The following is a 72,089-nucleotide window of genomic DNA, read 5'->3' as shown; positions in this document are numbered from 1 at the left end:
CTTAGAATATGCATGCTTTCATGATATTCTATGTGGATAGAAATATGCATGCTTTGATGATATGCTATGTGCTTAAAATATGCAAGCTTTTATGATATGCTATGTGGATAGAAATATGCATGCTTTTATGATATGCTATGTGGTGAAAATATGCATGCTTTTATGATATGCTATGTGGTGAAAATATGCATGCTTTTATGACATGATGTATGCCTAAGTGATGCATACATTTATGATATGATGTATGCCTAAGTGATGCATACTTTTATGACATGATGTATGCTTAAGTGATGCATACCTCTATGATATGATGTATGCCTAAGTGATGCATACTTTTATGATATGATGTATGCCTAAGTGATGCATACTTTTATGATATGATGTATGCCTAAGTGATGCATACTTTTATGATATGATGTGTGCCTAAGTGATGCATGCTTTTATGATGTATGATATGTATAAGTATGGCATGTACTTTACTTTATGTGGCTTGTACCAAGGGTGAGCTCCATAAGCGCCCCGGGGTCGATGGAATAAGACTCGGGCCTCGTTAGGGATGGGCTCCTAAGTGCCCCTAGGTCGATGGAGTAAGACTCGGGCCTAGTATGTTTGCCTTGTAGGGTTCAAGACTTGCTACCTTGGACCTACATAGGTTGCGCGCAACATGTAAGTGGTACATAGCCGGGATCCCCTTTAAGTTGAGATTATGTTCAAGTATATATGTAAGAAGAAATGGTTTTAAAGCTCATTAGACATACACATGTTTTTCGGATACATGTTTTCAAAATCATATTGCATATACCTTATGATCATGTTGTGATGATGCTATGATTTATGATATGCCATGATTAGATATGATAATGTTATGTTTCATGCTATGCTTGATATGCCATGCTACCTTATGATGATGCTATGATATGCCATGATTAGATATGATTATGTTATGTATCATGCTATGCTTTAAGAGATGATATGCCATGACTAGTTATGATTTTGTTATGTTGCATGATATGCTTAAAGAGTATGATATGTTATGCCATGACTAGTTGAGATCATGTTATGTTGTGATATTCTTTGATCATGTGATGATTTTCAGTTTTAGTGAGTAAGAAAGGAACTTACTGAGCTATGAGTGCTCATAGCTTACTTTCCTTGTACCACAGATAAAGGAAAAAGCTGGATGAGCTAAAGGAGCAGCAGGAGAGGCAAGGAGATGTGTGTGGCGGTGGCTAGGCAACCAAATAAGAACCTGCTTTAAGAACTTTTAAGAATTACGCTTTGGTTTCATAAATTGTAGTACTAAATAGGTGACTTGATGTTATGTTTCTATTTATCTTGTTATCATGTTATGGAAACCATATTAGTGTAGTTCGGATATGAAAATAAAAGAAAAGTTTTATTAATCTAAGAAAAATTATTTTAAGTCTTCCGCTGTAATATGTACGTAGAGTATCGTAGCCCCGTCCCTTAGGGTTAGCAGAGAGGGCGGACGTTACAGTTTGAGCTTCTTTGACTGAGTTGCTTGTTGGCATTCGTCCGTGAAGTTGGTGCTTCATCCGGGACTTCAGTCGATGAGAAGGCAAGCGAGTATTTGTACATTCATTGTGTATTTTGTTCTTGCTCTTCTTTGTATTTCCATATTGCTATTGCAAGCTATTATGGCGAGGTTTCTCCACCCACAAGGAGTATTTATTAGCCGGTTCTCCGGGGACTCATCCACCGACGGATTGATAGGGCTCGCCCACCTTACAGACACGCCGAGGAGTAGGAGTATCATCTCCGAACCTCGTTACATCGTCGAGTTCGAGTTTGAGGTTTGATCTTTCCTTTTTGCGTTTCTATTTAGTTATTTCCGCTGCGCTAACCCTAATCGTAGGAATTAACGAAGATTTGGGGGCGGCTATTCACACCCCCCCTCTCTAGCCGCGCCCATCGATCCTAACAAGTGGTAACAGAGCGAGGTCGCTCTTCGCCGGATTAACACCCGAGGGAGCACAAGCTAGAGATGGATCAACTCGGAGAAGACATCACCATTCCACCTTTCTATGACCGCGACGACTTCGCGTATTGGAAGGTAAGAATGAGGTATTTTCTTATGACTATCCTTGAAAATTGGAGTTGTGTTCAATTAGGTTTCAAGCCTCCAATGGATGAGGAAGGAAAACCACTCGAGAAGAAGAAGTGGACAAGGGAACAAATCCACCATTCCACAATCAACGATGAGGTAATGAAAGTATTTGAATTCTCATTTCCTAATGACATTCTATGTAAGATAGGTGGATACAACAATGCCAAGGAGTTGTGGAACAACTTGGCTAAGTTCCATGAGGGGAACTCCACTTCAAGCCATGAAAAGGAGTCAAGTGAGCCAAGGAGTTCACATCATGGAGGGATGGATTTAGAAGTTGAGGGCCACTCAACATCTAAAGAAGAAGAGGAGGAGAGTTCTTCTTCAAGTTCGGAGCAAGAAGAAGAAGCTTCTACCTCCGGAAGGGATGAAGGAGAGAGCGTTCATCCATCCTCAACTCTAGGTAACTCAAGCCATTTAGTTTCTAGCAAATTACACATAATGTTCTTTGAGTGTAGGGAGTATGGACATTACAAGAGTAAGTGTCCAAAGAGGGTTAGAAAGACTCCACCGGCGCCAAAGGTCAAGGAAGCCGGAGTCCCAACACGCAAGGGCAAGGAGCACGTGGTGTGCTTCCAATGCAAGCGAAGGGGACACTATAGGAGTCAATGTTCGAGGGGGAGGCAACCTCACAAGGACAAGAGACCGAGCACGTCAATAGGGGGAGCGAAGGCAAACCCTAAGGTAACATTTAAGTCTCACTCTTGCAATAAGACACATGCTAGTAGTTTTGTTGCAATTGTTAATAATGATAAGCATGTTAACTTTAGGAACAAATATATGTGCTTAGGTGCTAAACATGTTAGCCTAGGTAAGGACAACACTAGAAATGTCAATCCTAGGATTAACTCATCTAAGGTTAGGGAGAACCTAGGTAGAAATCCCAAATCAACTAGACACATGCCTAGGAATACCTCAAAGAAAAATGATAAATTAAAGCTTGAGGTATTAGAGAAAGAGAATCTAGTCTTGAGGTCAAGACTTGACTCTCTAGAAAAGGCTCTTAAGGATTTGACTCTAGGGTCTAGGGGTCAAAAACCCAAGTCCAAGGACAAGAAAGGTTTGGGTTACAAACCTAAGTTTCAAGTGGTCAAGCCCACTTACCATAATGTTCCATTCGATTATGGAACAAGACCTAGGGCTAGGAAGACCATCACCAAGGTCACAAGGGGAGTCACCCCTAGAGTTGATCTTGATGAGTCCCAAATGACCAAGGCTTCAAAGCCTAGGAGGGTCATTAGAAGGGTTGCTAGGGAAGTCATCCCTAGTGAATACTTAGTGAACCCAATGAGCTCAAATAGGTATTGGGTTCCTAGGAGCGTGATTCCATCACACTAGATTAGTTAGGGTGTGCCAACTTTACTTGAATAGGTAGTTAACCTAATCATGGCAAAAGGTGGCACTTTAGGAATTTTCAAGGTCTAATCAAGCCTTGAAAATGAAAGTGAAAAGTATTCCTAAGATAATTAGGATGTGCCAACCACATTTGAGGAATTTTCTAGAGTCAATCTAGTTGGCACATAGTGATCTAAAAGTCTTGAGGATATGATTTTAGGTCTATTACACTTAGGAATATAGAATTTATGGCAAAATGATCAAAATTATCAAAAATGGCAACTAAGGCTAGAATTAGGTATTTTCTATACCTTGACATGTTATTTGCCATATATTATTTGCCATATGCCATGTCATGACATCATATTTAATCTATGATCATTTGAAATGTCATGATAATGCTTAGGTTATTTAAATGTCATGCTTTAGTTAAGTTTCATACTTTATGCCATGACATCATGACATTGGCACATGTTTCCATTTATGATATCATTATATGCCATGTCATCATCTCTTCTCTTGCATTTATAATCAATGAAATTGATTTAAGGACTAAAACACATTTTGATATGGAGATCAAATTGTTGTTTAGAAAATGCATGAGAACCTAGTTAAGATAATCTAAACCCATATCTCACACCAAAATTGACTTGGATGTGTTTGATACACCTTAGATGTGTGTGAGATATTAGGATCATGAGTTAGGATCAAGGTGCATAGTTCTTGTACCTAGATGAGCCTAATTCGAAATTGGGGATCATAGGGAAAGCTTATGTACAAATCATGTACATTTAGCCCAAAGATTGTGGTCATAAATTAAATGATTTAAAATCATTTCAAAATTAATTTGAAAAACCTTGATGAAGCTTTTCTAGTGATAGCATTCATCATTGAGCAAGTTGATACAAAGTTGAGTTAAACTTGAACTATTTCAAAGTTTTTCGAACTTTTGTATCAAGTTTTTAAAATGGAAGTTATTTTCATAGAAAACTATTTTTCCATGATAGTATGTGGTATGAGGAATGTATCCTCAAAATTTCATAATTTTTCGAATTTTCTGTGATTTTCTAGAGGTTTCTGAATTTCGGGAGAAGAAAAATTCAGAAATCAGATATCAGAGGTTGTGGACCGATCAGAAGGGAGTCTGATCGGTCCAGGCAGTTGTGGATCGGTCACTGTGACCGATCCAGGGAAGACCTGATCAGTCTGGTGACCGATCAGGGCGTGCCAACCTGCTGAATTTTGACTGTTTGTCTGAAATTGCAGCTATGGAAGTGGTGTTTTAGAGTTATAAAGGTTTGAAACTCTCCAAGACATTGTTGGTGCAATGGTCAAGGGGGAGTTGAACTTTAGGGGGAATTTTACCTATTAGTCAAGGGGAGTTTGTTGGATCGAGACGCGCTAGAGGGGGGGGTGAATAGCGCTCGTGGCTATTTGTTCGATTATCGGAATCGTAAAACGTTCGTAGAGTAATTAAAGCAGCGGAATAAAGGAAACAAACACAAGAACACAGTGGTTTACTTCGTTCGGAGCCTGGGTCGACTCCTACTCGAAGGCCCGCGATCCTTGATCGCTTTCCGTGGGCAACAACTATAATTTCGTATGAATATTACAGATTAATTACGAAATGTAACTGCAATTAAAATTATACCGACAACAGTAGTAGAAAAGAAATCTGAGCTTCGGGTCGTCGGAATGTTGCAACAGCACTTCGGAAGCAACAGAATGGAAGCTTGGAAGTTGTGTCTTGAAGCTGCTGGTCGAGACCCCTTATAAAGGGGGTCCAAGGCGCCTTAACTGTTCACCAAGGCGCCTTGAACGAGCCGAGTCACCCGCGTGGATCAGCACGGACCTGGTCGAACTCTATCTGGTTCAAGGCGCCTTCAGCCTATCCAAGGCGCCTTCAACCTCCGGTCCAAGGCGCCTTGAACTCCATTCAAGGCGCCTCCAGTCTGCTGCGCTGGCCTTTTCCTGGCTCGCACCCGAGGCGCCTCCAAGCTCCATGGAGGCGCCTCGGACACTGTTCATCCGAGTTGTAACTTGCTCCTTTGTTCCTGCAAAATGTGTTAGTCCCAAACACATACCCTGCAAAACAAAGTTAGCACAGAAACATAATGAATGATAATAATAAAAGTTTTGACAGCATTTGAACTGTCCGGGTCTGACTTCAGGTTTCCTACCGGAAATCCTAGGTCGACCCGACGCCTACTGCTTCCTCTACGGGGAACGCGTCCTCACCTACTTGTTGCCAGTCGATCCTCCAGATCGACTGGACTTTTGCTCAGCACTCGACGCTTCCGGACTTTCTGCTGAACATCCGCTTCCCGGCCAGTCCAGACTTTCACCTGGTTCGCGACACCAGGACTTTCCACCTAGGGTTACCACCCCCTAGGACTTTTGCCTGAAGCCATCGACCTACCAAGACTTTCCGCATAGGGTTACCACCCCCTATGACCTAGGGTTACCACCCCCTAGGGTTTTACCTTGCCTAACCGTAGTTAGGACTTTCCTGAAACACTCAACAACAGCTGTCAGATAACAAAGCACCTTAACTTTGAATCCTTTGCCATTATCAAAACTTAGGTTCGATCGTCGGATGCTTCCCGCACCAACAATCTCCCCCTTTTTGATTATGGCAACACGTAATTCAAAGTTAAGAAAAACAACATATGTAATAACTGTATAAAGTTAACCAAGCTTAAGTAAATAAACTTCAAATGCAATAACAGTTAAGCTGGAAACTTTTAACTTTGTAATATTAGACTCCCCCTTAATAAAAGCCCTCCTTTTATTAAATACTTGAATTTAACTTTACTTTACCTACTCTCTGCTTTGAATTTTCCTTTAACTTTAATTTACCTACTCTCCCCCTTTGCCATATATCAAAAATAAACCAGTTTGAAAGTAGATTTGTATTTTTCTGAAGGAAAATTTTCAAAGAGGGAAAAGGATCAATTTTCTTCTTAGCAAAAACGACTTAGCTTTTTGAGTTTTGGAATTTGCCAAATTTGAAAATACTTAGCTATATACTCAGCTTCGAAATGATTTGTATTGAAAAAATATTTTGCCAAATAGCTAAGTTTAGAGTACAATCTAACTAAGTCTAGTTAAAATAGTCTTAAAATTAACTAACTTTGAAAATATGAGTACTTGAATTTTCAAGAAAAGTATTTGCTTAGAAGTTATAAAATATGAGGTCATTTTTAAAAAAATAACTTTAAAATGTTATAAAAAGGTGACTAGATTTGAAAATATTTGAATACTCAGTTACATGGACAAGTGTTTTGAAAAACTGTAATTAAGTTTTGAATACTCATTTTGAAGAAAATTTGATATTGAAGAAAAACTATTAAGTTTTAGGACAGAGGGAGTAGCAGTAGTTTGGTTTCTAGTCCAAGCATGAGTCAAATTAAATTATTGAGTTTAATTTGATTAAGTATCAGATCCTTAAAATAATCAGGTAAGGTAATTTGATTAGAACCTTAAAGTACCATCATGCTTAAAAAAATTGAAACACACTTTTCCCAATTGTCTAACCTTTAGCTACTTGCTGATTGCCTAGAGGGCAGTAGCTTTCACATGGTTAGTCAAATTAAGTCCATTTGGTCCAGTTAGAGTTGGCTAGAGCTGGAAGACTTGACTTGATTATTATTTATGATGTGTTTAACGCCCAGACTCATATTGATGCACAAATATAAGCATTCCTGAGTCCAGGCTGTGCCCTATGCATCTCACGCCATTCTAAGTTTGTCAAACACAAGCAAGGTATACCTAGGTGATTGTGAGATGCTCTGGCTTTAATCTAGGGGTACATGATATCTAGGGGAAAACCTAGGCGTAATCCGAATTTTTGAAAATTCTAAGAAATTGGAATTTTGAAATAGGTATTTTCTTAGAAATTTTAACAGCAAATGATAACCAATTTAAAAAAACATTGTCTATTCTACCCAACACATTCCTATTTGTCTTCTAAGTGAGCTGAACTCAAGTTCAGGTAAGGGTTTTGTGAAGATGTCAGCTAGATTTGATTTTGACTCAACATAGTTGAGTATAATATCACCCTTAGCTACATGATCCCTTACAAAATGGTGCTTCACTTCTATATGTTTGATCCTTGAGTGATGAATTGGGTTTTTTGTTAAATTTATGGAACTTATATTATCAATTGAGATTTTTGTGTTATGATAGTTCAGTTGATAGTCTTTAAGAGTGTGCATCATCCAAAGCAATTGAGATGTGCATTCACCTAAGGCTATATATTCAGCTTCAGTGGTAGATAAAACAACACAATGTTGCTTTCTACTTGACCAACTTACTAGGCATTGTCCTAGAAATTGACAACTACCACTTGTGCTTTTTCTATCTAACTTGCATCCGGCGTAATCCGAGTCAGAATAGCCAAGAAGGTCAAAGGTGCAAGTTCTAGGGTACCAGAGTCCTATATTTAGAGTACCTTTAATGTATCTAAGTATTCTTTTAATATAGGTTAAATGTGACTCTTTTGCACAAGATTGGTATCTTGCGCACATACCAACCGCAAATAATATGTCGGGTCGGCTTGCAGTTAGGTAAAGCAAGCTTCCTATGGCACTCCTATAGTACTTTGGATCTACTGGTTTTCCTTCAGGGTCAGAGTTTATGTTAATGTTGGTGGCCATTGGAGTATTTATTATTTTTGAATTTTCCATGCAGAATTTTTTAATTAATTCCTTTGCATATTTAGTTTGATAAATGTATATTCCATCTTTAGTTTATTTTATTTGTAAACCTAAGAAAAAATTAAGTTCACCAACCATACTCATTTCAAATTCATTTTCCATTAATCTAATAAATTCTTTTAAAAATTTAGAGTTATTTGATCCAAAAATTATATCATCAACATAGATTTGAGCTATGAAGATGTCTTTTTCTATAGTTTTTACAAATAGAGTTGGATCTATTTGACCTTGGTTGAAACCTTTGGATATTAAGTGATTTGATAATCGTTCATACCATGCCCTAGGGGCTTGTTTAAGTCCGTACAAGGCCTTTTTTAACTTAAATACATGATTAGGATATCCTAAGTCCTCAAATCCTGGGGGTTGGCTTACATATACTTCCTCCTTAATAAATCCATTTAAGAATGCTGACTTGACATCCATTTGGTATAGTTTAAATCCTTTGTTTGCTGCATAGGCTAACAACATTATAATGGATTCGAGTCTAGCTACTGGGGCATAGGTTTCATCATAGTCCAAACCTTCAACTTGGCTAAATCCTTTAGCTACAAGTCTAGCCTTATTTCTAATTATTTCGCCTTGATCATCTAGCTTGTTTCTAAATACCCATTTTGTATCGATTATTGATTTATTTGAGGGTTTAGATACAAGTTCCCAGACTTGATTTCTCTCAAATTGGGCTAACTCTTCTTGCATAGCTATGATCCAGTCCGGGTCAGGTAGTGCTTCTTCTATTATTTTTGGTTCGATTTTAGAAATTAGGGCAATCTGACTGTGGATTCTATAGGAGGATCTAGTTCTGACTCCTAGATTTGGATCACCCAAAATTTGATCAGATGGGTGAGAGGTGCTGGCCCTAGTTGGTCTTGTAAGTGGGTCAGGGGCTGGTTCCTCTGGTTTATTAAGATTTGGTTGAATTTCATCATCTTCTATATTTCTTGGATCAATATCAACATTCTCATTTATATTTGGTAGACTATTTTCTTCATCAAATATTATATTAGTTGTTTCTTCAACTTTTAGGGTGTTTTGATTGTAGACTCTATAGACTCGACTGTTTGAGGAGTATCCTAAAAATATTCCTTTGTTAGATTTGGGTGTGAATTTTCTTAAATAATCTTTAGTATTTAAAATGTGAACTTTACATCCAAATACTTTTAAATAATTTAAGTTAGGAATTTTATGATAATATAGTTCATAAGGGGTTTTCTTGTGAAATTTGTTGATCAAAATTCGGTTTTGAATATGATTTGCAGTATTTATTGCTTCTGCCCAGAATTGGTGATTTAAATTATATTCATTTAACATGGTTCTAGCGGCTTCTTGTAGAGTTCTATTTTTTCGTTCCACTGCACCATTTTGTTGGGGGTTCTAGGACATGAAAATTCATGTTGATATCCATTTATTTTACAAAATTGGGTAAATTTATGATTTTCAAATTCCCCTCCGTGATCACTTCTTATTCTTTTAATTTTAGTATCTTTTTCATTTTCTATTAATTTACAAAAGTTACTAAATATTTCATAGGTTTCATCTTTAGTTTTTAGAAATTTTACCCATGAAAATCTAGAGTAGTCATCAATTATTACTAAGCAATACTGGTTCTTGCTTAGTGACTTAGCTCCATGTGAATCAAATAAGTCAAGGTGAAGGAGCTCAAGTAAGGAGCTGGTTCTTTCAAGATTTGTTGATTTGTGTGTTGACTTAGTTTGTTTTCCTTGTTGACAAGCATTACCGATAGAATTTCCAATGAATTTTAGGTTTGGTAAACCTTTAACTAGACCATTATGACTCATTTTTGAAATGAGTCTAGTGTGAGTGTGACACAATCTTCTGTGCCACAAAGCAGTTTCCTCTTCTTGTGTTAGAAAACACTTTGTTGAGGATGTCTGTAGATTAATTGAATACATATTATTTATCCTAAGTCCCTTAAGTAAGATTTCAGGATTTTTAATGTTTTTAACTAAACACCTGGTTTTGTTAAAAGTTACTAAGTATCCGCTATCACACAATTGACTTATACTTAGTAAATTAAACTTGAAATTTTCAACTAAAAGGACTTTTCGAATAATAAAATCGGAGTTGAGTTCGATATTACCTCTTCCGATTACCTTAAGTTGACCTTCGTTACCGAATGCAACTGATCCTAAGTTCTTGTACGTGAGTTTAGTAAACTTCAATTTATCTCCAGTCATGTGTCTGGAGCAGCCACTATCCAACATCCATTGATCCAATTCCTACATAGGAAGTGGTTGAATTGTTTTAATAGATTTCACGATAGTTAAATTGAAGTAAACTTGTTAGAGATAAATTTTGAAAGAGTTTTGCAGATAATTTTGAAATTGAGTTTTAAAGATAATTGAAAAATAATTTTGAAATTGAGTTTTAAAAATAATTTTGAAATTGAGTTTTAAAAGTAATTTTGAAATTGAGTTTTAAAAATAATTTTGAAATTGAGTTTTTAAAAGTAATTTTAAAATTGAGTTTTAAAATAATTTTGAAATTGAGTTTTAAAATAATTTTGAAATTGAGTTTTAAAAAATAATTTTGAAATCGAGTTTTAAAAATAATTTTGAAATTGAGTTTTAAAATAATTTTGAAATTGAGTTTTAAAATAATTTTGAAATTGAGTTTTTGAAATAATTTTGAAATTGAGTTTTAAAATAATTTTGAAATTGAGTTTTAAAATAATTTTGAAATTGAGTTTTTAAAATAATTTTGAAATTGAGTTTTTAAAATAATTTTGAAATTGAGTTTTTAAAATAATTTTGAAATTGAGTTTTAAAGATAATTTTGAAATTGAGTTTTATTACTTAGTCATCTCACCCGATCTAAATTTTCAATCAGGGAATCCTATGATTGATGTGAGATGATTTATTGTTGAATTCAGGAGTTTTGGTTTAACTTTGTGTTAGATTCAGATTTGGCTTTGGGTTCAACAAGTAAGCATTCTTTGGATAAACTTCTGGTCTATGGTGAGTCACAAGGAGCTCATTAAAGTAACCATGCCTTTGAGGTTTTCCAATTGTTGGATCGAGACGCGCTAGAGGGGGGGGGGTGAATAGCGCTCGTGGCTATTTGTTCGATTATCGGAATCGTAAAACGTTCGTAGAGTAATTAAAGCAGCGGAATAAAGGAAACAAACACAAGAACACAGTGGTTTACTTCGTTCGGAGCCTGGGTCGACTCCTACTCGAAGGCCCGCGATCCTTGATCGCTTTCTGTGGGCAACAACTATAATTTCGTATGAATATTACAGATTAATTACGAAATGTAACTGCAATTAAAATTATACCGACAACAGTAGTAGAAAAGAAATCTGAGCTTCGGGTCGTCGGAATGTTGCAACAGCACTTCGGAAGCAGCACTTGAGCAGAACACAGCAGAATGGAAGCTTGGAAGTTGTGTTTTGAAGCTGCTGGTCGAGACCCCTTATAAAGGGGGTTCAAGGCGCCTTATACTGTTCACCAAGGCGCCTTGAACGAGCCGAGTCACCCGCGTGGATCAGCACGGACCTGGTCGAACTCTATCTGGTTCAAGGCGCCTTCAACCTATCCAAGGCGCCTTCAACCTCCGGTCCAAGGCGCCTTGAACTCCATTCAAGGCGCCTCCAGTCTGCTGCGCTGGCCTTTTCCTGGCTCGCACCCGAGGCGCCTCCAAGCTCCATGGAGGCGCCTCGGACACTGTTCATCCGAGTTGTAACTTGCTCCTTTGTTCCTGCAAAATGTGTTAGTCCCAAACACATACCCTGCAAAACAAAGTTAGCACAGAAACATAATGAATGATAATAATAAAAGTTTTGACAGCATTCGAACTGTCCGGGTCTGACTTCAGACCCTAGGTCGACCCGACGCCTACTGTTCCCTCTACGGGGAACGCGTCCTCACCTACTCCACTCAGGAGATTTACCTGTTGCCAGTACGATCCTCCAGATCGACTGGACTTTTGCTCGGCACTCGATGCTTCCGGACTTTCTACTGAACATCCGCTTCACCGGCCAGTTCAGACTTTCACCTGGTTCGCGACACCAGGACTTTCCACCTAGGGTTACCACCCCCTAGGACTTTTGCCTGAAGCCATCGACCTACCAAGACTTTCCGCATAGGGTTACCACCCCCTATGACCTAGGGTTACTACCCCCTAGGGTTTTACCTTGCCTAACCGCAGTTAGGACTTTCCTGAAACACTCAGCAACAGCTATCAGATAACAAAGCACCTTAACTTTGAATCCTTTGCCATTATCAAAACTTAGGTTCGATCGTCGGATTCTTCCCGCACCAACAGAGTTGACTTTTAGGGGGAGTTTTTACTCCTAAAAGACTTAAGTGATATGGGATTATCACTAAGTTAATTGTTGACTCTAGTGTCAAGGGGGAAATTAAGGGTTTCAATGAAAGGTATGAGACTTTCATTAAGAAGAAACTCTTGACCTTGATTTACTCCTTTTGATGTGTATCAATAAGGGGGAGAGAATGTCTAGAGAATGTTCAAGGAAGAACATTGGAGTTAGTGGGAGAGTCTGTTGATCACAACAAATGAAGTTGTGAACAACGATAACTTACTCTTCAAGGGGAGAGTTTGTTGATGTGTGCCAATAGGGGGAGAATGAAGGGTTTAAGTTAGGCCTTCATTATCTAAGAAGGAGGTTGCCTTCTTAGATGTAAGGTTGTAACTTATATTTCATTACCTAGTGGCATGAAGAAAGTTGAGGCTATTGGATTAGCCTAACTTAAAGGTATTGTCAAACATCAAAAAGGGGGAGATTGTTGGTGCAATTTCCAGTAGGTCAAGGTTGACCTAGTTGACCAAGCGTAAACCTTGGTCATGGTTTCGATGTTTGACAATACAGAAAGACATGTAAACATGGACAATATAGGTGCAGTTGTCCATGCGGAGAGATACTGATCAGGGTCTGATCAGGTTGAATGAAGAAGAGTCAAGTAGGTCAAGGTTGACCGGATACTTGACTGGAAAGTCCTGGTGAGTGAAGCCAGGCAGACGGAAAAGTCCTGGTGAGTGAAGCCAGGCAGATTGGAAATCCTGGTGAGTGAAGCCAGGTGAAAATCCTAGTGAGTGAAGCTAGGTGTAAGTGAAAGTCCTGGTGAGTGAAGCCAGGCAGTTGGAAAAAGTCCTGATGAGTGAAGCTAGGCAGATTGGAAATCCTGGTGAGTGAAGCCAGGTGAAAATCCTAGTGAGTGAAGCTAGGTGTAAGTGAAAGTCCTGGTGAGTGAAGCCAGGCAGTTGGAGAAAGTCCTGGTGAGTGAAGCTAGGTAGTTGGGAAAGACCTGGTGAGTGAAGCCAGGCAGGGGAAAGACCTAGTGAGTGAAGCTAGGCAGTTTGGAAGTCCTGGTGAGTGAAGCCAGCAAGGGAAATCCAGATGGGTCAAGGTTGACCAGACATCTGGTGAAAAGTCCAAGCAGGGAGCTTGGCACTGGAAAAGTCCAAGTATGGAGACTAGGCACGGAGAAGACCAAGTTGGAAACTTGGCACGGAAAGTCGGAGAGGGCCCGGTAGCTTGTTCTCCGGACTGTGGTCAGAGAGGGCTCGGTAGCTTGTTCTCTGGACCGGACGAAGTCGGAGAGGGCTCGGTAGCTCGTTCTCCGGACTAGGTCAAGAGAGGGCTCGGTAGCTCGTTCTCAGGACCATTTAGGGTTTAGGGCTGGAGCTCTAAACCTGGATCGGTCTGGTGACTGATCCAGCGATACGCTTGAGTATCTGATCGGTCTGGTGACCAATCAGATAACAAACAGAAGGGTTCTGTAAGTCATCTGATCGGTCTGGAGACTGATCAGCAGGGAGTCTGATTGGTCTCCACGATCGATCAGAGACGCAGCCACCTCTCTTATAGAGAGGTGGGATCGGTCCGGGGACCGATCAGACTGATCGGTCACCAGGACCGATCAGGGGTGCCCTGGACCGATCAGGCTTCAGCCTGATCGGTCTAGAACTATCCATTGGCTCACAACGGCTAGTCTTCTGTCTTCTGTTCTTCGCAGGTGCAGTGCAGGTTGAGTGCAGGTTATAAAAGGAGTTCAAGGGCTTCTACAGTGGCTCTCGCTTCTCTTCTTCTTCCTACGCCTGACTGTGCTCTTGAGCTTTGCTGAGCTCCGAAGCTTCGTGTGAGCTTCTTTGATTGAGTTGCTTGTTGGCATTCGTCCGTGAAGTTGGTGCTTCATCCGGGACTTCAGTCGACGAGAAGGCAAGCGAGTATTTGTACATTCATTGTGTATTTTGTTCTTGCTCTTCTTTGTATTTCCATATTGCTATTGCAAGCTATTGTGGCGAGGTTTCTCCACCCACAAGGAGTATTTATTAGCTGGTTCTCTGGGGACTCATCCACCGACGGATTGATAGGGCTCGTCCACCTTACGGACACGCCGAGGAGTAGGAGTATCATCTCCGAACCTCGTTACATCGTCGAGTTCGAGTTTGAGGTTTGATCTTTCCTTTTTGCTTTTCTATTTAGTTATTTTCGCTGCGCTAACCCTAATCGTAGGAAGAAACGAAGATTTGGGGGCGGCTATTCACACCCCCCCCTCTCTAGCCGCGTCCATCGATCCTAACACTAGGAACTTCTCCTTAGCTGGTATCCACGTAGATAGGGATGACAGGACTATGTCTTGGCGGAGGGGGGCACAGCACTAGCCTGATCCAGACGCAGAGGGGGACGAGTTCATGCTTGCACTGTTTCCAGAGGAAGCCGCACCGGCTCCACCACCGCCTCCAGCTCGAGCACCACGTCACGCTCCCCGCACTCTAGCCGACCGTATGACCGGACTAGAGAGAGCTATGGCGAGCCTCCAGCAGGAGAACTCTGATTTTCATTGGGACATACGGCGAGAGGTTGCCGAGTTACGAGCTGCCGGGGAGACCCGACACACTGAGCTGATGGCGCTTCTCCGATTCTTGGGATATGGACCACCCCCTTCATCATCTCAGTAGCTCTAGTTATGACTCATTTCTGTAGCTACACTACTTGTAAAATACTTTGGATCTATCTAGTGATATTTCAGACTTGCATTGATTATGTTCTATCTTGATAGCCTAGGAATTTTGAATTTCAGAAATATTTTCAAAGATGATTGTTTTTAACTCATAGGTTCAAACATGTGTCAGTTTTTAAAACCTTCCATTTTTAAATTTTCAAAAACAGTTTTGGCCTTAGACTAGTTTTTGAATCCTTAGAAAGCATGTACCCATAGGACTAGTTTTGAGCATCTCACCAAAACCCTAAGCTTACTTAAGATGCTTATTTCAGTGCATCGACATAAGTCTGGGCGTTAAAAACAAAATATATATTAATCAAGTTAAGATTGACCTTAACTTGACTAACCAAGTGAAAGCTGCTATCTTTTGATAAGTAAGTCGGTAACTAAATAGTTAGACATTTGATTTGATGTCAGATCCAGGGGGAGGAATCAATTAAAATTTTTCGATTTTTCAAAACATTTTTTTTAAAAAATTTTTAAACCTATTTTTGAAAACTAAGTTATTGAATTTCAAAATTAGACGTAATTTTGAAAATTGAATTTAAAAATCTAGTTCTGAGAATTTGACTTTAATTAATTCTACTTAATTCTACAAAAAATTAATTTTTGTAAACTAAACGTAAGTTTATAAACTAAGTCTTTTTAAATTTTTTTTTAATTTTTTACAAACTTAGAAATTAGACTTCAATCAATCTTGAAATACATTTTAAAACTTAGCTTTGAAATCTTGCTTATGTTTGAAAAGAGTTGAAACCTGTTTTAAATTTTTTTTTTCTTGAAATTTAGAACTTATTTAGAAGCTATACTTGAAAAATTAGCTATTTTTCACAAAACTTAGCCTTTAAATCTATTTTTTTTTATATACACCTATTTTTGAAAACTAGCTTTAACAAAAATCAAGTCTTTTATGTTCTTAAGTCTTGAAAGTTGAATCCTTTACCAACTCAGTTTTAGAAAATCAATTTTACCTAGTTTTGAAAAATAGATCTTTTAAACTTGTCTCAAAACTTAGCTCTTTTACAAAAGATAAATTACTAAATTTAACTCCCCCAGATTAACTTGACATGACTCCTTACTTTGTCTGAAGTCTGTATTTTTAATTACTTTAAACATGCTTATTTTTGATGAATGCCAAAGGGGGAGGGTTAGGTGGGTTAAGTTAGCCAAACCAATTGAAAATACAAACTAACGTAAAAACCTCCACATAATGATGTTATCTGTTTTTCTTGCAAATATCTTCACTAACTTAACCAGGTTGTCATTCCATCAAAAAGGGGGAGATTGTTGGTGCGGTTAGCACTAACGATTTAACCCAGGTTTTGATGAATGACAAATAGGTTAAGTTAGGTTTATTGTTGATCTAACACTCTGATCGAGTGTGCAGGATAAGTCCAGACAGGTCGACGGGCTGACCGGATGTCTGGCACGAAGCCCAGCTAGGTCGACGGGCTGACCGGATAGCTGGCACGAAGTCCAAGCGGGTCGACGGGCTGACCGGACGCTTAGGCACGAAGCCCAGCTAGGTCAACGGGCTGACCGGATAGCTGGCACGAAGTCCAGACGGGTCGACGGGCTGACCGGACGTCTGGCAGGTAAGTAAGGTAAGTCACTGGAGGGGAGTGACTGCGAGGACGCGTTCCCAGGAAGGGAACATTAGGCGTCGATCCGGCTTAGATCCATTTCGGATATCTAAGTTGAGATCGTGACTAGATTCCGGTCTCAGAAAGACGGAATCTAAGTCATACTTTTTCTGTTAATTCATACTTTATAAATTGTGCTAACAATCTGTGTTGCAGGATATATTTTGCCTCGGACTAACCTTGTTTTGCAGGAGAAGGAATCTCTGGAAAAAGGTGGTCCGGGCGCTCGGAGGTCCGGGCGCCTGGAGGTCCGGGCGCCCGGAAGGGATCCGAGCGCCCGGAGGCAAGTTTTATCCTCTGCGTCGCCTCACCACGTGGAGCATCCTGACTGGACTTGCCACGTCGCACCAGGGCGCCCGGAAGGGATCCAGGCACCCGGAGCAGTATATAAAAGATGCCCTAGGGGTGGAGCTTCAATATCATCTCATAATTCCCAGATTGCTTTGCTGCTCTATGCTCCAGCGACGCTAACAAAGCTCCGACAACGCGCCCTTGCTCTTTAAGCTTTCTTTTCTGTCGGTATAGCTTTGCGTTTTGTTTCATTAGCATTTCTTGCACTCTTTTTGTAATCACATTCGAATTGCTAGTGATTGCCCAACGAAAGTGGTCAAGGACCACGGGCCTTCGAGTAGGAGTCGTCACAGGCTCCGAACGAAGTAAAATCAATTGTGTTCATTTACTTTTCCGCTGCGTACTTTTACACTCGAGTTTTCGAATCGATATTCACCCCCCTCTATCGAACGATCACGGTCCTACAGAAAGACCTAGTGAGTAACGAAACGGCCAAGGGTCTTCGGTCGACGACATTAGAGGTCGCCAAATGGGCCGACGACATAAGGGCCGACGGTCGACGACATGAGAGGTCGCCAAATGGGCCAAGAGGGCCGGGTCGTTACAATAAAAAGGTGCCTTTTTATTGTAATGACCTGACCCATTTGGCCGTGCCATTACTCACTAGGACTTTCCACCCCTGGCCAGTGGATTTTTGCCGCCCCTAGGATTCGAACTCTAGACCTCCAGGCTTAAGTACTAGAGTTTATGAATCCTGGTAACCAAGTGAGATGATCTCACTTGGTTACCAGGATTCATAAACTCTAATACTTAAGTCTGGAGGTTTAGAGTTCGAATCCTGGGGGAGGCAAAAATCCACTGCAACGGCACGGCCAAGGGTCGTCGGTCGACGACATGAGAGGTCGCCAAATGGGCCGACGACATAAGGGCCGACGGTCGACGACCCGAGGGTCGCCAAATGGGCCGCCAAATGGGCCAAGAGGGCTGGGTCGTTACAGGCACATACCAGCCTCTGCTATTGTTAGCTGGCTAATGGATGATACCTACAAATTCCTGTTGACTTAGCCATGTAGAGTTTTTATATACTCATATCTTTTGGATATTAGGGTATCCGCTAGGATGAAAATTGGTCATTTGGGGAGTTATCATGTTTAATCATTGTTGAGAATGATTTGAGGTTGAGGAATATTGTGAGATCAGATATTGTAATGTGTTGATTTCTAATGATTTATGAGAGTAAATGTTATGTGGTTGTCTGATGATCTATTACTAGATATTTGTTTTGATGATCTATTAGTGGATAATTATTTTGATGATCTATTATTTGGGTTGTCGTTGATGGTGACGTAGTGAGTGTCATGTATGATATTCGCAGGTTTGATGATTATAGTTGGTGATCAGATTATAAATCGGGTGCTAGAGAGTTTATGGTTGAGTGTACCTATGAATTTTAATAAATCTGGTTAGTTGTGGTTAGTTAACAGGATGATAAAGTTGATATTTGCTTCCTTTGATATTGGACTATGTGGATAAATAATGATTTGATGTTTTGAATGTTAACTTGCTCTCATGGGGAGTAGAGACTTATTCATCTGATATTATGTGGGCTGATATTTTTGAGGATAAAAAATGAGAGTGTCTTGATGTTCTTGAATTCTGACTTTATCTTTTGGGTCGTACACATTTATACATATGATTATTATGGATTTCTAGTAGATTATACCCGAGTGGTTAGACATACATGTCTGATTATTTATTGGAGGTATTTGTCAATTAAAAACTATGTTGTGGAATGTGCACATATGTTTGAGTGTTTTATTGGATGTATCTTATCGATTAATCTGAGTTGTGATATGTGCAGATGTGTTCGGTGTAATATTTGAGGTATCTTGTTTATTATATGATTATTCTGAGTGTTTACCCGTATCGATTATGATTTGTTGGAAGTATTACGTTGATTATACTCTTGGCATAGGTGTATATATGTCATGTGAGTGTTGTTGAGGTGTATTGTTGATTATACCTATGTTGATATATGCACACGGGTTCGGTAGGTATTGTTGGAGGTATCACACTGATTTATACCTGTGCTATGAGTGTGTTTGGTGTGTACAAATTGGAGGATTATGTCGATCATACATATGTTGTGTGAGCAAGTGTGCCAGGTGTATTGTTGGTAGCAGCATGATGATTCTACTTATGTTGAATGCAGGATGTGGAGTGTCTGCATTATGTCATTTGTTGGATTACCCTGTCAACCCATATTCTTATTAGTGGGTGACTCACTACGATGTTGATAGATTTGATGATGAGTTTGATTTGATTGCTGGATTGTTATACCTTTGGCTGCCCACAGTGATATGTGATTGGGTGATCTCGTGCAACCTCTAGTTGGATGGTTAGGTGCCTTGGACACTTATGGATCGTTTGTGGGGGGAGCGGAGCTCACACATATTATTGTTTGTTGTTGCTCCCACATATTTCAGATTGCTTGTAGCGGAGCATTGCTCCCATATCTATTGCAGTTACATGTTATGGATTATTTGTAGTGGAGTGTTACTCCTACATAGTGAGGATTCTTGTGGTAGAGCGTTGCTCCCACATATGTGGTATTTTTCTCACACTGGAGGATCTATGATTAGGTGATTTATATCGTTGGTGATCATATTTCAGACTTATTTTCAGGGATCTTATGGTTAGAAATGTATGTGATACGGACATTATGTGTCATGCTTTTACCATTAGGGTTTGGGAAGCGTTAGATGTTTTCAGCGACTTGATGATTTTGGTATTCCCAGAATGTTTGGATCGATTTCCATTGTCTTTGTTGACGATGTTGTGATCTATTTTGAAATCCACGGTGAGTCACGCACATTATCTTTGCATAGTTCTAGAGATGTTTCGATGGAAACGTCTAGATGTGAAGATCAGTAGTACGTATTTTTGGTTGTCTTCTGTGAGATGTTTAAGACACACAGTCACCAGTAGGAGTATACCGTGGTTCCATAGGAGATCGAGGTTGTTACCGATGGGAGTAGACGGAGTCTATAGAAGAGGCTCGCAACTTCCTTTGTTTGGCTCGATATTTCCAGAGATATGTTGAGGGTTTCTCACGGATTGCTATGCTACTTATACGCCTGACCAGGAAAGGCGTGAAGTTCACTTGGACTAAGGATGGCAAGATCAGCTTCTAGGAGCTGAAGTGGAGACTGGTGTCGGCTTTGATTTTGATTTTTACCTTCTGGAGAGGACGGATATGTCCTCTACACCGACGCATCTATTCAGGGTTTGAGCGCTGTTCTGATGTAGCACGATATGGTAGTCTCCTATGCTTCTTGTCGGTTGAAGGAACATGAGAAGAACTATCTTGTACATGATCTGGAGCAAGTCGCCATTATTTTTGCCATAAAGATTTGGCGACATTATTTATATGGCGTTACATTTGAGATTCTCACTGACCATAAGAGTCTCAAATATCTGTTTACTTAGAAGGAACTTAATCTCCGACAGAGGAGATGGATGGAGTTCCTGAAGGATTATGATTGTACCATTAGCTATCACCCGGGGGGAGCTAATGTGGTTGCTGATACGTTTAGCAGGAAGTCCGGAGGGACTTTAGCTTGCCATCGAGTTGTGGTCACAGACTTGATTTAAGGTTTCTCCGATTTGGGCCTTGAGGGGTAAGGACAGACAGAGCAGGGTACTCTGGTTACCATGGTTGCTCAGTCGTTGATCAGGACGAGGATACGAGAGCCATAGGCTGCTGATCAGTATTTGCAGTTTATTTACAGTCAGATAGCTTCCGGGTAGCAGACCGAGTTCACACGAGACGAGGAGGGTGTTATACACTACCGAGGCAGATTTTGCGTGCTTCAGTCTCATCCGGTCTTATAGGAGTTACTTCCGGAGGCTCATCGCTCATGATTTGCTGTCCACCCAGGCGGTACCCGTATGTACCAAGATTTGAGGTGTTTCTATTGGTGGAACGACATGAAGGACGACATGAAAGAAGACATCACGAATTTTGTAGCTAGATGTCTTGTCTGTCAGCAAGTGAAGGACGAGCACTAGAGACCTGCCGGCTTACTTCAGCAGATTCCTAATCCTGAGTGGAAATGAGAACACATTACTATGGACTTTGTGGTAGGTTTGCTGAGGACATGACGAGGCCATGACGCGATTTGGGTAATCATTGATCGATTAACCAAATCCGCGCACTCGTTAGCGATCCGGAAGATTGATTTCCTGGATCGATTGGTAGATCTGTTTTACCGGGAGATTATCAGATCACGTGGTATTCCGTTGACTATTATTTCGAATAGAGACCCCCGGTTCATGTCTCATTTTTGACAGAGACTGCAGCAGTCCTTACGCAGCTTTGTTTCAGTACAACTTTCCATCCGCAGACAGATGGATCGTTAGAGCGGACCTTTCAGACTCTAGAGGACTTGCTGAGGTCTTGTGTATTGGATTTTCGGAGGCAGTTGGGAGGACCATTTGCCATTGGTAGAGTTTGCTTACAATAACAGCTTTCATTCGGCTATCTAGATGGCACCGTTTGAAGCGTTGTATGGTAGACCTTGTCGGACACCCGTCCTCTGGGATGAGGTTGGAGAGGCCCAGTTGTTGGGACCTCATAGGGTTCAGCAGGATGCAGAGTTGGTCCGTACTATCAGACAGAGGATGTCAGAGGCGCAGGATCGCCAGAAGAGTTATGCTGACCAGAGACGCAGACCACTAGAGTTCTCTGTTGATGACCATGTATTTCTGCGAGTTTAACCCACGAAAGGGGTGAAGAGATTTGACCTCAGAGGTAAGCTAGCTCCGCGGTACATTGGCCCTTTCGAGATCTTGGAGAGGATCGGAGCGGTAGCTTACCGACTGGCACTACCACCGTCCCTGTCAGGCGTTCACGATGTATTCCACGTATCGATGCTGAGGAGATACGTACATGACCCGACACATGTGCTGGCAGATATCCCAGTTCCAGTTCAGCCGTACATTATTTATGAGGAGGTTCCGGTACGGATTCTCGACCGGAAAGAGCGTCAGTTGCGGAACAAGACTATCCGGCAGGTTAAAGTCGGATGGCAGCATCATTCAGACAAGGAGGCTACTTGGGATCTTGAGGATACGATCCGAGCTCGATATCCCCATCTTTTTATTCGAGGTATGTGATTTGTTTACCGTTCAGCATTTATACTTTATATCTGTTGTGGGTACTTGCTGATGGTAGATAATGAAATTTGGGGACCAAATTTTTATTAGTGGGGGAGAATGTAAAACACCGAAAATAGCCAAATATTGATAAGGGAATTTTCTGGAATTTTTGGAAATTTTCCGAAAATTTTTCGGAGCTCGTATGGACGAGTTAATAGGGATAAGATTTGGGTTCCGGGAAAGCCTGTTTAGGCTACCCATTTAAGCGAGGAATTGTTTATTTTATAAATTCCTTTTGCCTTATTCTTTTTTTTATTTTCCTCGCTGATTCCTTTCTCCTTGCCGAACTCGCGCCGACGCCAAGCCTCCTCCCGATCCTTGCCCTAACCGCCTCTCCCAATCGGCGATGCAAACCGCCGTCTCCTCTCGCGGATAAACCCTCGGCGAAGCTCGCTTTCTTCTTCTCCTCTGCCGACGCCGACCTTTTTTCCCTGTGCCCTAGCCGCCAGCCACCGAGACATTCTTCCTCCTCTTTTGAGTGCCGGAGCCGATCCCTAGCCGCGTCGCCGCCACTCCGACCCGACGCCACTGTCGCCGGTGACGCACGGAGCAGCGCCTCACCTCTGGTGCCCCAGCATCGACCACCACAGTGCCGCGGCCCTTTTCCCTCTTTAGAGTTGAGCGCTGACATCCGAGCCCTTCCTCCGATCATTGAGTAGAGCCCTTCTCCTCTTCCCTAGCCACCTCCATCGGCCGACTAGTTTCTCCTCGGCCCTAGCAGTCGAGCCTTCCTTTCTTCCTCTACCTTCTGCCCCAACGTCCACTGCCGACGCCAGGGTCCAACAACCATCTGCCGTGCTTCAGACTCCACTGGCGGGTCTTCCTTCTTCGCCACCAGTCGCCGGCAGAGAGGAAACAAGGGGGGGGTATTGAGTAGGTAAGGCATGTTAGGTATTTGGATTGTTAATTTGGAATCCTATGTTGGATTTGTTGGTGATTATAGTGGTATTTGTCACTGATTTCTCACAGCAGCTTCTCCGGGTCTCGGCAGTAAGTTCTCCAGGATTTGAGTAGTGTTGAAGCATCGGAAAATTTGGGTAAGGTTTGTGTTAAGTTAACTACTGCATAAGGTGAGGTGTAGGAATTGATATATTTTGGTAAATCGATTTCTAAATTGTATTAGCAATAATTGTTAACCTAGATATCAGTGAAAGGTAAGGTTTTTGTTTAACGTCGGTGGATTTAGGTCTTGATGTGGACAAGTTAATCGATGGCCAGTTAAGGTTGATTAATAATTTCGGTTTTCTTAATTTTGAATTAGGGGTTTGATTTAGTTATTTGATACATGTTGAATAACTAAATTATATGTGTTGAATTTGGTATGTTGTTGATTATTATTTAGGGTTTTGCCCTAAATAGTTTTAAGGATTTATTTAGCAATTCATTTGAACTTTAGCTAAATAAAAATATATCTATTAGAATTTCAGGACTTGACGTGAGACGAGTATCTCGACATCGTGTTCAGACCAGATTGGACATTTCCTATTGGAGGCGGGTACTTTTGACTTATGTCATTTGATATACATTGTAGTGAATATAACAAATTGCATTAATTATGTTTCTCATTCTGTTTCGGTTAATCACTACCCAAAACTTGATACATGCTTGATTGATTGATTGGTTTGCATCTCATGTATACATTACCTGTTTATACATGCTTGTAGGGGTAGTGATATACCATGCTTCACCATGTTCAGGACCTAGGTTTTATACCTTCTGTGTACCTTTGATTTGATTTGACTCGTTGACCTATGGTGCACTTTTATATATACATGGATTCGGTCAGGATATTTTGTGGTTAGTGCCATGCACCATTTGCATGATTGTATGCTGTGCGATAGTCCGCTCCATTATTGTTGAGCACATCGCCAGTTACATGGATCTGCACACACCACCACTCATGGGTTAGTGGTTGATTCAGGCAGAGTGTGTTGCAGCAGGGACTCTATTAGGCACCGTTGGTCCGCTCATGGGTAGTGTGACACAATGTGTTATCCGGCAGGGATTCCTCCCCGTCATCGTGTACCGGGAGTTGAGAGCATTGGGCTCCCCCATTTATGATTTGGGGTAGGAGGATAGGTGTACTCCGACAGCATCCCGTCCACTCGGTCACTCATCAGGAGTAGTGACGACAGAGTGCACGGTTGTCACAGCTCTACCCACTCGGCCTCACTATTGTGTGAGATGATCGACTGGTGTCAGGGGTGACCAGGACGCATCATTAGCATCATATGCATGATGCATTTATTGCTTGTGTTTGTGTTTGCTGCATTGATATGCTGCATATTGTTTGGATACCTATGTTTGACATGCATACAGGATTTCCATTTCACTCGGGCTGTTTGTCCTTATACCCCGGTCCTGGTTAGTACAGTATTCTCCTGTTTACTTCAGTTTGCATTTACCTTTATTACATCAGGAGACTGTACGCATGATTAGTGCTAGGTGTTATTTCCTTACTTTGTATATCAGTTGTACCTGCTGAGTGTTGGACTCACCCCGCCTCCATTGTTGTTATTTTTCAGGTTGATGCTGTCAGAAGAGAGTTCCAGTTGCTAGTCCCTTGCAGACCACAAGTTGTATTTATCTTTTGGTTTCTTATTTAGACTGTGTTAGACTTATTCTATTTGAGGATTTAGATATTGTATGGATTCTTATGATCGATGGATTTTTGTATGGTTTGGATTTGTTCTACTACATGCCTGTCTAGACGGCAGAAGAGGTAAGTTGATCTTATCGTCGGATTTGAGCTTTACGAGTGTAGTTGAGTAGGGTTGATTTTGAGTCATGGTATTACTGCTTTGGTTTGCTTATATTTATATAAACTGCGTGGTGATGGTTTATTTACATGTTATTATTCCAGCCGCATGTGGCTGAGGTATATGAGGATGTAGAAAAGTTTCAGATTGTCCGCCGTATAGGGGAGATGCTGCCGAAATTTTCTCGGACAGGGACTCCTCCGGGGCATGACAATAACAGTTTAACTTGACCTACGGTACTGGTGAAATTTTGGATGATAGTAGGTTAGGGAAGCTTAGTCTATGCATGTTTAGGAAGATATGACTTCAACCTGGTGCATTTGGCTTAATAGAACAAACCGAATCTACCCTTTACAGATCCTAACCAATTGTACCACGGTTTTGTATTAAGTTCAGTAATAGTACTATTTGAGAAACTTCGAAGGCATGATTACTCTAATAATGTCCAAATGACTCACTATAGCCAAGAAGTTTATCCAAAAAATACCACTTGTTGAGCCCAAAGCTAAACCTGAATCTAACACAAAGTTAAATCAAACCTTGAAATTAAATCCAACTCATCTCACAAAAATTATAGAATTCTCTGATTGAAAACATAGATTGGGTGAGATGACTAAGGACTTAAATTTAAAAGCAAAATTAAATTAAATTAAATTAAAAATAAATTAAATTGAATTAAATTAAAATTAAATTAAACTAAATTAAATTAAAATAAAATTAAATGAAATGAAATTAAATTAAAATTAAATTAAAATCAAATTAAATTAAAGTAAAGTAAAGTAAAATTAAATTAAAATAAATTAAATTAAATTAAAATCAAATTAAACTAAAATAAATTCAATTAAATTAAATTTAAATTTAAATTAAAGTATTTTGTATTAAAATTTATTTAAAAATATTTTTTATTTTAACTTTATTTTAAAAAAATTTTTAACTTAAAATTTATCTTAAAAATATTTTCTTCTTAAAATTTATTTTAAAAATATTTTTAACTTAAAATTTATTTTAAAAAATCTTTGTAACTTTAAATTTATTTTAAAAATCCTATTTTATTTAAAATTTATTTTTTTAAAAAAATTCTTTTTAACTTAAAGTTTATTTTAAAAAAAAATTCTTTTTCACTTAAAATTTATTTTAAAAAAACTTTAAAAATTATTTTAAAAATAATTTTAAAAACTCTTTTAAAAATTATTTAAAAATTATTCTTTTAAAAATTATTTAAAAAAAACTTTAAAAATTATTTTAAAAATTCATTTAAATATCATTTTAAAAACTCGTTTAGAAATTTTAAAAATTATTTAAAATTTCTTTTAAAAATTATTTTAATTTTTTTTAATATTATGTTAAAAATTCTTTTAAATAGTTTTAAAAATTATTTTTAAAATTATTTTTAAAATTATTTTAATAATCATTTTAAAAATTCGTTTAAAAATTATTTTAACTTTAGAAATTATTTTTAAAATTCTTTTAAAAACTTTTGAAATTATTTTAAAAACTTTAGAAATTATTTTAGAAATTATTTAAAAATCATTTTAAAATTTTTTTTGAAAATTATTTTGAAAACTTTAAAATATTATTTTAAAAATTCTTTTAAAAACTTTAAAAAGTTATTTTAAAAATGCTTTTAGAAATAATTTAAAATTTTAAAAATTATTCTTTTAAAAATCATTAGAAACTATTTTAAATATTATTTTAGAAACTTCAAAAATTATTTAAAAATTCTTTTAAAAATATTTATAAAAAAGATGTTAAAAATTATTTTGAGAATTCTTTTAAAAATTCTTTTGAAAACTTTAAAAAATTCTTTTATAAAACTTAAAAAATTATTTTATAAAACTTCAAAAATTGTTTTAAAAAGTTTAAAAATTATTTTGGAATTAATTTAGGAGTTATTTTAAAAAACTTTAAAAATCATTAAAAAAAATCTTTTAAAGTTTATTTTATTTAAAAAAATTCTTTAAGAAAAAAATCTTTTAACCAATCCTTTAAAAATAACTTTTTAAAACTCTCTTGAAAACTATTTTAAAAAATTTAAAAATTATTTTAAAAATCATTTAGAAATCTCGTTTAGAAATTAATTTAGAAACTTTTAAAAATATTTTAAAAACTCTTTTAAAAATTATTTTAAAAACTTTTAAAATTATTTTAAAATTGATTTTAAAATCTCTATTTAAAATTATTTAAAAATAGTTTAAAAAGTCCTTTTAAAAATTATTTAATAATCATTTTAATTTTTTTATTTTTTTTAAAATTATTTGAATATAATTTTAAAAATCTTTTTTAAAATCCTTTTAAAAATTATTTAAAAATTGTTTAAAAAATATTTTAAAAAATCCTTTTAAATTTTTTTTAATATTAAAAAAACAATTTAAAAAATAATTTAGATTAAAATAAAATTTAAAATTTAAAACTTAAATTAACTTAAAACTTAAATTAACTTGAAATTGAAACTTAAAACTCAAATTAAAATAAAATTTTAAAACTTAAATTTGTATTTAAAATTAAAGCTTAATTTATAACTTGAAATTGAACTTCAAACTTGTACTTAAGCTTGAAATTTAAAATTCCAATTAAAATTAAACTAGATTAAAACTTAAATTTTAACAAATAATTAAAATTTGATTAAATAATTAATAAGTAAATAATTAAAGTAAAAACTTGAAATGTTAACTGTATTCTAATGTACTTAATTTGCCTTACGTTAAAATGCTAATTAAAACTTAATTTAACTCAATCAATCTTAATTTCAACATTAATCAAAATCTTAGCTTTACTCTAATTAAATCATAATTATAGATTGACTTAAATTGAACCTTAACATTATTTAACTTTGTTTATTAACTTTAATAAATTAATATAAATTCTAAACTTAGCTAATCCTAATTTAACGTAACTTAAGTAAATAAAAAAAAAATTGTAACTAATATTTTCAATCAATTAATATAAAATAAGTTAATACTAAATTTAATCAAATAAGTCAAGTAAAATAAAAGTTAATCAATAAGCTATCGAAAAAGATTAACTATTATTGAGTTAGTAATAAATTACTTACTTAGAATAATTAATTATTAATTAATTTCAATAATCTTATTTTAATCAAACAATTATACCAAGTATATATAAATACTTATGTAAAAAATATACTTTATAAACATAAGTGTTACTAACCCTAAATCCCCTAAACACTTAGGTAGAAAAATGTGTTAAGGTCTTGAACGTTAACATACCCAAATCTTAGTGTTAACTTAAGGGGGAGAGATAAATTAAGAGAGAATAATAAATTTAGGGAGTATCAAATTCAGGTGGAGGATCAAATTTACTTAAAATATTATTTCCTTAAGTTCTTTATTTAAAAATTTCATATATTTTTTAAAAATTCTTTCTAAAATCCTATCGCAACTTTTTTTTTAAAAAAAATATAGACTTTAAAAATCTTACTTTAAATATTTTTCTGGTAAATATTTTCGAAAGTTTTATTTTAAATTATATCAGGTTTAGGGGGAGGACTACTTTCACACTTATTTTGAAATTAGATTTTGAAAAATATTTCCTTAAAAATATTTTAAAAACTAAGTTTTTTAAAAAATATATATTTTACTTAGTTTTGAAAATTGGATTTTAGAAACTTAATTTTAAAAACTAATTTTATCCACTAAGTTAAAATTTAGATTTTTGCAAACTTAGCTTTATTAATCTCACTTTTGTGAAGATGACATATTTGAAAATTATGTTTAAAAGGTGTTTTAAATTTGCAAAGCTTATTTTGGAAATTAGGTTAATTTTGAAAATTTTATCTTGAAAAAATTATTCTAAAATTTACAAAGTTATCTTTCTGGAGTTATCTTTCTGAGTTAACTACGTTTTAAAACTTAGCTATTTTTTGAAAAAGCTAAAAGCTAAAGTTTAAAGGAAAATGCTCTATGTTTTCTACCTTAGACTCCCTCAAGTCAATCTGACCTTAAGTCAAATCTTCTATTGCACTATTTTTTGATGTTCTGTATTACTTTTTGATGAATGTCAAAGGAGGAGGGTTAGGTGGTTTAAGTTAGTTAAAACAAAAACAATGAAATACCAAATAGAAAACAACATGGTGGCTTAAGTTAGTTAAAACAAATCAATGAAATACCAAATAAAGACTAACTTAAAAACCTAATAATTGCTTGTTTTACTCGCATATTTTTCACTAACTTAACCCAGGTTGTCATTGCATCAAAAATGGTGAGATTGTTGGTGTGGTTAGCACTAATGATCTAACTCAAGTTTTGATAAATGACAAAGTATGTTAAGTTAGTTTTATATTGATCTAACATTTCTACGAAGTGTATAGGAGAAGCCCAGACGGGTCGATGGGCTGACCTGACTTCTGGCACGAAGTCCAACTAGGTCGATGGGCTGACCTGATAGCTGGCATGAAGCCCGGACGGGTCGACGGGCTAACCGGACGTCTGACATGAAGTCCAGCTAGGTCGATGGGCTGACCTGATAGTTGACACGAAGTCCAGACAGGTCGAAGGGCTGACCGGACGTCTGGCAGGTAAGTTGAGGTAAGTCACTCGAAGGGAGTGACTATGAGGACGAGTTCCCAGAAAGGGAAAATTAGGCATCGATCCAACTTAGATCCATTTCGGAAATCTAAGTTGAGATCGTGGCTAGATTCCAGTCTCGAGGAGACGAAATTTAATTAATACTCTACTTGTTAAATTATAACTGTGCTAACACTTTGTTTTACAGGGTAATATAAATTGTACTTTGTCTCGGACTAACCATTTCTTGTAGGAGAAGGACTTCCTGGAGAAAAAGTGGTCCGGGTGCCCGGAAGGGATCCGGGTGCTCGGAGTGCAAAACTTATCCCCAGCCGCGTCGCCACATGGAGCTTCATGTGTGGACGGGCTACATAACATTCCAAGCGTCCGGAAGGGATCCCGGCGCCCGGAGCCTCCTATATAAGGAGGATATACCCTAGAGCAAAGAACAACGAACATCAAGATCTTCCAACGTTTGCTCTACCGTGCTACGCTCCTGCGACGCTGCGAAAGCTCCTTCGACAACGTACCTCATTCTTATTTCTTTTTGGTTGTCGGTATTTTTTTTAAAAGCAACTGTACATTCAATTGTAAAATAATTATTCGAATTGCTAGTGGATTTCCCAACGAAAGCACTCAATGAGTGCGGGCCTTGGTGTAACGGCCACCCTTCTTATGTCTACTATTCTAAGGGCGATCGCTACCTCACTACTAACTATACTAAGGTTGCCCAAACCAATAAAAGCACTACTTAAAATTTTCGGAAAGGAACTCTGAATTTAAAGTAACTTCCTACTAAACATGCAATGTATACGACACAAGTAAAGCATGACATATTACTAAATTCAAACACTGTTAACTGTAACTGCATGCTAAGGACTTGTGTAGGAGTTTAAACTTAATAATAAACATAGGCATGCTACAGCTTCCATGAAAACCCAGCCATAACTCATATTCTAAGGGACTAGCTTCCAGCAACCATAAAAAAACAAAGCTTCAACCATATCAAAAGCATATAAGCAAGAAGTAATTCTAGCAACATAATTGCACAAGTCTATGGCAGCGGATTAAACTTGCAACCAAAACCGGAGGCTAACATAATTTGCACAGGTTTAATCATGGCAACAGCAAACTGAAGGCTAAGAATAACTAACATGCATGGCAGTATAGCACTCAAGCTACCTCATCATAACAGCTGATCAAAAATCAAATCCAGTAGCAAGTAACAAGAATTATTCCAACAAAATCCAAGCCTAAAAACAGTATTAGAAAGAAACCTTTCAGCTATACTAAAGGAATCCGGTCATAAGGAATAAACAAGTTAAATAGATTAATCTTTAGCAATACAAGAAATCAATTAAACTTTTTCTTGGTCCCAAGGCTTCACACTTCAACATCACACACTTCTTTCATCACCACAACCATCCTGTCGCCTCCCTTTCATACCTTAGCTTTTCCTTTATCTGCAGTATGAGGAAAGAAAAAAGATCTATAAGCGAAAACGCTTAGTAAGTACTAATCTATCTCACAAAACTCGAAGTGCATAAAAGTAATGCAATAATACTGAAACTGAAATGCTAAAGCAAAGCTGCATGTACTCATGGTATACAGAAATAAAACTGAATACTAAACATGCTCACTAACTTACAGGAAAGTAATGAAACTACTACTGTAGGCTTAGAATTAAAGAACTAAACTTTTATTGATTCTAAGCATAAACTTGTTTCATTTTCTTATATCCTTATACTAGAAATTAATCTTTTAATTTCTCTTTCACTTTCTTCTTCTTGTTCTTCTTACTTTTCTTATACTAGAAATTAATCTTTTAATTTCTCTTTCACTTTCTTCTTCTTGTTCTTCTTTTCTTTCTTCTTTTTTTTGGGTCCAGGCTTAGTACCATCTTTGTTTTGCGCGCTCTCTAATAGTGACTGGGGTAGCGAGCCTCCAGGCCTATAAGGATAAAGACCTCAGTCTTACCAGGGCCAAGACCTCGGAATTGGTCACCTGGATTTGTTTAACGACAACCTCGGAAGTCGGGTACTAGCCTCTTACTTTAATTTACTTGTTATCTCTTTTTAACTAGACTTTAGTCTTTTTTTTACTCATGCTTCTTATAATTCTTTATTGGAGCCTATTAGAATCCTATAGATATATCTAACAAGTATAGGATTACAACTAACCAAGCATGCTATATAAAAATAACATAAAGGAAAGCAAATATGAACTCTCTCTAAGCATGTTATCAACAAGGCAAGAGAAAAGCAAAATCTGAACTTCTAACATGCTGTAAATAAAGGAAAAGAAAGCACATCTGAACTTACTAATCACGCTATAGAATAGGGCAAAAGAAAGTAACTTTGGGCCTTCTAAACATGCTATAAAATAAGGCAAAAAGAAGCAAATCTAATCTTACTAATCATGCTACAAAATAGAGCAAAAGAGAACTAATTTGGACTATCTAAACATGCTGTGATAAGAGCAAAAGAAAGCAAATTTGAACCTTCTAAACATGCTGTGATAAGAGCAAAAGAAGCAAATCTAATCTTACTAATCATGCAACAAAATAGAGCAAAAGAGAACTAATTTGGACTATCTAAACATGCTGTGATAAGAGCAAAAGAAAGCAAATTTGGACTTTCTAAACATGCTGTAAAATAGAGCAAAAGAAAGCTAACTTGGACTTTCTAAACATGCTGTGAAATTCTGCACATGCTTAAAGAAGCTAGACTAAGTTTGCACTTGCTAATAGGCAAAGTATAATCCGGTTCTGCACTTGCTAATAGGGAAACATAATCCGATTCTGCATTCATTTTCTTTGCATAAGGTCAGATTCAACTTACTGTAAAGCTAAAACAAGCATAAACATCAAAATTCCCAGCTTAACTCCTTTTTGGAAAACAATCCTAGTTTCCAATTATGCTTCATCCGATTGGCAGGAAAAATGAGCAGCATTATGAACCTGTTCTAAGGTCCCTAACCTCCTAATTCCCTACAACTGAAAACAGGAAAACAGAAATTGCTACTGAAATGCTGGAAATTCAGTAAGCACAGAACCTAGAGAAAGAATACAATCCTACATGCTTAACCTAAATCATTCATCTTCCTTCTATAAGACTCACGGCAGAAAACCAAAAGAAACAAAAAATCTTTATAACATGCTTTGAATTCAAAATGAACAAAGAACACAATTTCTTGACCTTAACATGCTATGCTCATGAAAAGGAAAGGGCAACTTGCTGTGCAGCCCAAATATTAAGTCTAGGGTTCATGCTAGGCCTCGGAAGTAAGGAAAAATCAAAACGGAAAACCCGAAACAACTCCTACCGCAGGTGAGTAGTACTTACTGCCGGTTCTTGGACTTACAACCGGAGAATAGGACTCTAGGGTTTCGGCTAGCTTCAAATCTTGGTGCTCCTTTTGTTTTCGCGTGCTCCCTTCGACGAGAGAAGCTCGGGTCCAAGAAGATCTCACGGAAGTGTCCTTGTCTGACCGCCGGAGGCGAAGCCCGAGCTGCGGCTGCGTTTTTGGCCGAGAGGAAGTCGACGCCGCGAGAGAGAAAGGAATCGCGAGATTAGGTCACGGGAATAACCCTTTCTCCTCTTAACTTGTCCCTTTTATAACCTAGGTCTAACTTTGCCCTTTACTATAACTTACATATATCCCGCTTCATACTTATTAACAAACCACGTGTAGCTCAGCTGGTTGGGCCGTGTCTGGTTGGGTCAGTCCGACCCGAGGTCATGGGTTCGAGCTTTGGTTTTGACAAATTTTTTTGCCAACATTCTTTCGTTTAATAAAAATATCAAACGACTTCTAAAAATTGCATAAAAATACTCTAAAAATTTCTAAAAATCTCTAGAATATTTTAAAAGCATTTCCAAATATTTTTATGGACATTTGGAACTCGAAATAGGGAAAATTGGGTTGTTACAATCCCCCATATCTTATAAAAAGTTCGTCCTCGAACTTAGAATAGCTCTGGATACTTCTGTCTCATACTATCCTCCCACTCCCAAGTGATTTCCTCGTGCTTCTGGTTCTGCCAGACGACCTTCACTAGTGGTACTTCTTTGTTTCTCAATCTCTTGACTGCTCTGTCCACTATATGTGTAGGTCTGCTCTTATAACTAAGATCCTCTTGGATCTGCACTGACTGAGGCTGAATCACTTGGCTCGGGTCATGGAGACACTTCTTTAGCATGGAGACATGAAATACATTGTGTATTGCTGACATGTCTTATGGTAAGTCCGGCCTGTAAGCTACTTTCCCAATCCTCTCTATGATCAGGTAAGGTCCTACATAGCGAGGACTAAATTTGCCCTTCTTGCCAAATCTCATCACTCCCTTCATAGGAGCGACCTGGAGGAAAACTGAATCTCCTACTTGGAATTCCAATGGCCTACGGCGTGTGTCAACATAACTCTTCTGTCTACTCTGGGCAGTCTCAATCCTCTGTCTGATCTTCACTTTGCTCTCTCTGTATGTCCTCAAGCAAGGTAGACTCTAAGGTCAATGTGGAGAGCTGTCCGTAAATAATTTCAAGTCCAAAATTTGACAACTCCTTCTGCAGTGACAGGGCTAATGATGACAGAGACATCAGGGATGCACTGGACTTTCTGCTTAGTGCATCTGCCACTTTGTTATCTTTGCCTGGGTGGTAGAGGATCTCATAGTCATAATCTTTGACCAACTCCAGCCACCTGTGCTATCTCATGTTTAAGTCCTTCTGAGTGAAGAAGTACTTAAAACTCTGATGATCTGTGAAGATTCTACACTGAACTCCATACAAATAATGTCGCCAGAGTTTAAGTGCAAAAACCACAGCTGCCAGCTCAAGATCATAAGTAGGGTAGTTCTTCTCATAATCTTTGAGTTGTCTAGAAGCATAGGCTATGACTTTTCCTTCTTGCATGAGTACAGCTCTTAAGCCCATCTTGGAAGCATCACTGTAGATGTCGAAACTCTTGTCGCTCTGTGGAATAGTCAGAATGGGAGCACTGCTCAATCTCTTCTTTAGCTCTTGGAAACTCTGCTCACATTTATCTGACCATTCGAATATCTTGTTCTTTCTGGTGAGGGCTGTTAGTGGAGAGGCTATCCTGGAAAAGTCCTCCACGAACTTCCTGTAGTACCCAGCTAAACCAAGGAAGCTTCTGATCTCTCTGACGTTCTTGGGTCTACACCAGTTGTTGACCGCTTTTATTTCGGCTAGATCCACTTGGATACCTTCTTTAGAAATTATGTGACTTAAAAATGCCACCTGCTCTAACCAGAACCCGCACTTCGAGAATTTAACATACAGCTGCTTTTGCTGAAAGGTCTGTAGTACTATTCTCAAGTGCGTGTCACACTCCTTTGGGGTTCTTGAATAGACTAGAATGTCGTCGATGAATACGATGACAAATTTGTCAAGGTATTCTCTGAACACTCTGTTCATTAAGTCCCTGAGGACTGGAGGTGCATTAGTCACTCCAAAAGGCATGACTACAAATTCGTAGTGTCCATATCTAATCTTGAACACCGTTCTGGGTATATCTCTTTCTTTCACCTTCAACTGATGGTACCCAGAGCGCAGGTCTATCTTTGAGAACACTGTTGCTCCTCTTAACTGATCAAATAAGTCATCGATCCTGGGAAGGGGGTACTTGTTCTTGATTGTCACTTGATTCAAAGCTCTATAGTCTATGCACATCCGCATTGATCCATCTTTCTTCTTGACAAACAGCACAGGAGTTCCCCAAGGTGAGTGACTGGGGCGAATAAAGCCTTTGTCAAGTAACTCCTGTAGTTGTTCTTGTAACTCCTTCAGCTCTGCTGGAGACATGCGATACGGAGCTTTTGAAATTGGACCGGTTCTAGGAACCAATTCAATCTCAAATTCCACCTCTCTATTGGGAGGTAGCCAAGGTAGATCAGCTAGGAATACCTCGGGATATTCACAGACCACCCGAACCCCCTCTTTCTTACCTTCTTTCTGTTCTTCTACACTTACTTGACTGGGGCTCCGGGCTCCCTACTGTCTTGTCTTCCATCTTGACTGGCTTGAACTCTATAAACTCCTCATAGTGCTTGTTGGTGATAGAACTCTTCATAGAACTCTAACTGAAAATCTGCCCAGCTCATCTGATCGGCTGCTCTCTTGGTCTTTATCCTCTCCCACCACATACGAGCATCTCCAGACCGGCAGAAAGAGGCGCACTTGACCTTCTCGACTTCTAGCCAGTCAAGAAGCTCCATAGTGCTCTCTAGTGTTTTAAACCAAGCCTGGGCATCCTAGGGCTCAGTCGTGCTTGAGAAGCTCTCTGGTTTCAGCTTTAGCCACTGTATAAGGTAAGCTTCTGGTCTCTGAGGTGCTGTGACGGCTCCCAGGGCAGCTGGTGGAGTCTCAGTTACCACTGGATTCTCTGCAGTAACAGCTGGAGGAGGGGGAGGAACTGCTGGCTGGTTTGCCATCAGATTGGCAATCACTTGCTGCTGTTCTACTACTTGTCTCTGGAGTTAGGCAACACCTTCAGAGAGATTGGACTCAGTTGATCTAAGCTCTTCATTCTCCTGATCTTGGTTCTCAGTACGAACGGTACGGGGACATCCTTTTTCTTAACATCTAATTATGCAAAGAAAAATACTTGGTATCCTCTCTCTAACCCTTCTAATCATACATAAATATGAATAAAGAAAAAGGGAAACTAAATCTTCTATCTTACTTTAGTACTCAAAAAAACAAGTACTCTATACTGCAGTTAATAATAAGGAAAGCAGAATAAAGAAAGGATTTAAATACTTTCTTACTTGAAGACGGCGAGGATGATGCTGATGTGTGTGTGATGCTGGAGAATGGAACACTGCTCTGATACCAACTGTAACGGCCACCCTTCTTAAGTCTACTATTCTAAGGGCGACCGCTACCTCACTACTAACTATACTAAGGTTGCCCAAACCAATAAAAGCACTACTTAAAATTTCCGGAATGGAACTCTGAATTTAAAGTAACTTCCTACTAAACATGCAATGTATACGACACAAGTAAAGCATGGCATATTACTAAATTCAAACACTGTTAACTGTAACTGCATGCTAAGGACTTGTGTAGGAGTTTAAACATAATAATAAACATAGGCATGCTACGGCTTCCATGAAAACCCAGCCATAACTCATATTCTAAGGGACTAGCATCCAGCAACCATAAAAAAACAAAGCTTCAACCATATCAAAATCATATAAGCAAGAAGTAATTCTAGTAACATAATTGCACAAGTCTATGGCAGCGAATTAAACTTGCAACCAAAACCGGAGGCTAACATAATTTGCACAGGTTTAATCATGGCAACAGCAAACTGAAGGCTAAGAATAACTAACATGCATGGCAGTATAGCACTCAAGCTACCTCATCATAACAGCTGATCAAAAATCAAATCCAGTAGCAAGTAACAAGAATTATTCCAACAAAATCCAAGCCTAAAAACAGTATTAGAAAGAAACCTTTCAGCTATACTAAAGGAATCCGGTCATAAGGAATAAACAAGTTAAATAGATTAATCTTTAGCAATACAAGAAATCAATTAAACTTTTTCTTGGTCCCAAGGCTTCACACTTCAACATCACACACTTCTTTCATCACCACCACCATCCTGTCGCCTCCCTTTCATACCTTAGCTTTTCCTTTATCTGCAGTAGGAGGAAAGAAAAAAGATCTATAAGCGAAAACGCTTAGTAAGTACTAATCTATCACACAAAACTCGAAGTGCATAAAAGTAATGCAATAATACTGAAACTGAAATGCTAAAGCAAAGCTGCATGTACTCATGGTATACAGAAATAAAACTGAATACTAAACATGCACACTAACTTACAGGAAAGTAATGAAACTACTACTGTAGGCTTAGAATTAAAGAACTAAACTTTTATTGATTCTAAGCATAAACTTGTTTCATTTTCTTATATCCTTATAATAGAAATTAATCTTTTAATTTCTCTTTCACTTTCTTCTTCTTGTTCTTCTTACTTTTCTTATACTAGAAATTAATCTTTTAATTTCTCTTTCACTTTCTTCTTCTTGTTCTTCTTTTCTTTCTTCTTTTTTTTGGGTCCAGGCTTAGTACCATCTTTGTTTTGCACGCTCTCTAATAGTGACTGGGGTAGCGAGCCTCCAGCCCTATGAGGATAAAGACCTCGGTCTTACCAGGGCCAAGACCTCGGAATTGGTCACCTGGATTTGTTTAACGACAACCTCGGAAGTCGGGTACTAGCCTCTTACTTTAATTTACTTGTTATCTCTTTTTAACTAGACTTTAGTCTTTTTCTTTACTCATGCTTCTTATAATTCTTTATTGGAGCCTATTAGAATCCTATAGATATATCTAACAAGTATAGGATTACAACTAACCAAGCATGCTATATAAAAATAACATAAAGGAAAGCAAATCTAAACTCTCTCTAAGCATGTTATCAACAAGGCAAGAGAAAAGCAAAATCTGAACTTCTAACATGCTGTAAATAAAGGAAAAGAAAGCACATCTGAACTTACTAATCACGCTATAGAATAGGGCAAAAGAAAGTAACTTTGGGCCTTCTAAACATGCTATAAAATAAGGCAAAAAGAAGCAAATCTAATCTTACTAATCATGCTACAAAATAGAGCAAAAGAGAACTAATTTGGACTATCTAAACATGCTGTGATAAGAGCAAAAGAAAGCTAATTTGAACCTTCTAAACATGCTGTGATAAGAGCAAAAGAAGCAAATCTAATCTTACTAATCATGCTTCAAAATAGAGCAAAAGAGAACTAATTTGGACTATCTAAACATGTTGTGATAAGAGCAAAAGAAAGCTAATTTGGACTTTCTAAACATGCTATAAAATAGAGCAAAAGAAAGCTAACTTGGACTTTCTAAACATGCTGTGAAATTCTGCACATGCTTAAAGAAGCTAGACTAAGTTTGCACTTGCTAATAGGCAAAGTATAATCCGGTTCTGCACTTGCTAATAGGGAAACATAATCCGATTCTGCATTCATTTTCTTTGCATAAGGTCAGATTCAACTTACTGTAAAGCTAAAACAAGCATAAACATCAAAATTCCCAGCTTAACTCCTTTTTGGAAAACAATCCTAGTTTCCAATTATGCTTCATCGGATTGGCAGGAAAAATGAGCAGCATTATAAACCTGTTCTAAGGTCCCTAACCTCCTAATTCCCTACAACTAAAAACAGGAAAACAGAAATTGCTACTGAAATGCTGGAAATTCAGTAAGCACAGAACCTAGAGAAGGAATACAATCCTACATGCTTAACCTAAATCATTCATCTTCTTTCTATAAGACTCACGGCAGAAAACTAAAAGAAACCAAAAATCTTTATAACATGCTTTGAATTCAAAATGAACAAAGAACACAATTTCTTGACCTTAACATGCTATGCTCATGAAAAGGAAAGGGCAACTTGCTGTGCAACCCAAATATTAAGTCTAGGGTTCATGCTAGGCCTCGGAAGCAAGGAAAAATCAAACGAAAAACCCGAAACAACTCCTACCGCAGGTGAGTAGTACTTACTACCGGTTCTTGGACTTACAACCGGAGAATAGGACTCTAGGGTTTCGGCTAGCTTCAAATCTCGGCGCTCCTTTTGTTTCCGCGTGCTCCCTTCGACGAGAGAAGCTCGGGTCCAAGAAGATCTCATGGAAGTGTCCTTGTCCGACCGCCGGAGGCGAAGCTCGAGCTGCGGCTGCATTTTTGCCCGAGAGGAAGTCGACGCCGCGAGAGAGAAAGGAATCGCGAGATTAGGTCACGGGAATAACCCTTTCTCCTCTTAACTTGTCCCTTTTATAACCTAGGTCTAACTTTGCCCTTTACTATAACTTACATATATCCCGCTTCATACTTATTAACAAACCACGTGTAGCTCAGCTGGTTGGGCCGTGTCTGGTTGGGTCAGTCCGACCCGAGGTCATGGGTTCGAGCTTTGGTTTTGACAAATTTTTTTGCCAACTTTCTTTCGTTTAATAAAAATATCAAACGACTTCCAAAAATTGCATAAAAATACTCTAAAAATTTCTAAAAATCTCTAGAATATTTTAAAAGCATTTCCAAATATTTTTTGGACATTTGGAACTCGAAATAGGGAAAATTGGGTTGTTACAATCCCCCATACCTTATGTAATACCCACTAATCTTGTAAGATAAATATATGAATTTGGGATTTTTCCTTAGAAAAATAATAGGAAGTGAGTTGAAGCAAAAAAAGAAATAAAATGAAATAAAAAGAATAGGAGGTCAAGGATTGAATCATGAACCTCTTATATTATATTTCATAGAATTAATTAGTAGAAACCAATTGGGATAGAGAGAAGATATTGATAGCAAAGGAGGGAAACTCATGATAAAGGTAAGAGTAAAAGCTAGCCAAAAGAAAATAAGAAAGGAGCAAGAGAAAGGCAACTTGCCTTCCTCCCTTTCTCTCCTTCTTCCTCTTTGTTGTTGCCGAAAATTTAAAGAAGGAATTAAGAGGATTCAATCACCCTTATTTCATCATGAATGGTAAGAATAAATGAATAAATAAAATAAATAGGAAATAGGAAAAAAAAAGGCTAAGGGAGAAGGAAAGCAAAAAAAATCAATTTTGCTACCTCTTCCCCCTTAACATAAAAGGGAGCAAGAAAAGAGAAGGTTATTTTTCTCTCATTTTCTCTCATTCTTCCTCTCCCTCACCGAAACCATCAGTCCCCTCTCCTCCATCTTCGGCCCCAAAGCCAAGGTTTTCTCCTAAGAAAGCCTAAGATACAAGGAGGACTAAGCAAGGGAATCAAGGGAAAGGAACTAGAAGAAGATGCTACTTCTTCCATCACCATACCTTAGATCCACAAGCGAAAAGGATGTAAGCTTCCCCTCACCTGTGGTACAAGGCTTTTTATGTGATTTTCGGATTTTATAAGGATTAGAAAACCTAGGAAGGAATTTAAGAAAAATTCGGCCAAAGAAAGGGTTTTCAAATCTAGGAAGGTTTAAACAAGTCCTTATTTCATGATATTTTTCTATGCTATGTAGGAAGGATTTTCTTCATATTTTTATACCTAAATGATGCTTGATCAGAGGAGTACCTAACCCTAGAATTTCGGCCAAAAATATTTTAAAGAGGTTAGGGAAAATATTGTGTAACCAAACTAATGCAAGATTCTCTCCATGAACTATTAAGGATCTTTTATTGGTTTTCTTGCTTAAAAGTTACTTGGAACCAAAAGAAATCCATTTATATGTTTCGGCCAAGAAAAGGGCTTAGGGTTAGGAAGACCTTTAAATTTTAAGTAACCATGTTTGTATGATAGAATATAGAGTTTTCTTAAAGAATTGCATGTTGAACATTGCTAGAAATTCATGAACTCTTATTTTAGATTTTCGGCCATGATAAGATGGATAGTTAGAAAAGCTTAAACAAAATTCTAATATGCTCAAGACCTCTGTAATATTATGATATGGAAGTTGTTTGATGCTCTTATGCTTAATTAGAGTATAGAAAAATTTAGTTACATGATATATGACATGTAAGATCACAAGGGTCCTAGCTTGTTTATGAACCAACTTTGTATATGATGTTCTTAGTAATTTTTACCATGAAACTTACTTAGGTTTTCCATGCTTTAGGCCACTTAAAACCTAGTTTAGGGATTGGTAGGTTTCGGCCATGAGGAAAAATAAAAGAAAAAGGGAAAGAAACCTAGGAAGCCTAAGACACAATTCACATGTATGTTTATTATGCTTGTCTTTATACATGCTATGAAACTTGTATGATTTCTTATGCTCTTAGGCTATTTGAAGCAAGTTTATATACTATTGAGTTTCGGCCAAGTAGGGTTTAAAAGACCTAGAGGCCTTAGAAATGAAACCAAATGTGTTAAAAGTGCTTCTTATGAAAATAGGATAATGTGTTGATTGTGTCACATGCTTGTATAATTTTTCCATGACTTAAATGAACTATTGTATGTTTCGGCCATGAAGGAATAGATGCCCTAGAAACCCTAGAACAAGAATTAAATATGCTTATGTCACTTGACATGGAATATGATAAGTAGAAAGACAAAGTTCCCATGCTATATGTTGTTTAATGACCTAATTGAGGCTAGGGTAAGTTTCGGCCATACATGTTGTATAATGTTTTGTTATGAATTTATACATGATGTTAGTTCAAGTTCACATGCTTGTATGTTTGTTTTTAGCCCTCATGAACACTTGTTAAAAGTTTGACTATGACATATGTTAAGGGCTTGAAGGACTTAGGAACTAGCTCAATATGCTTACTATGTTACTTGGAAAAAAATGCTATAAATGTGGTTTAAGGTTTCCATGCTTTCATGACATTTGGGACCTTGTTTATATACTAATAGGGTTCGGCGACATGAGTTTAAGGACTTGGAGAACTTAGAAACCAAGTAAATCATACTTATAATGCTTCCTATGAAATTCATGTAATGATAATTTAGGTTTCACATGCTTGGAGGTTGTTTTTACCTAAATTGAGACCTAACGGGGGTTCGGCCATGATAGGAACCCAAGGGTTTAGGAAGCTTAGAACTCAAGTTAACTATGTTACCATGTTTCTTATGATAGTATAATCACATGATACACCCTTATGCTTAACCATGTATGCTTGTGATTTATACCTTTTTATGATATGATATGTGGATAGAGATATGCATGTTTTATGATATGATATGTGTTTAGAAATATGCATGCTTTGATGATATGTTATGTGCTTAGAATATGCATGCTTGATGATATGCTATACGCTTAGAATATGCATGTTTTTATGATATGATATGTGTTTAGAAATATGCATGCTTTGATGATATGTTATGTGCTTAGAATATGCATGCTTGATGATATGCTATATGCTTAGAATATGCATGCTTTTTATGATATGCTATGTGGAAGGAAATATGCATACTTTGATGATATGCTATGTGCTTAAAATATGTTTGCTTTTATGATATGCATGTTAATATGATGTATGCCTAAGTGATGCATACTTTTATATGATGTATGCCTAAGTGATGCATACTTTTATTACATGATGTATGCCTAAGTGATGCATACTTTTATATGATGTATGCCTAAGTGATGCATACCTTTATGACATGATGTATGCCTAAGTGATGCATACTTTTATATGATGTATGCCTAAGTGATGCATGCTTGTATGATGTATGATATGTATAAGTATGACATGTATTTTACTTTGAATGGCTTGTACCAAAAGGGTGGGCTCCTTATGCGCCCCTAGGTCGAATTACGGGCCTAGTAAAGGGTGGGCTCCTTACATGCCCCTAGGTCGAGCTACGGGCCTAGTTTCCTAGTAGGATCAAGACTAGCTACCTTGGATCTACTTAGGATGCGCGCATTATGTATATATGTGGTACTAAGCCAGAATCCCCAATATGTTGATATTATGTTCAAATATATATGTAAGAAGAAATGGTTTTAAAGATCATGAGACATACACATGTTTTTCGGATACATGTTTTCAAAATCATATTGCATATACTTTATGATCATGTTGTGATAATGCTATGATTTATGATATACCATGATTAGATATGACTATGATATGTTCCATGCTATGCTTTAAGGGATGAGATGCCATGATTAGATATGATTATGTTATATTTCATGCTATGCTTTAAGAGATGATATGCCATGACTAATTATGATTTTGTTATGTTGCATGATATGATTAAAGAGTATGATATGTTATGCCATGACTAGTTGAGATCATGTTATGTTGATATATTCTTTGATTATGTAATGATTTTTGGTTTTAGTGAGTAGGAAAGGAACTTACTGAGCCATGAGTACTCACAGCTTACTTTCCTTGTACCGCAGATAAAGGAAAAAGCTGGATGAGCTAAAGGAGCAGCAGGAGAGGCAAAGAGATGTGTGTGGCGGTGGCTAGGCAACCAAATAAGAACCTGCTTTAAGAACTTTTAGGAATTACACTTTGGTTTCATAAATTGTAGTACTACATGGTTGACTTGACGTTATGTTTTTATTTATCTTGTTATCATGTTATGGAAACCATATTAGTGTAGTTCGGATATGCAAACAAAAGAAAAGTTTTTATTAATCTAAGAAAAATTATTTTAAGTCTTCCGCTGTAATATGTACGTAGAGTATCGTAGCCCCGTCCCTTAGGGTTAGCAGGGAGGGCGGGTGTTACACCTTATAAAAAGTTCGTCCTCGAACTTAGAATAGCTCTGGATACTTCTATCTCATACTGTCCTCCAGCTCCCAAGTGATTTCCTCATGCTTCTGGTTTTGCCAGACGACCTTCACTAGTGGTACTTCTTTGTTTCTCAATCTCTTGACTACTCTGTCCACTATCTGTGTAGGTCTGCTCTCATAACTAAGATCCTCTTGGATCTGCACTGACTGAGGCTGAATCACTTGGCTCGGGTCATGGAGACACTTCTTTAGCATGGAGACATGAAATACATTGTGTATTGCTGACATGTCTTGTGGTAAGTCCGGCCTGTAAGCTACTTTCCCAATCCTCTCTATGATCAGGTAAGGTCCTACATAGCGAGGACTTAATTTGCCCTTCTTGCCAAATCTCATCACTCCCTTCATAGGAGCGACCTGGAGGAAAACTGAATCTCCTACTTGGAATTCCAATGGCCTACGACGTGTGTCAACATAACTCTTCTATCTACTCTGGGCAGCCTCAATCCTCTGTCTGATCTTCACTTTGCTCTCTCTGTATGTCCTCAAGCAAGGTAGACTCTAAGGTCAATGCGGAGAGCTGTCCGTAAATAATTTTAAGTCCAAAATTTGACAACTCCTTCTGCAGTGACAGGGCTAATGATGACAGAGACATCAGGGATGCACTGGACTTTCTGCTTAGTGCATCTACCACTTTGTTAGCTTTGTCTGGGTGGTAGAGGATCTCATAGTCGTAATCTTTGACCAACTCCAGCCACCTGCGCTATCTCATGTTTAAGTCCTTCTGAGTGAAGAAGTACTTAAGACTCTGATGATCTGTGAAGATTCTACACTGAACTCCATACAAATAATGTCGCCAGAGTTTAAGTGCAAAAACCACAGCTGCCAGCTCAAGATCATGAGTAGGGTAGTTCTTCTCATAATCTTTGAGTTGTATGGAAGCATAGGCTATGACTTTTCCTTCTTGCATGAGTACAACTCCTAAGCCCATCTTGGAAGCATCACTGTAGATGTCGAAACTCTTGTCGCTCTGTGGAACAGTCAGAATGGGAGCACTGCTCAATCTCTTCTTTAGCTCTTGGAAACTCTGCTCACATTTATCTGACCATTCGAATCTCTTGTTCTTTCTGGTGAGGGCTGTTAGTGGAGAGGCTATCCTAGAAAAGTCCTCCACGAACTTCCTGTAGTACCCAGCTAAACCAAGGAAGCTTCTGATCTCTCTGACGTTCTTGGGTCTACACCAGTTGTTGACCGCTTCTATTTCGGCTAGATCCACTTGGATACCTTCTTTAGAAATTATGTGACTTAAAAACGCCACCTGCTCTAACCAGAACCCGCACTTCGAGAATTTAACATACAACTGCTTTTGCTAAAAGGTCTGCAGTACTATTCTCAAGTGCGTGTCATGCTCCGTTGGGGTTCTTGAATAGACTAGAATGTCGTCGATGAATATGATGACAAATTTGTCAAGGTATTCTCTGAACACTCTGTTCATTAAGTCCCTGAGAACTGCTGGTGCATTAGTCACTCCAAAATGCATGACTACAAATTCGTAGTGTCCATATCTGATCTTGAACACCGTTCTGGGTATATCTCTTTCTTTCACCTTCAACTGATGGTACCCAGAGGGCAGGTCTATCTTTGAGAACACTGTTGCTCCTCTTAACTGATCAAATAAGTCATCAATCCTGGGAAGGGGGTACTTGTTCTTGATTGTCACTTGATTCAAAGCTCTGTAGTCTATGCACATCTGCATTGATCCATCTTTCTTCTTGACAAACAACACAGGAGTTCCCCAAGGTGAGTGACTGGGGCGAATAAAGCCTTTGTCAAGTAACTCCTGTAGTTGTTCTTGTAACTCCTTCAGCTCTGCTGGAGACATGCGATACGGAGCTTTTGAAATTGGACCGGTTCCAGGAACCAATTCAATCTCAAATTCCACCTCTCTGTTGGGAGGTAGTCCAGGTAGATCTGCTAGGAATACCTCGGGATATTCACAGACCACCCGAACCCCCTCTTTCTTACCTTCTTTCTGTTCTTCTACACTTACTTGACTAGGGCTTCAGGCTCCCTACTGTCTTGTCTTCCATCTTGACTGGATTGAACTCTATAAACTCCTCATAGTGCTTGTTGGTGATAGAACTCTTCATAGAACTCTAACTGAAAATCTGCCCAGCTCATCTGATCGGCTGCTCTCTTGGTCTTTATCCTCTCCCACCACATACGAGCATCTCCAGACCGGCAGAAAGAGGCGCACTTGACCTTCTCGACTTCTAGCCAGTCAAGAAGCTCCATAGTGCTCTCTAGTGTTTTAAACCAAGCCTGGGCATCCCAGGGCTCAGTCGTGCTTGAGAAGCTCTCTGGTTTCAGCTTTAGCCACTGTATAAGGTAAGCTTCTGGTCTCTGAGGTGCTGTGACGGCTCCCACGGCAGCTGGTGGAGTCTCAGTTACCACTGGATTCTCTGCAGTAACAGCTGGAGGAGGGGGAGGAACTGCTGGCTGGTTTGCCATCAGATTGGCAATCACTTGCTGCTGTTCTGCTACTTGTCTCTGGAGTTAGGCAACAACTTCAGAGAGATTGGGCTCAGTTGATCTAAGCTTTTCGTTCTCTTGATCTTGGTTCTCAGTACGAACGGTACGGGGACATCCTTTTTCTTAACATCTAATTATGCAAAGAAAAATACTTGGTATCCTCTCTCTAACCCTTCTAATCATACATAAATATGAATAAAGAAAAAGGGAAACTAAATCTTCTATCTTACTTTAGTACTCAAAAAAACAAGTACTCTATACTGCAGTTAATAATAAGGAAAACAGAATAAAGAAAGGATTTAAATACTTTCTTACTTGAAGACGGCGAGGATGATGCTGATGTGTGTGTGATGCTGGAGAAAGGAACACTGCTCTGATACCAACTGTAATGGCCACCCTTCTTATGTCTACTATTCTAAGGGTGACCGCTACCTCACTACTAACTATACTAAGGTTGCCCAAACCAATAAAAGCACTACTTAAAATTTCCGGAAAGGAACTCTGAATTTAAAGTAACTTCCTACTAAACATGCAATGTATACGACACAAGTAAAGCATGGCATATTACTAAATTCAAACACTGTTAACTGTAACTGCATGCTAAGGACTTGTGTAGGAGTTTAAACTTAATAATAAACATAGGCATGCTACGGCTTCCATGAAAACCCAGCCATAACTCATATTCTAAGGGACTAGCTTCCAGCAACCATAAAAAAACAAAGCTTCAACCATATCAAAAGCATATAAGCAAGAAGTAATTCTAGCAACATAATTGCACAAGTCTATGGCAGCGGATTAAACTTGCAACCAAAACCGGAGGCTAACATAATTTGCACAGGTTTAATCATGGCAACAGCAAACTGAAGGCTAAGAATAACTAACATGCATGGCAGTATAGCACTCAAGCTACCTCATCATAACAGCTGATCAAAAATCAAATCCAGTAGCAAGTAACAAGAATTATTCCAACAAAATCCAAGCCTAAAAACAGTATTAGAAAGAAACCTTTCAGCTATACTAAAGGAATCCGGTCATAAGGAATAACAAGTTAAATAGATTAATCTTTAGCAATACAAGAAATCAATTAAACTTTTTCTTGGTCCCAAGGCTTCACACTTCAACATCACACACTTCTTTCATCACCACCACCATCCTGTCGCCTCCCTTTCATACCTTAGCTTTTCCTTTATCTGCAGTAGGAGTAAAGAAAAAAGATCTATAAGCGAAAACGCTTAGTAAATACTAATCTATCTCACAAAACTCAAAGTGCATAAAAGTAATGCAATAATACTGAAACTGAAATGCTAAAGCAAAGCTGCATGTACTCATGGTATACAGAAATAAAACTGAATACTAAACATGCTCACTAACTGACAGGAAAGTAATGAAACTACTACTGTAGGCTTAGAATTAAAGAACTAAACTTTTATTGATTCTAAGCTTAAACTTGTTTCATTTTCTTATATCCTTATACTAGAAATTAATCTTTTAATTTCTCTTTCACTTTCTTCTTCTTGTTCTTCTTACTTTTCTTATACTAGAAATTAATCTTTTAATTTCTCTTTCACTTTCTTCTTCTTGTTCTTGTTACTTTTCTTATACTAGAAATTAATCTTTTAATTTCTCTTTCACTTTCTTCTTCTTGTTCTTCTTACTTTTCTTATACTAGAAATTAATCTTTTAATTTCTCTTTCACTTTCTTCTTCTTGTTCTTCTTTTTTTTTTTTTTTTTTTTGGGTCCAGGCTTAGTACCATCTTTGTTTTGCGCGCTCTCTAATAGTGACTGGGGTATCGAGCCTCCAGCCCTATGAGGATAAAGACCTCGGTCATACCAGGGCCAAGATCTCGGAATTGGTCACCTGGATTTGTTTAACGACAACCTCGGAAGTCGGGTACTAGCCTCTTACTTTAATTAACTTGTTATCTCTTTTTAACTAGACTTTAGTCTTTTTCTTTACTCATGCTTCTTATAATTCTTTATTGGAGCCTATTAGAATCCTATAGATATATCTAACAAGTATAGGATTACAACTAACCAAGCATGCTATATAAAAATAACATAAAGGAAAGCAAATATGAACTCTCTCTAAGCATGTTATCAACAAGGCAAGAGAAAAGCAAAATCTGAACTTCTAACATGCTGTAAATAAAGGAAAAGAAAGCACATCTGAACTTACTAATCACGCTATAGAATAGGGCAAAAGAAAGTAACTTTGGGCCTTCTAAACATGCTATAAAATAAGGCAAAAAGAAGCAAATCTAATCTTACTAATCATGCTACAAAATAGAGCAAAAGAGAACTAATTTGGACTATCTAAACATGCTGTGATAAGAGCAAAAGAAAGCTAATTTGAACCTTCTAAACATGCTGTGATAAGAGCAAAAGAAGCAAATCTAATCTTACTAATCATGCTACAAAATAGAGCAAAAGAGAACTAATTTGGACTATCTAAACATGCTGTGATAAGAGCAAAAGAAAGCTAATTTGGACTTTCTAAACATGCTGTAAAATAGAGCAAAAGAAAGCTAACTTGGACTTTCTAAACATGCTGTGAAATTCTGCACATGCTTAAAGAAGCTAGACTAAGTTTGCACTTGCTAATAGGCAAAGTATAATCCGGTTCTACACTTGCTAATAGGGAAACATAATCCGTTTCTGCATTCATTTTCTTTGCATAAGGTCAGATTCAACTTACTGTAAAGCTAAAACAAGCATAAACATCAAAATTCCCAGCTTAACTCCTTTTTGGAAAACAATCCTAGTTTCCAATTATGCTTCATCGGATTGGCAGGAAAAATGAGCAGCATTATAAACCTGTTCTAAGGTCCCTAACCTCCTAATTCCCTACAACTGAAAACAGGAAAATAGAAATTGCTACTGAAATGCTGGAAATTCAGTAAGCACAGTACCTAGAGAAGGAATACAATCCTACATGCTTAACCTAAATCATTCATCTTCTTTCTATAAGACTTACGGCAGAAAACTAAAAGAAACCAAAAATATTTATAACATGCTTTGAATTCAAAATGAACAAAGAACACAATTTCTTGACCTTAACATGCTATGCTCATGAAAAGGAAAGGGCAACTTGCTGTGCAGCCCAAATATTAAGTCTAGGGTTCATGCTAGGCCTCGGAAGCAAGGAAAAATCAAAACGGAAAACCCGAAACAACTCCTACCGCAGGTGAGTAGTACTTACTGCCGGTTCTTGGACTTACAACCGGAGAATAGGACTCTAGGGTTTCGGCTAGCTTCAAATCTCGGCGCTCCTTTTGTTTCCGCGTGCTCCCTTCGACGAGAGAAGCTTGGGTCCAAGAAGATCTCACGGAAGTGTCCTTGTCCGACCGCCGGAGGCGAAGCCTGAGCTGCGGCTGCGTTTTTGCCCGAGAGGAAGTCGACGCCCCGAGAGAGAAAGGAATCACGAGATTAGGTCACGGGAATAACCCTTTCTCCTCTTAACTTGTCCCTTTTATAACCTAGGTCTAACTTTGCCCTTTACTATAACTTACATATATCCCGCTTCATACTTATAAACAAACCACGTGTAGCTCAGCTGGTTGGGCCGTGTCTGGTTGGGTCAGTCCGACCCGAGGTCATGGGTTCGAGCTTTGGTTTTGACAAATTTTTTTGCCAACTTTCTTTCGTTTAATAAAAATATCAAACGACTTCCAAAAATTACATAAAAATACTCTAAAAATTTCTAAAAATCTCTAGAATATTTTAAAAGCATTTCCAAATATTTTTATGGACATTTGGAACTCGAAATAGGGAAAATTAGGTTGTTACACTTGGAGTAGGAGTTGACCAAGGCTCTGAACCAAGTAAAAAGGTTCGTGTTAGCATTTCACTTTTTCATTCTCGATTTTTCCGCTGCTTACTCTGTGACTTTCCGATCGATATTCACCCCCCCTCTATTGAATTCAAAGTTCCAATTCCCCTGAGCGACTTAGATTAGATTTTCTGAAGTATACATATGTTGCATTAAATTCTAGGTTTTTGAGTAGGTCATTCTTCACCAGATACTGTGCACATATCATAGATATTATTGATTACTATCAGTTGGATAACTTAGTTTACTGTAGTTATTCAGTAAACTTAGATTTGTGTGCCTAGTTTTACAACAATCTGGTTAAGGTTGATGACCTAACATATTCCACTAGAGTTGGTGGGAAGGACTTTCAGTTCTCCCCCACTCTATTGTATGATAGTTTAGGACTTAGGAGATCTGCTTATCCATTTCTGTGCTACCCTAGTAAGGATTTATCATTTGGTGAACCCTACTCTCATATTATATTAGATACTATCTACATGTATTTTTTGGGGGAGGAGAGACTACCTACAGTGATTGACTTTAGGTCACTCTCTCTTAAGGTCCAGGACTATATCTTATATTGAGTCCTGACTACCTACATTCTGCTGATCACATCTCGCGATGTTGTGATGATGCAACCATCTCATTCATTTTTTCTTTATACACTATGTCAGCATCTTGACATCGATATTGCATCACACATATTTCACAATGTCATTCATGCATCCAATCTCATCACTAGGCTGCAGGTTCACATGCCATACTGCCATATTTTGACATATATATTCTCAGCCATAGGGGTAGATATGACGTCGGGTACGACCACTCCCCTTAGTGCATATGACAAGATTAGCCAGCGCCAGTTTGCATTAATGCATATAGACATCACTGCTCAGATGGACTAGCTTAGAGAGCGGGATCATAGCCAAATATACCAGGTAAGGCCGATGACGATTTCCCACCTATCATTCTGGCTAAGGGGGAGGAGTTGCCGATATTCACAAAGGAGGAGCTCTTAGGATAACCTTTGACTCTGACCTAGCCCTTGACCTTGACCCAGCCCTCGACCTCACTATCCATCGAGGACTGACTAGCTCAACTTTAGGAGTCCTCTACACAGCTTTGGTAGTCAGTCTCGGATGGATTCAACGCCATTCAGGGAGAGATAACTACCAACTGTTAGTGTGGAAAGCATCTGATGATTGAACCTTTGTTTTGATAATGACAAAGGAATTCAAAGTTCAGCTTATTTGTGATCTAATAGGTCTGATTGAGATTACAGGAAAGTCCTATGTATTCTTAGGCAAAAGTCCTAGCTGTGGTTAGGCAAGAGGAAAATCCTAGGGGGTGGTAATCCTAGGTGGAGGAAAATCCTAAGGGGGGGGGAAACCTTAGGTCCTAGGGGGTGGTAACCCTAGGTGGAGAAAAACCCTAGGGGGCGGTAACCCTAGGTCCTAGGGGGTGGTAACCCTAGGCGGAAAGTCCAGTCAGGCCTGGAGGATCATACTGACATCAGGTAATCTGTAACGCCCCGCCTTCTACTGACTAGGCTGTAAGGCCGGGGGTTACATTATGCTAAACTATTCTTAAAACTATCACTAAATATTAAGATGCAGAAAAGCTGAAATAATTAAAAATCCCTGCTATTTACTGTAAAATCTGGAAATTATACCCAAAATACACTTCTAAAGTTGTACATATGCTAAAGAAGAGAACTTAACTTTCTATTCGATAAAAAAGCTGAAATTAGACACTTCTAGCTGAAATCAGACATTCCAATCGATCGGCTGATCGATTAGAGTTGTCTGATCGATCCACTGATCGATTCAACGTGCTACTATGCACGAGGTCAATTCTGGATCGATCGGCTGATCGATCCAGCCTGGCCAATCAATCCGATAATCGATTCAGAGGCTCTGTGTTCGTGGAATTAAATTCCCCGATCAATTGGCTGATCGATCCATGGCCAATCGATCAGTTGATCGATTCAAAAGCTTACTATTCGCGGCAGATCACTTCCCAATTGATCGGCTGATCGATTGGGGACCCTCCAATCGATCGGCTGATCGATTAGAGCTCTGATTTCTGCTGCATTTCAATAATTTCGTGTACAACACGAATGTATCAACCACTAACCATTTGAAATATTACTAAGCATGACATGATTCATAATTTACTGACTAACCTCAAGGTAACTAGAAGTCCAGGCATAACCTAGTGCATACTTTCACAATTCATAACATTTAGACATTCAAAGGTGCTGAAAAAAAAACTATAAGGAGTTCTAATCCTTTAACTTGCTGGTCTCCAAGGTCTTTATTCCAAGTTCCTTCTCACACACATCTTGTAGCATTACCCTCCAGCCTCCGCTAATCCATCTTCCCTTTACCTTTATCTGCAGTATAAGGAAAATGAAACTATAAGCTTGGGAGCTTAGTAAGAACCATCTACCTCACAAAACATGCATTCGAAGAAATCATGCTTTCAAAAGATGCTATTTGAAATTCATGCTGATGATCATGCTGAAAATGCTAAAACATGACATATGGACATACAAGTCATAACAATTAAAGACTAAACATAAAGCTATTCATTGTATCAACAAGCAAACTCAACCAATACATAAGCTAAGCTATTTGTTATATCAATAAGAAAACTAAACTGAAGTTGAGCTGTTTTCACATATCTGGTTTGTGAAGTTTGAAAACTATTTTCATAATAGATAAAAATACTAATCATGCTGCTGTTGGGCCCGACAACTGTACTTGCTATGCGCGCATCCCTAACTCGACTCAAGGTAGCAAGTCCCGAATCTAGTAGGGTTTACTAGATTATCTAAACCTAGGGACGACTATGGCAGCCCAACCTGTAACGACCCGCCTTCTACTGACTAGGCTGTGAGGCCGATCACTACATTATGCTGTGCTAAATTACTATTGCAGAAATCTGGATTGATTAAAATTTTACTAAACTAATTACTGTAAAATCTGAACTTAATATTCTAGGTGTACCTAGGAGTTGTACACATGCTAGGGAAGATAATCTATGCCTCTCGGATGTCCTGCTAGCTGTAATCAGGCATTTCAATCGATCCATGAATCGATTGGGCTGTCGGATCGATCCAGTGATCGATCCAGCTTGATACTGGCACGGAGAAAAACTCTGGATCGGTTGGCTAACCGATCCATAAGCTATATTGCTTCTGTATGCGGCTGGATCGGTCTACCGACCGATCCAGGAGTACACTGATCGGTCGGCTGACCGATCCAGTGGCTCACTGATCGGTCGGCTGACCGATCAGTGAGCTTCTGTACTCTCTGTTCGCATCTGGATCGGCCGGCTGACCGATCCATAACAGACGCTAACTCTCTGTTCGCGACTGGATTGGTCAGCTGACCGATCCAGTGGCACAACCCAATTCTGATCGATCTGTAGATCGATCTGGGTTTCTGATTTCGAATCAGAACCCCTGATTTCAGCACTATTTCGTGCCCAACTCATACACATCAAGTCTATAACAGCTAGAAACATTTTTAACATGTATTAGCTAACATTTTAAACATGATATCACGCATGGTTCACTAATTCATGGCATGCAAATGTACTATGTGTAGAATAATAAGGTTCTAACAGTTAACTAATTTTGCTGAAAGTTCTAATGCATAAATAAAGCTTGTTAGATCCCTAAGATCTTTTATTCCCAAGTTCCTTCCACACACATCTTCATCGCATTGTCCTCCAGCCTCCGCTAGTCCATTTTCCCTTTACCTTTATCTGCAGTATAAGGAAAAAGTATCTGTAAGCTTAAAGCTTAGTAAGAAACCAGCTACCTCACAAAACATGCACACGATGCAATTTATGTTTTGAAAACATGCTATTTGAGATACGTACTGAACATAGATAAGCATGACATAGTAAAGTTACTAAGCACAAATACTGAAACATAGCATGCATATCAAAATCTAAGCATGGAGCTAACTCATGGTATCAGTCAGGAAGAAGTAAACTGAAACTGAAACTGAACTAAACTAAGCTGATACTGAATTAAATCCTGATCACATAGGTGACTGAGAGTTTTGAAAACTGCATACATAAGTAGATTAAAATAATAATCATGCTGTTGAGGGCCCTGGCAATTGTACGTGCTGTGCGCGCACCCCTAGCTAGACCCGGGATTGCAAGTTCCAAATCTAGTAGGGTTTACTAGGTTATCTGAACCTAGGGACGACTGTGGGAGTCCAACCCAATGGATATCTGATCCTGTACAATGCCACTGCTGAAAATAAAATACTGAATAGCTGTACTGTTTTATTTAACCGTTTCTAGGTTATCTTAACCTAGAGCTAGGTTGTCTGAACCTAGAGGCGATTGTGGGAGCCCACCCATTGAACATCTAGTCCCATGAAAGCTGTAATAAAGCTAATTAACTGGATCAATACATCTATACGACATTTGACTGAGCTGAATAAATGCCCACTGAATCAAAAGCTGTCCTAATCTTTTTATCGAGCATTTGGTGTGCTCTAACTCTCCTCTCTAGTAGGGAGACCACCTCTAGGCACCCGACAACGCCTAACACCTCAACTGAAGAGGGCAAACGCGTCCGGCCCATCTAGAGGTGCTCGACTAATCCCTAAATCTGTGAGGAGGGTTAAATACACCCTAGATGTCGACAAAAATCCGAGTATAACTAATCTAAAAGCATGCATTCAAACGGAAGCTACTTATACTACAGGTGAGGGGTTTCTTACTTCCTATTCGTAATTTCTTATGATTCTAATTGCGAGATTTTTCGGAGGAGACGATCCTTTCGACGATCTTCTCGCGTCTAAGCGTTCCTCTCGCGAAGGGAAACGTCCTCGTGTCGGAGATGTCGCCGGAAGGTGTCCTTGAAGCCCTAGGAAAGGAACCCTAGGTTTCTTCTTGTGGTTGGCGCCGAGAGAAGGAGAGAGAAGGGGGCGGCGTGGCTAGGGTGAGGAGAAGGAAAAGTCACGTTAAAAAAAAATAACTCTTCACCTATTAAATTCCCTATTTATATTAAGTGGGTAATTTCAGCCCAACTCTAATATAAATTAAATTGCCTCCCTTTCCTTTCAGCACGGCCCTGCTGGGTTCAACTGGTTACTAACATTATCCGTAAACCGTAGGTCTCGGGTTCTATTCCCGCTTAGGCCATTTTCGTTTTCTATTTGTTTTTGCTACTTCCGTTACTCTAAAAATTCTGTAAAAATATCCTAAAATTCCAGAAAAATCATAGAATATTTCTAAAATAGTTTTGAGAATTTTCGGGCGTTACAATCCTCGAACTTAGAAAAATTCTGGGTACTTCTGTCTCATGCTGGCTTCTGTCTCCCATGCTGCCTCTTCTGTTGTGTGACTGTGCCAAATGACTTTGACTAATGGTACTTCCTTGTTCCTTAATTTCTTAACTGCTCGGTCTATTATCTGAATAGGCCAACTATCATAGCTGAGGTCTTCGCGGATCTGTACCGACTGGGGCTCAATCACCTGGGTGGCATCTGGGATATGCTTCTTCAGCATAGAGACATGAAATACATTGTGGACAGCTGACATTTCCTGGGGTAGCTCTAGCTCATATGCTACCTTGCCCACTCTTCTGCTGATAAGGTATGGTCCCACATATCGGGGACTTAGCTTGCCCTTCTTCCCAAAACGCATTACTCCCTTCATGGGAGCTACTCTAAGGAACACTGAATCCCCAACTTCGAGGCATCACTATATATGTCAAAGCTATCTGTGTTCTCTGGTAGAGTCAGAATATGTGCACTGGTCAATCTCCTTTTCAGCTCGCTGAAACTGTTCTCACAGTCCTCTGTCCACTGAAATTTTCTGTTCTTTCTGGTAAGAGCTGTCAGTGGGGAGGCTATCCTGGAGAAGTTCTCTACGAATTTCCTGTAGTAACCTGCTAATCCCAGAAAGCTTCTGATCTCACTATCATTCTTGGGTCTTTTCCAGTTGCTCACAGCTTCTATCTTATTGGGGTCTACCATGATACCATCCTTTGAGATGATGTGACCCAGGAAGGACACCTGATCTAGCCAAAATTCACATTTGGTGAACTTGGCGTACAGCTGATTCTGCTGAAGGGTCTGCAATACTGTTTTCAGGTACTCTACATGTTCTTCCTGAGTTCTGGAATAGATAAGGATGCCATCGATGAACACGATAATGAACCTATCTAAATATTCTCTGAATACCCTGTTCATAAGGTCCATAAAAGTAGCTGGAGCATTTGTCACGCCAAAGGGCATGACTACGAACTCGTAATGTCTGTATCTAGTCCTGAATGCTGTCTTGGGTATGTACCCTTCTTTAACCTTCACCCGATGATAACCTGATCTGAGGTCTATTTTAGAGAACACTGCTGCTCCCTTTAGCTGATCAAACAGGTCATCTATTCTGGGAAGAGGATACCTGTTCTTGATTGTGACTTGGTTCAGTGCCCGGTAGTCTATACACAGGCGCATGCTCCCATCTTTTTTCTTCACGAACAATACAGGTGCTCTCCATGGTGAGTGACTAGGACGGATGAAGCCCTTGTCAAGCAGCTCCTGTATTTGCTCATGAAGTTCCTTCAGTTCTGCTGGAGCCATGCGGTAAGGTGCTTTGGAGATAGGATTTGTACCGGGAATGAGCTCTATCTCAAATTCGATCTCCCTGTCTGGTGCTAGGCCAGGTAACTCTTCAGGGAAGACTGCTGGGTAGTCACATACGACTCAGACCTCTGCTAGCTGTTGGTCCTTGTCCTTGTTGGGTTCTTCGGGCCGCGAAAACCGTTTTTCGCGTCGCGAAAACCCCGAATCACCCAAGGCCAACGGATCCGTGCAAGGAAAAACCGAACGAAAATACGAGTACGAGTTTCAAAGACTCTAGATCTACACTAGATGAGAGTTATACCTTCGAAGCGAGCCCTTTCGCTTTCCCGCTCGTCCAAGGAATTGCCGGATCTCGAGAGTGTCAACGTAGACACTCCTCTAATGATATCCACACGAACAAGGAGTGTCTCTCACACTCAAAGGATTGAGAAGAGAGCCCCAAGTGTGCTAGCACTTTCTAGAGCTCTCGGGTAGGATTTGAAAAGGGAGAAAGGAGAGAAAAGAAAGGAATCTCACATACTCCTCTAGGTGTCCTCCTTTGTGACCTTCACTTCACCCTTTTCTTTGGACCTTAACACATTCCTCTTCACCTTGCTTGAAACTCTCGGCCAAGAAGGAGGAAAGGGAGAAGAGAATGGCTAGAGGAAGGAGATGAAATGAATGAGACCAATGAATGAAAATTCATTCCCCTTCATTCACTTGTGTGGCCGGCCACATGAGTAACTCCTACTCATTTAATGTGGCCGGCCACATTAATGAGAATGGAGGCTTGTAACCTCCATGATGTGGCATACCATGATGATGTGGAGCATCATCATTGGTCCACATCTTGCCATCTCACTAATGATGTGGAAATTAGTCAAGTCAAACTTGACTCTTCCTCTCCCTCTCAAGTCAAGTCAAACTTGACCAAATCTCTTCCATGGTTGATCTAATCTAACCATTTGATTCAAGCCAACTTAATATAATGAATCTAATTCATTAAATTAAGTTGATTTAATGAGTCATAATCTAAATTAAACTCATTGAATACATGAATCAACTTGAGTCCAACTCAATTAGCCCAATTTGGATTACTTTTAATCCAATTTGATTCATCAAATGAATTTAATCATCTTGGTTCATCATATGAACTTAATCCAATTGGTTCATCATATGAACCCAATCTCCATCCACTTGTTCTTTGTGTGTGACCCAATAGGTTCTTGTAACGTTGGCAATGTTTCTAAACTCCTTTAGAAACATAAGCAATGAGCGGCATCTAGCAATACATCAATGCTACCCAAGTTACAAGAAATGTTAAGATCCAACATCACCTTGTGACTACTAATTGTGACTCCTCACAATATATGACAAGTGTCCTTCTATCCTAGACATCTAGATTGATCAATGTGATGCATAGACCGTGTCATCCTCTGACCAATCTAAATCTTGAACTCCAAGTAGACTCACTCAATCAAATGAGCTCAATATCTCATATTGACTCATTTGGATATGGTCATACACTTCGTGGTCTTAATCTATCAAGAATATCGATGTCACTCCTGTCATATAGGAGGGATAGATTCCATCTACATGACTCACATCCCTCTGCATAATTCGTTACATACCCAGTAATCGCCTTTATAGTCCACCCAGTTATGGGTGACGTTTGACGAAACCAAAGTACATAACTCCTTATGTAGGGATCCATGGTGACTTCAGGTCTAAGGACTAATAGTCATACTAATAGCCACATGAGAAAGTATATGACACTCATATAACGATCCATGATACTTACTCATGGCGGGTCATTCAGTATACATTCTCCAATGTATACCCATGTGTCAGCTTGATATCTCTATATCCATGACTTGTGAGATCATGTCATCGAGCTGACCTACATGCTAGTCTTATTGCATTAACATTGTCCCTGAATGTTAATACTCGACTAGGAATGATTTAGAGTAGTGTTCCCTATATCATCTCACTATCGATTCAACTAATCGATTGATATAGGTATGAACCTTCTACTCAAGGACGCTATTATACTTAGTCTATTTGGCACTAATATAAATAAGTATAATAACCAAACAAATGCCTTTATTGATATACAAGAATATGATACAATGAGTTTATACAATCATCAAATGATTGACTCTAGGGCTCTAACTAACAATCTCCTACTAGCACTAGTTCCAATCAGTATAGGCTCTAAGGCCTAATGACATAGTGTGACCATCATGCTTCCTTTGTGCCAAAGCCTTGGTCAAGGGATCTGCGATGTTAGCCTCTGTAGGTACTCAGCAAATCTTCACATCTCCTCTATTGATAATCTCTCGAATGAGATGGAAGCGCCGTAGTATGTGCTTGGTCCGCTGGTGTGTTCCTTCGCCGTGCTATAGCTCCATTGTTGTCACAATAGAGCTCAACTGGGTCGTGATGTTAGGAACCACCCCAAGTTCGATGATGAACTTGCGGATCCAAACGCCTCCTTCGCCTCGATGCGAATATACTCACCTACATTGTAGAATCACTCTGTCCTTGAACTCTTCCTCACACCACCATTTAAGCAAAACATGAACCCCGACTGTGATCTATAGTCATCCGTTGGTCTGGAAGCTAGCATCACTATAACCCTTTACTAGCTCATCATTGCCTCCATATATCAAGAAATATTCTTTAGTCCTTCTTAAGTACTTAAGAATATTCTTGACCGCTATCCATGACTTTCACCGGATCCGACTGGTATCTGCTCGTCATACGAGACATCAGGTCGAGTACATAGCATGGCGTGCATGATCGATCCTATGGCTGAGGCATAAGGGATCCGATCCATACGGTCTCTCTCCTCTCTAGAAGAGGGACCTTGAGTCTTCAAAGACTCACGCCATGTGACATCGGCAGAAATCCCTTCTTGGCAAACCGAAGAAGTACCTTGTCAATGTATGTACTCTGACTTAGGCCAAGCAATCTCTTAGATCTATCCCTATAGATCTGTATCCCTAGAATGCGGGATGCCTCACCTAAGTCCTTCATTGAGAAGCAACTCCCTAGCCAGGTCTTGACAGACTGAAGCATAGGGATGTCCTTCCCAATGAGTAGTATGTCATCCACATAGAATATGAGGAAGATAACTATATCCCCTACAACCTTCTTGTAGAAACAAGGCTCATCTTCGTTCTTGATGAAACCAAACTGTTTGATTGCATCATCGAAACGAAGATTCCATCTCGAAGCTTGCTTTAGTCCATAAATGGACCTATGCAGCTTCATACTCTATTTGTGGATCTACAAAACCCTCGAGGTTATGTCATGTACACATCCTCGAGCGGTTTCCATTCAAATGCGGTTTTGACATCTATCTGCCATATCTCATAGTCATGGTAGGCTGCAATAGCAAGCATGATCCGAATGGACTTAATCATCGCTACTGGAGAAAAGGTTTCATCATAGTCAATACCATGAATCTGCTTGAAACCTTTAGCTACCAAGCGACCCTTATAGATAAGTCCATCTATGTCAGTCTTTCTCTTAAAGACCCACTTGCACCCAATGAGGTTTACCCCTTCAGGTGGATCAACCAAAGTCCATACTTGGTTGGTGTACATGGATTCCATTTCGGATCTCATGGGATCTAGCCATTTCTCGGAATCTGGTCTCATCACAGCTTCCTGATAGGTGGTAGGCTCATCCTCTATGAGCACAATGTCATCATGGTCAGACAAGATAAATGAATATCTCTCAGGCTGATGACGTACCCTATCAGACCTGCGAAGAGGAATGTCTACTTGAACTGGTTGTTGTTCCTCAACTCTTTGTGGAACTACATCATCCACAACACTTTGTGGTTCTAGTTCAACTTCCATCGAGGCATCAGTGCTATTGTTCGCATCTTGAACTTCTTCAAGATCGAACGTGCTCCCACTAGTGTTTCTAGAAACAAAGTCTCTTTCTAGAAAGACCCTAGTCTTTGCCACAACTACCTTGTGTTGACTGGGAATGTAGAAGTAATATCCCTTAGTTTCCTTGGGATATCCGATGAAATAGCACTTGTCGGATTTGGGTCCTAACTTGTCTGAGACTTGACGTCGAACGTAAGCCTCACAACCCCAAATTCTCATGAAAGACACCTGGGCATCTCTCCCAGTCCATATCCTATATGGTGTCTTTATCACGGCCTTGGATGGAACTCGGTTGAGAATGAAAGTGTCCGAGCATAGCCCCAGTATCTAAGACTACTATTCTCATCATAGATCGTACCATATCTAATAAGGTACGATTCCTCTGTTCGGATACACCATTCCACTGTGGTGTTCTAGGAGGAGTGAGTTGGGATAGAATCCCACACTCAGCTAGATAGTCACGGAACTCATGGCTAAGGTATTCTCCACCTCGATCGGATCGAAGTATCTTAATACTCTTGCCAAGCTGGTTCTGTACTTCATTCTTGAATTCTTTGAACTTTTCAAAGGATTCAGACTTATGTGTCATCAAGTACACATAACCATATCTACTGAAATCATCAGTAAATGTGATGAAGTACCTATAACCGCCTCTAGCAGCAACATTGAAAGGGCCACATACATCACTATGTATGATTCCTAACAAATCAGTTGCTCTCTCGCTGTGCCCACTAAAGGGAGTCTTGGTCATCTTGCCTCGTAGGCATGACTCGCATACCTCATATGATTCAAAATCAAATGAGTCCAGCAAACTATCCTTATGGAGCTGGGATAAGCGCTTGTCATTTATATGACCTAAGCGACAGTGCCAGAGATAGGTGTGGTTCATATCATTCGATTTGAACCTCTTGGTACTAACGTTATAGATAGAGCTCTCAAGGTCTAGAATATAGAGTCCGTTCATCAGAGGTGCACTACAATAGAACATATCGTTTAAATAGACAGAACAACATTTGTTCTTTATTATAAACGAAAATCCTTTCTTGTCCAAATAAGAAACTGAAATTATGTTCTTAGTCAAGGCAGGCACATAACAACAATCATCTAATTCTAGTACAAGCCCAGAGGGAAGAGATAGATGATAAGTTCCTACAGCAATAGCAGCAACTCGTGCTCCATTGCCTACTCGTAGGTCTATCTCACCCTTCGTCAATGCCCTGCTATTTCTCAGCGCTTGTACATTAGTACAAATGTGCGAAGCACATCCGGTATCTAATACCCACGATGAAGAAATAGAGAGGTTGACTTCTATAACATGTATACCTGAAGTAGAAATCTTATTTCTCTTCTTCGTAAGATCTTCCAGGTATTCTTTGGAGTTCCTCTTCCAGTGCCTTGCTTGTCCTTGATATAGGTGACAAAGATGTTCAACCATATCGTAAGCACTCATCAACTCATGTTGCTTCTGAAGCTCAGAGTTCATGGTTGCGAGCATTAGACAGGACACATCTAATGCGTCATCTTGATGCTTCTTGTAAGCATCCCGGTCAGCTCGCGTGGCAGTGGCAGGAGGAGCCTCCGGAATGGGCTGCTCTAGAACGTACAGTTTACGTTCCTGAGTGAGAACTATTCTCAGGTTCCTGTACCAGTCCAGGAAATTTGCTCCGTTGAGCTTGTCCTTCTTAAGGACAGAACGCAGGGAGAAAGAGTTCGTATTCGACATCATGGTTATCTACAACAGAAAATTTGCAGAAATAAATATCATATTCTTTTAAAATCATTTAATTAGGCCTTTAATTAAATGATGCTCCCACTGAATTCTATAATTCTTGTGGGACAAGATCCACATCATACTAACCCTTGAGTTAGCTTTGGCTAATACGCCCAAGGCTTAGTATGATCGGTAGGTAACGATTACAAATTACATCTCTATGCAACTCTTGTTTAAAATCAATATCCGCATTTATATTAAAACTCGAGTTAGCTTTGGCTAATACGCCCGAGAGTTAATATAGATGTGATTTTGACCTATCATTCCAACTATTGGAAGAATGCCTATAGTTGACTCGATCCACCCGAGTAACTAGGAATACTCAATCTAATTGAGTTTGTATTCACCCATGCGTTGATAGGCGGGACCAAGATTGTCCCTCCGTACCCTACCAAGATAATATGTATTGCTCTGCTTTGGCAGATTCAACAATACATGTGATCGAGGTAGTGATAGGTATCACGGCACGGTTAGGCATTTAGAGTTGGTTCGATCAAGATCTAATCTAATCGAAAAGGATGCATCTTGTGCACGACTTAGATCTAATATAATCGCAAGGGTGCATCATGTGCACGACTTAGATCTAATCTAATCGTAAGACACTAATTAATTAATTACTTATTAAACATGCATCATATACATAAGCAATTAACTAATTAATATATTTGTGATTTAGTCATGGACCTACTACGATCTTCTCAAGCCAATGAGAAGATCGAATGGTCAACCTAGGGTCAATAGCTTCTCCAAGCTCCTCCCTTTGATCACCTTGTGTTGCTCGTGCCCGCCTCGGAACTCCGTCTCGTGTGGACCCTCCACTGCTCCAATTTGTACATTACAATTTGAAACTCGAGTTATATTCGAGTCTAAATCTAATTTACAATAAGAATATAAGAGAAAGGCCCGACGCGCAGGTCGCGGAAAAATAAAAACATACAACACGCGCAAACACATAACGACACGCAGACCGTATTATGAATTACAACACAATCCAATCATATTGGGTTTTTGGGCCATGACTATCACAAAATTAATATATAATTCAAAATTATATATTTTCATAATTTTCTATAATTTTAAAAATAATTTTTACAATTTTTACGAGTAAAATTTCCCGGCGGTCCCGTTTAGCGGTTTCGGGCGCAATCGCGGAACAGATCCCCTTGCGGGGCCAGGGGCAGCGCCCCTACCCGCGATCTAACCATCGTGAGGGTTCCTTTGCGATCCAACAGCGCCCAAACTCACTGTCCCAAAACAATTTGGGTCGAGACATTGCCGTTTCGGAAAAATCTTCCCGGCAGGTTCGTTTTTAGCGATTTCGGGTGCAATCGCGTAGCAAATCCCCTTGCGGGGTTAGGGGTAGTACCCCTACCCACGATCTAACCATCGTGAGTTGCTCCTTTGCGATCTAATGGCACCCAAGCTCGCTGTCCCAAACGGATTTGGGGCAAAACGAAGCCATTTTGGAAAATCTTTCCGGTAGCCGAAGCCTACAAGTGCCGAGACACTTGTGCTTCGCTTCTACGGAAAAATTACCCATAAAAACTATAAAAATCATAATTTTATAGAAAATTACAGAAACTTTAGTTTTCATAAAACCAAAAATCAAACTCGTACAAGCCTTGCATGTGGCTCTGATACCACTGTTGGGTTCTTCGGGCCGCGAAAACCCCGAATCACCCAAGGCCAACGGATCCGTGCAAGGAAAAACCGAACGAAAATACGAGTATGAGTTTCAAAGACTCTAGATCTACACTAGATGAGAGTTATACCTTCGAAGCGAGCCCTTTCGCTTTCCCGCTCGTCCAAGGAATTGCCGGATCTCGAGAGTGTCAACGTAGACACTCCTCTAATGATATCCACACGAACAAGGAGTGACTCTCACACTCAAAGGATGCAGAAGAGAGCCCCAAGTGTGCTAGCACTTTCTAGAGCTCTCAGGTAGGATTTAAAAAGGGAGAAAGGAGAGAAAAGAAAGGAATCTCACATACTCCTCTAGGTGTCCTCCTTTGTGACCTTCACTTCACCCTTTTCTTTGGACCTTAACACATTCCTCTTCACCTTGCTTGAAACTCTCGGCCAAGAAGGAGGAAAGGGAGAAGAGAATGGCTAGAGGAAGGAGATGAAGTGAATGAGAACAATGAATGAAAATTCATTCCCCTTCATTCACTTGTGTGGCCGGCCACATGAGTAACTCCTACTCATTTAATGTGGCCGGCCACATTAATGAGAATGGAGGCTTGTAACCTCCATGATGTGGCATACCATGATGATGTGGAGTATCACCATTGGTCCACATCTTGCCATCTCACTAATGATGTGGAAATTAGTCAAGTCAAACTTGACTCTTCCTCTCCCTCTCAAGTCAAGTCAAACTTGACCAAATCTCTTCCATGGTTGATCTAATCTAACCATTTGATTCAAGCCAACTTAATATAATGAATCTAATTCATTAAATTAAGTTGATTTAATGAGTCATAATCTAAATTAGACTCATTGAATACATGAATCAACTTGAGTCCAACTCAATTAGCCCAATTTGGATTACTCTTAATCCAATTTGATTCATCAAATGAATCTAATCATCTTGGTTTATCATATGAACTTAATCCAATTGGTTCATCATATGAACCCAATCTCCATCCACTTGTTCTTTGTGTGTGACCCAATAGGTTCTTTTAACGTTGGCAATGTTTCTAAACTCCTTTAGAAATATAAGCAATGAGCGGCATCTAGCAATACATCATTGCTACCCAAGTTACAAGAAATGTTGAGATCCAACATCACCTTGTGACTACTAATTGTGACTCCTCACAATATATGACAAGTGTCCTTCTATCCTAGACATCTAGATTGATCAATGTGAGGCATAGACCGTGTCATCCTCTGACCAATCTAAATCTTGAACTCCAAGTAGACTCACTCAATCAAATGAGCTCAATATCTCATATTGACTCATTTGGGTATGACCATACACTTCGTGGTCTTACTCTATCAAGAATATCGATGTCACTCCTGTCATATAGGAGGGATAGATCCCATCTACATGACTCACATCCCTCTGCATAATTCGTTACATACCCAGTAATCGCCTTTATAGTCCACCCAGTTACGGGTGATGTTTGACGAAACCAAAGTACATAACTCCATATGTAGGGATCCATGGTGACTTCAGGTCTAAGGACTAATAGTCATACTAATAGCCACATGAGAAAGTATATGAAACTCATATAATGATCCATGATACTTACTCATGGCGGGTCATTCAGTATACATTCTCCAATGTATACCCATGTGTCAGCTTGATATCTCTATATCCATGACTTGTGAGATCATGTCATCGAGCTGACCTACATGCTAGTCTTATTGCATTAACATTGTTCCTGAATGTTAATACTCGACTAGGAATGATTTAGAGTAGTGTTCCCTATATCATCTCACTATCGATTCAACTAATCGATTGATATAGGTATGAACCTTCTACTCAAGGACGCTATTATACTTAGTCTATTTGGCACTAATATAAATAAGTATAATAACCAAACAAATGCATTTAAATGAGTCCATACAATCATCAAATGATTGGCTCTAGGGCTCTAACTAACAGTCCTGACTGGTGCTGACTACGTGTGCTAAGAACCCCGTACATCCTGAATCCATCAACCTCTGTGCCTTCATAGTTGAGAGAAACTTCTTGGCCTTTCTCCTGGGTTTTTCGACGAATTCGAACTGTGCTTCCGCTTCAGGTTGGAATATGACTTTCTGTTTACGGCACTCGATGGAGGCACCGTATTTGATCAAGAAGTCCATCCCGAAGATGACGTCGTAGTTGGTCATATTAATCACTATCAGATCGCAAAAGAGCTCTCTGTCTGCTATAGTGACCGGCACTGCTCTGAGCCGGACGCCATGATTTCTCCGAGGGTAACGCGTCGTAAGGAACTGCCACCGCCTCGAGGTCCGCTAACTTCTCAAAGAAATGCCCGGATATGTATGAATGGGTTGCCCCAAGATCGAATAAGACAGTAAAATACTAATCTGACCTGTAATAACTGTCGAGGCATTTGCTACGTCCTCTCTGTGAGTGAGTAGATCCTCGCATTGGTCGAGCTGAGGGCTTCTAATCTGCCCCGCTGAGTGGACCATCTAAAGCGCCCAGATCCGATGTAATGAGCCGGGCCTCCATACGAATTCGCGTCCGAGGAAGACTGGTCTTGTTTGACACCGCTTGGCCATATGCCCTTCCTGTCCGCATTCAAAGCATCCTCGTGCGCCTTTACGACAAACTCTGGTGGAATTTCCACAAGTAGCACACTTTGGATAACTGGCCGCTGGGCCGGTCCTCCTTGGGTAACTCCTCGGTTTGCGCTTGTTCGGAGTTCCCTTCCGCTAGAGCCGTGGAGCCGTGACCGCTGCTTTCCGAGCACCGAGCCTCCTTGACCTTTGGATTCAGAAAACTTGCTTCGCTGATATCGCTCGTAGTGCTCAGGTCGAGCACCGACCAGTTCTTCGCGGTTTGCGGCCTATGAACGCCGCCACCACGCTCATTGCTATTTCCGATCTTGAGCATCAACCGGATTCATTCCCTTTCTGTGCGAACTAATTTAGGGCATAGACGAGCCAACTGTTGAATTTCTTCCCTCAACTGATAGGTTGCCCTGATGAAACTCGAGAACTCGTCGTAGTGACGGTTGGTGACCCGCATGTGAAAGAACTCCTCAAAGAATTCCTTCTCAAAGTCGCCCATGTCATCCGGTTCACCGGGCGCCGCTCGATTCTCTCCCACCACATACGTGCATCTCCTGCGATGAAGGAGGCGACTTCACCTTCTCATGTTCGCCACCCAAGCTCCATCGATTTTGTTTCAGAACCATGCCCGAGCATTCCATGGTTCATTCTTGCCGAGAAATTCTCCGCTTGACTCTCTCGCCATCGGATCGATAGGCTTCTCTCTGCGTCGCTGGGCCACCGGTGCCGTAGTCGGACAGGTGGAACCTCTAAGACCACCGTGTCGCTAAGTTAGGCCCGGGTGACAGTGGGAGGTTCTCGACTCAGCCTTTAAGGTGGCTATTTCGTCGCTCCTAGCCTAGTCAGAATCGAGCCACTAGTATCAGAAACTGGGAGGCACCGAACCGCCTCATGCCGGGGCTCATGTGCCCTTCTAGCTGGGCGTCCTCGTGCCATTTCTAAAGACATGCAGGACATACATGACTAACACAAGCATAATAGAGAAACTATTGTTATTATGTTAACTACTATCATAAACAAGCATGCTTTAGTTATCTATAACAGAAAAGTAATAAACATACAAAGTGAGAGGTATTCTTACTTGGAAGCTACAGGTACAATGCTGATGTGTGTGTAGGAAGTATGGGAACTGCTCTGATACCACTCTGTAACGACCCGCCTTCTACTGACTAGGTTGTGAGGCCGATCGCTACATTATGCTGTGCTAAATTACTATTGCGGAAATCTAGATTGATTAAAATTTTACTAAATTGATTACTGTAAAATCTGAACTTAATATTCTAGGTGTACCTAGGAGTTGTACACATGCTAGGGAAGATAATCTATGCCTCTCGGATGTCCTGCTAGCTGTAATAAGGCATTTCAATCAATCCATGAATCGATTGGGCTGTCGGATCAATCCAGTGATCGATCCAGCTTGATATCGGCACGGAGAAAAACTCTAGATCGGTCGGCTGACCGATCTATAAGCTATATTGCTCAGATGGATCGGCTCACCGACCGATCCAGAGTACACCGATCGGCCGGCTTGACCGATCGTTGCTCACCGATCGGCCGACCGATCGCTGAGCTTCGCATCTGTCGACCGGATCGGACGGCCGACCGATCCATAACAGACGCTATAACTCTGTCATGATCGATTGGTCACCGACCGATCCAAAGGGCACACCCACTCCGATCGATCGTAGATCGATCCGGGTTTCGATTTACAATCGAACCCCGATTCAAAGACTATTTCGTGCCCAACTCATACACATCAAGTCTATAATAGTTAGAAACATTTTTAACATGTATTAGCTAACATTTTAAACATGATATCACGCATGGTTCACTAATTCATGGCATGCAAATGTACTATGTGTAGAATAATAAGGTTCTAACAGTTAACTAATTTTGCTGAAAGTTCTAATGCATAAATAAAGCTTGTTAGATCCCTAAGATCTTTTATTCCCAAGTTCCTTCCACACACATCTTCATCGCATTGTCCTCTAGCCTCCGCTAGTCCATTTTCCCTTTACCTTTATCTGCAATATAAGGAAAAAGTATCTGTAAGCTTAAAGCTTAGTAAGAAACCAGCTACCTCACAAAACATGCACACGATGCAATTTATGTTTTGAAAACATGCTATTTGAAATACGTACTGAACATAGATAAGCATGACATAGCAAAGTTACTAAGCACAAATACTGAAACATAGCATGCATATCAAAATCTAAGCATGGAGCTAACTCATGGTATCAGTCTGGAAGAACTAAACTGAAACTGAAACTGAACTAAACTAAGCTGATACTGAATTAAATCCTGATCACATAGGTGACTGAGAGTTTTGAAAACTGTATACATAAGTAGATTAAAATAATAATCATGCTGCTGAGGGCCCTGGCAACTATACGTGCTGTGCGCGCACCCCTAGCTAGACCCGGGATTGCAAGTTCCAAATCTAGTAGGGTTTACTAGGTTATCTGAACCTAGGGACGACTGTGGGAGTCCAACCCAATGGATATCTGATCCTGTACATTGCCACTGCTGAAAATAAAATACTGAATAGCTGTACTGTTTTATTTAGCTGTTTCTAGGTTATCTGAACCTAGAGCTAGGTTGTCTGAACCTAGAGGCGACTGTGGGAGCCCACCCATTAAACATCTAGTCCCATGAAAGCTGTAATAAAGCTAATTAACTGGATCAATACGTCTATACGGCATTTGACTGAGCTGAATAAATGCCCACAGAATCAAAAGCTGTCCTAATCTTTTTATCGAGCATTTGGTTTGCTCTAACTCTCCTCTCTAGTAGGGAGACCACCTCTAAGCACCCGACAACATCTAACACCTCAACTGAAGAGGGAAAACGCGTCCGGCCCATCTAGAGGTGCTCGACTAATCCCTAAAGCTGCGAGGAGGGTTAAATACACCCTAGATGTCGACAAAAATCCGAGTATAACTAATCTAAAAGCATGCATTCAAACGGAAGCTACTTATACTACAGGTGAGGGGTTTCTTACCTCCTATTCGTAATTTCTTACGATTCTAATCGCGAGATTTTCCGGAGGAGATGATCTTTTCGACGATCTTCTCGCGTCTAAGCGTTCCTCTCGCGAAGGGAAACGTCCTCGTGTCGGAGATGTCGCCGGAAGGTGTCCTTGAAGCCCTAGGAAAGGAACCCTAGGTTTCTTCTTGTGGTTAGCGCCGAGAGAAGGAGAGGGAAGGGGGTGGCGTGGCTAGGGTGAGGAGAAGGAAAAGTCACGTTAAAAAAAAAAAAACTTTTCACCTATTAAATTCCCTATTTATATTAAGTGGGTAATTTCAGCCCAACTCTAATATAAATTTAATTGCCTCCCTTTCCTTTCAGCACGGCCCTGCTGGGTTCAACTGGTTACTAACATTATCCGTAAACCGTAGGTCTCGGGTTCAATTCCCGCTTAGGCCGTTTTCATTTTCTATTTGTTTTTGCTACTTCCGTTACTCTAAAAATTCTGTAAAAATATCCTAAAATTCCAGAAAAATCATAGAATATTTCTAAAATAGTTTTGAGAATTTTCAGGCGTTACACAACCCAAGGACATCTGAGAGTCTAGTACAATGCCACTGATAAAAGTAAAATACTGTGCATAACTGATTTATCTCGTCTTGCTTTTACTAGGTTATCTGAACCTAGAGCTAGGTTATCTGAACCTAGAGCTAGGTTATCTGAACCTAGAGACGACTATGGGAGCCCACCCATTGGACCATAGTCCCATATAAACTGCAGCAAGACTAAGTATACTATTTAAAGTGCATCTAAGGCACTTAACTGAACTATTAAAACACCTATTGTAGCCTATAACTATTTTAGGCATTTTATCGAGCACCTGGTGTGCTCTAACTCTACATAGTGTTAGAGTGTATACTAAAAGCCTAGCTTTTGGTATAAACATTTATCTAGAAATAAGAATCACATTGGTCAAATGTTTACATTTATGATAAATGTAGTTGTTCAATTAATTTATATTGTAGATAACATGGTATGTGGTGTCACACACAGAGGATCATGTTATCAGTACCTTATAAATTATAAACAGTAGCTCACGACCATAATGGAAAGGAACAAACCATTGCAAGGTCGTAGTGTAATTAGGTATTAGTTTATCTTAACTATATAATTACACTAGTACACTTAGAGTGTATTGAGTAGGACCATTAGAGGTCATTTCTTTTATACTGACTTTATAAAGAAACAAAGACCTCAGTTATTATGGAAGTGTGTGCTCTTAATCCTAATATAATAACAAGCACATATATTTGATATTTATTTCTTTAATTTATCAATGGGTGAGATTTAGTTCGATGAATCAATAAGCCCGATAAGTTGGGAAATGATATCACTTATAGTGTGTGTTGTCGATTATAGAAGGAAACTGTGTCCTAGTGATCTAGGTTGAGAATGTTCCCAAGAGGAGCTCATAAGGATTATCATGTTAAACCCTGCAGGTGGACTTAGTCCGACATGACGATGAAGTTGAGTGGTACTACTCTTGGAGCTAGATATTAATTAAGTGAGTTGTCAGTAACTTACTTAATTAGTGGACATTTGATATCTTAAACATAGGGAGTCTAATATACTCATAATAAGAAGGAGCCCAAAATGTAATTTGGGATTGGTGCGGTAGTTCAATAATAGTTCTCTAGTGGAATGAATTATTATTGATAAAATTAAATTGTGTGTTCGGGGCGAATACGGGATGCTTAATTTTATCGGGAGACCAAAACCAATTCCTCCTCTCGATCCCTATTGTAGCCTCTTATTTATAGAGTACTATACCCACCTATACCCACCTTCATACCCATGTTATAGGGGTCGGCCAAGCTAGCTTGTGGATCAAGCTAGGGCCGGCCAAACCATTGGTTCATGGGTGGCCGGCCCTAGCTTGAACCCAAGATTAGGTGGCCGGCCCTATTTAATTTAAAAAGAATTTTAATTTTAAAATTTTCTTATGTGAAAGATATAATTTATTGAAGAGATTAAAAATTAAAATATCTCTTTTATAAGTCTCTACAAAAGATTAAAGAAAGAGATTAAATCTCTTTCCTTATTTGTAGATTGGAAAGGATATTTTATTTCTCTTCTTTATAAATTATTCACATGTTGAAAAATTAAAATTATAGAAATTTCTTTTTATAGACCAATCATAAAAGGGATAAAAATTATTGGAGAAATTTTTTATAAAATTTCTGGAGACAAATTAGGAAGTTTTAATTAATTAAAACTCTCCTTGTTTTGTTTTTTTTAAAGTGGCCGGCCATTGTTTTTAAAATAAGAAAATTGTTTTAATTAAAATAATTTTTCTTTACATGGCAAAAGAATTAAGGAAATTTTTTAATTAAATTTCCTTATTTGCCTAGACCAAGGATTATAAAAGAGGGGGTAGAGGTGCCTTCATGGG

The sequence above is a fragment of the Zingiber officinale genome, chromosome 1B (genome assembly GCF_018446385.1).
Source record: "Zingiber officinale cultivar Zhangliang chromosome 1B, Zo_v1.1, whole genome shotgun sequence".
NCBI classification, from domain to species: Eukaryota; Viridiplantae; Streptophyta; class Magnoliopsida; order Zingiberales; family Zingiberaceae; genus Zingiber; species Zingiber officinale.
The sequence above is the reverse complement of the archived record's forward strand: the minus strand, read 5'-3'. Positions refer to the sequence as shown.